The following is a 72,089-nucleotide window of genomic DNA, read 5'->3' as shown; positions in this document are numbered from 1 at the left end:
TTACAATGTCTAGTCAGTCCTTGATCTTTAAAGGTGCTCTGCATTTATGTTTTGTGGTCTCAGAAAGGGCTAGCAAGATACCATCCTGTTATATCATATTATGATTGTTTTGATAAAGTGTTGTCATCCGAGATTTATTATTATTGCTCGCTAGTTGATTATGCCATTGATATGAGTAAACATGAGACCTAAGTGTTATTGTGAATATGGTTAGTTTATAATCTTTGCTGAAAACTTGAATGCTGGCTTTACATATTTATAACAACAAGAGCAAACAGAGTTTGTAAAAGTTTTTTCTTTATCACTTTCAGTTTGTCAACTAAATTGCTTGAGGACAAGCAAAGGTTTAAGCTTGGGGGAGTTGATACGTCTCCATCGTATCTACTTTTCCAAACACTTTTGCCCTTGTTTTGGACTCTAACTTGCATGATTTGAATGGAACTAACCCAGACTGACGCTGTTTTCAGCAGAATTGCCATGGCGTTATTTATGTGCAGAAACAAAAGTTCTCGGAATGACCCGAAACTTCACGGAGACTATTTTTGGAAATAATAAAAAATACTGGCAAAAGATCAAGACCAGGGGCCCACACCCTAGCCATGAGGGTGGGGGCGCGCCTGCCCCCCTGGAGCTCCTCCGACCTTAACTCCAACTCTATATATTCGTGTTCGGAGAGAAAAAATCAAGAAAAAAGATTCATTGCGTTTTACGATACGGAGTCGCCGCCAAGCCCTAAACTCTCTCGGGAGGGCTGATCTGGAGTCCGTTCGGGGCTCTGGAGAGGGGAATCCGTCGCCATCGTCATCATCAACCATCCTCCATCACCAATTTCATGATGCTCACCACCGTGCGTGAGTAATTCCATCGTAGGCTTGCTGGACGGTGATGGGTTGGATGAGATTTATCATGTAATCGAGTTAGTTTTATTAGGGTTTGATCCCTAGTATCCACTATGTTCTGAGATTGATGTTGCTATGACTTTGCTATGCTTAATGCTTATCACTAGGGCCCGAGTGCCATGATTTCAGATCTGAACCTATTATGTTTTCATGAATATATGTGAGTTCTTGATCCTATCTTGCAAGTCTATAGTCACCTACTATGTGTTATGATCCGGCAACCCCGAAGTGACAATAATGGGACCACTTCCGGTGATGACCGTAGTTTGAGGAGTTCATGTATTCACTATGTATGCTTTGGTCCGGTACTCTATTAAAAGGAGGCCTTAATATCCCTTAGTTTCTGCTAGGACCCCGCTGCCACGGGAGGGTAGGACAAAAGATGTCATGCAAGTTCTTTTCCATAAGCACGTATGACTATATTCGGAATACATGCCTACATTACATTGATGAATTGGAGCTAGTTCTGTGTCACCCTAGGTTATGACTGTTACATGATGAACCGCATCCGGCATAATTCACTATCACCGATCCATTGCCTACGAGCTTTCCACATATTGTTCTTCATTAATTTACTTTTCCGTTGCTATTGTTACAATCACTACAAAATACCAAAACATTACTTTTGCTACTGTTACCTTTTGCTACCGTTACCACTACTATCATATTACTTTGCTACAAAATACCTTGCTGCAGATATTAAGTTTCCAGGTGTGGTTGAATTGAAAACTCAGCTGCTAGTACTTGGGAATATTCTTTGGCTCCCCTTGTGTCGAATCAATAAATTTGGGTTGAATACTCTACCCTCGAAAACGGTTGCAATCCCCTATACTTGTGGGTTATAACCTGCACTTGGGGATTATCATGTTCCAGGTGGCGTGAGTTGCGAAACTATTCCGCATTGTTTCAAATGAAGACCAAACTCATAACTAAAATATTCACCTCCATGATCAGATTGTAGAAACTTTATTTTCTTGTTACGATGATTTTCCACTTCACTCTAAAATTCTTTGAACTTTTCAAATGTTTCAGACTTATGTTTCATCAAGTAGAATACCCATATCTTCTCAAATCATCTGTGAAGGTCAGAAAATAACGATACCCGCCGCGAGCATCAACACTCATCGGACCGCATACATCAGTATGTATTATTTCCAATAAGTCTGTTGCTCGCTCCATTGTTCCGGAGAATGGAGCTTTAGTCATCTTGTCCATGAGGCATGGTTCGCAAGCATCAAGTGGTTCATAATCAAGTGATTCCAAAAGCCCATCAGCATGGAGTTTCTTAATGCGCTTTACACCAATATGACCTAAACGGCAGGTACACAAATAAGTTTCCCTATCATTATTAAACTTCTATCTTTTGGCTTCAACACTATGAATATGTGTATCACTACTATCGAGATTCAACAAAAATAGACCACTCATCAAGGGTGCATGACCATAAAAGATATTACTCATATAAATAGAACAATCATTATTCTCTAATTTAAATGAATAACCGTCTTGCATCAAACAAGATCCAGATATAATGTTCATGCTTAACGCTGGCACCAAATAACAATTATTCAGGTCTAATACAAATCCTGAAGGTAGATGTAGAGGTAGCGTGCCGACCGCGATCACATCGACTTTGGAACCATTTCCCACGTGCATCATCACCTCGTCCTTAGCCAATCTTCGCTTAATCTGTAGCCCCTGTTTCAGTTGCAAATATGAGCAACAGAACCAGTATCAAATACCCAGGAACTACTATGAGCATTAGTAAGATACACATCAATAACATGTATATCAAATATACCTTTCACTTTGCCATCCTTCTTATCCACCAAATACTTGGGGCAGTTCCGCTTCCAGTGACCAGTCCCTTTGCAGTAGAAGCACTCAGTCTCGGGCTTAGGTCCAGACTTGGGCTTCTTCACTTGAGCAGCAACTTGCTTTTCGTTCTTCTTGAAGTTACCTTTTGCCCTTCTTCTTGAAACTAGTGGTCTTGTTAACCATCAACACTTGATGCTCCTTCTTGATTTCTACCTCCGCAGCTTTTAGCATTGCGAAGAGCTCGGGAATTGTCTTATCCATCTCTTGCATATTATAGTTCATCACGAAGCTTTTGTAGCTTGGTGGGAGTGATTGAAGAACTCTTTCAATGACACTATAATCAGGAAGATTAACTCCCAGTTGAGTCAAGTGGTTGTGGTATCCAGACATTCTGAGTATATGTTCACTGACAGAACTATTCTCCTCCATCTTGCAGCTATAGAACTTATTGGAGACTTCATATCTCTCAATTCGGGCATTTGCTTGAAATATTAACTTCAACTCCTGGAACATCTCATATGCTCCATGACATTCAAAACATCATTGAAGTCCTGATTCTAAGCCGTAAAGCATGGCACTAAACTATCGAGTAGTCATCAGCTTTGCTCTGCCAGACGTTCATAACATCTGGAGTTGCTCCTGCTGCGGGTTTTGCACGTAGTGGTGCTTCCAGGACGTAATTCTTCTATGCAGCAATGAGGATAATCCTCAAGTTACGGACCCAATCCGTGTAGTTGCTACCATCATCTTTCAACTTAGCTTTCTCTAGGAACACATTAAAGTTCAAAGGAACAGTAGCACGGGCCATTTATCTACAACAATATAGACATGCAAAATACTATCAGGTACTAAGTTCATGATAAATTAAAGTTCAATTAATCATATTACTTTAAGAACTCCCACTTAGATAGACATCCCTCTAGTCATCTAAATGATCTCGTGATCCATATCAACTAAACCATGTCCGATCATCACGTGAGATGGAGTAGCTTTCAATGGTGGACAGCACTATGTTGATCATATCCACTATATGATTCACACTCAACCTTTCGGTCTCAGTGTTCTGAGGCCATATCTGCATATGCTAGGCTCGTCAAGTTTAACCCGAGTATTCAAGGTGTGCAAAACTAGCTTGCACCCGTTGTATGTGAACGTAGAGCTTATCACACCCGATCATCACGTGGTGTCTCGGCACAACGAACTGTAGCAACGGTGCATACTCAGGGAGAACATTTGTACCTTGAAATTTAGTGAGGGATCATCTTATAATGCTACCGCCGTACTAAGCAAAATAAGATGCATAAAAGATAAACATCACATGCAATCAAATAAGTGAGATGATATGGCCATCACCATCTTGTGCCTTTGATCTCCATCTCCAAAGCACCGTCATGATCACCATCGTCACCGGCTTGACACCTTGATCTCCATTGAAGCATCGTTGTCATCTCGCCAACTATTGCTTCTACGACTATCGCTACCGCTTAGTGATAAAGTAAATCAATTACATGGCGATTGCATTTCATACAATAAAGCGACAACCATATGGCTCCTGCCAGTTGCCGATAACTGTTACAAAACATGATCATCCCATACAATAATTTATATATCATCACGTATTGACCATATCACATCACAACAAGCCCTGCAAAAACAAGTTAGACGTCCTCTACTTTGTTGTTGCAAGTTTTACGTGTCTACTACGGGATTCTAGCAAGAACCGTTCTTACCTACGCATCAAAACCACAACGATTTCTCGTCAAGTGTGCTATTTTAACCTTCAACAAGGACCGGGCGTAGTCAAACCCGATTCAACTAAAGTTGGAGAAACAGACACCCTCTAGCCACATGTGTGTGAAGCACATCGGTAGAACCAGTCTCATGAACGCGGACATGTAATGTCGGTCCGGGCCGTTTCATCCAACAATACCGCCGAATCAAAGTAAGACGTTGATGGTAAGCAGTATGACTATTATCGCCCACAACTCATTGTGTTCTACTCGTGCATATAACATCTACGCATAGACCTGGCTCGGATGCCACTGTTGGGGAACGCAGTATTTCAAAAATTTGCCTATGATCACGCAAGATCTATGTAGGAGATGCATAGCAACGAGCGGGGAGAGTGTGTCCATGTACCCTCGTAGACCGAAAGCGGAAGCGTTTAGTAACGTGGTTGATGTAGTCAAACGTCTTCGTGATCCAACCGATCCAAGCACCAAACGTACAGCACCTCCACGTTCAGCACACGTTCATCTCGATGACGTCCCTCAAGATCTTGATCCAGTTGAGGCCGAGGGAGAGTTCCGTCAGCACGACGGCGTGGCGACGGTGATGATGAAGTTACCGGTGCAGGGCTTCGCCTAAGCACTACGACGATATGACCGAGGTGTGTAACTGTGGAGGGGGGCACCGCACACGGCTAAAAGATCAACTTGTGTGTCTTTGGGGTGAAACATGACTCTAAGGTCGAGCGTGAATCATATAGTATATATGATCAACATAGAGATGTTCACCATTGAAAACTACTCCATCTCACGTGATGATCGGACATGGTTTAGTTGATATGGATCACGTGATCACTTAGATGATTAGAGGGATGTCTATCTAAGTGGGAGTTCTTAAGTAATATGATTAATTGAACTTAAATTTATCATGAACTTAGTCCTAATAGTATTTGCATATCTATGTTGTAGATAAATTGCTCACGTATAGCTTCCCTGTTTTATTTATGATATGTTCCTAGAGAAAACTATGTTGAAAGATGTTAGTAAAAAATATGCGGACTAGCTCTTTGATCTGGGGATTATCCTCATTGTTGTACAGAAAAATTATGTCCTTGATGCACCGCTAGGCGACGGACCTATTACAGGAGCAGATGCAAACGTTATGAATGTTTGGCAACCTCGGTATGATGACTACTTGATAGTTTAGTGCACCATGATTTACGTCTTAGAACCGGGACTTCAAAAATGTTTTGAACGCCATGGAGTATGTAAGATGTTCCAAGAGCTGAAATTGGTATTTCAGACTCATGCCCGAGTCGAGAGGTATGAGACCTCTGACAAGTACTTTGCCTACAAGATGGAGGAGAATAGCTCAACCAGTGAGCATGTGCTCAGAATGTGTGAGTACTACAATTGCTTGAATCAAGTGGGAGTTAATCTTCCCAATAAGATAGTGATTGACAGAGTTCTCTAGTCACTATCACCAAGTTACTGGACCTTCGTGATGAACTATAATATGCAAGGGATGACGAAAATGATTCCCGAGCTCTACATGATGTTGAAATCAACGAAGGTAGAAATCAAGAAAAGCATCAAATGTTGATGGTTGACAAGACCACTAGTTTCAAGTAAAAGGGCAAGGGAAAGAAAGGGAACTTCAATAAGAATGGCAAGCAAGTCGTCACTCCCATGAAGAAGCCCAAAGCTAGACCCAAGCCTGAAACTGAGTGCTTCTACTGCAAAGGAAATGGTCGCTAGAAGCGGAACTGCCCCAAATACTTGGCGGATAAGAAGGATGGCAAAGTGAACAGAAGTATATATGATATACATATTATTGATGTGTACTTTACTAGTATTCATATTAGCCACTGGGTATTTGATACTGGTTCAGTTGCTATGATTAGTAACTCGAAACAGGAGTTACAAAATGAACAAAGACTAGCTAAGGGCGAGGTGACAATGTGTGTTGGAAATGATTCCAAAGGTTGATAAGATCACCATCGCACACTCCCTTTACCTTCGGGATTAGTGTTGAACCTAAAATAAATGTTATTTGGTGTTTGCGTTGAGCATAATATGATTGGATCATGTTTATTGCAATACGGTTATTCATTTAAGTCAAAGAATAATTGCTATTTTGTTTACATGAATAAAACCTTATGTGGTCATACACCCAAGGTGAATGGTTTATTGAATCTCGATCGTAGTGATACACATAATCATGATATTGATGCCAAAAGATGCAAAGTTGATAATGATACTGCAAAATACAAGTGGCATTGTCGTTTAGGTCATATTGGTGTAAAGCGCATGAAGAAACTCCATGCTGATGGGATTTTGAAATCACTTGATTATGAATCACTTGATGCCTGCAAACCATGCCTCGTGGGCAAGATGACTAAGACTCCGTTCTCCGGAACAATGGAGCGAGTAATAGACTTATTGGAGATAATACATACTGATGTATGCGGTCCAATGAGTGTTGAGGCTCGTGGCGGGTATCGTTATTTTCTGACCTTCACAGATGATTTGAGCAGATATTAGTATATCTACTTAGTGAAACACAAGTCTGAAACGTTTGAAAAGTTCAAAGAATTTCAGAGTGAAGTGGATAATCATCGTAACAAGAAAATAAAGTTTCTATGATCTGATCACAGAGACGAAATATTTGAGTTACGAGTTTTGCCTTCAGTTGAAACAATGTCGAATAGTTTCGCAACTCACGCCACCTGGAACACCACAGCGTAATGGTGTGTCCGAACATCGTAACCGTACTTTATTAGATATGGTGCGATCTATGATGTCTCTTACCGACTTACCACTATCATTTTGGGGTTATGCATTAGAGATAGCTGCATTCACGTTAAATAGGGCACCGTCTAAAAATCCGTTGAGATGACACCGTATGAACTGTGGTTTAGCAAGAAACCTAAGCTGTCGTTTCTTAAAGTTTGGGGTTGCGATGCTTATGTGAAAAGGTTTCAGCCTGATAAGCTCAAACCCAAATCAGAGAAGTGCGTCTTCATAGGATACCCAAAAGAAATTGTTGGGTACACCTTCTATCACAGATCCGGGGGCAAGATCTTTGTTGCTAAGAGTGGATCCTTTCTAGAGAAGGAGTTTCTCTCGAAAGAAGTGAGTGGGAGGAAAGTAGAACTTCATGAGGTAGTTGTACCTTCTCCCGAATTGGAAAGTAGTTCATCACAGAAATCAGTTCCAGTGATTCCTACACCAATTAGTGAGGAAGCTAATGATGATGATGATCATGAAACTTCAGATCAAGTTACTACCGAACCTCGTAGGTCAACCAGAGTATGGTCCGCACCAGAGTGGTACGGTAATCCTTTCTGGAAGTCATGTTACTAGACCATGACGAACCTACGAACTATGAGGAAGCGATGATGAGCCCAGATTCCGCGAAATGGCTTGAGGCCATGAAATCTGAGATGGGATCCATGTATGAGAACAAAGTATGGACTTTGATTGACTTGCCCAATGATCGGCGAGCCATTGAGATTAAATGTATCTTCAAGAGAAGACGGACGTTGATAGTAGTGTTACTATCTACAAAGCTCGAATTGTCGCAAAAGGTTTTCGACAAGTTCAAGGTGTTGACTACAATGAGAGTTTCTCACTCGTATCTATGCTTAAAGTCTGTCCGAATCATGTTAGCAATTGCCGCATTTTATGAAATTTAGCAAATGGATGTCAAAACTGCATTCCTTAATGGATTTCTTAAAGAAGAGTTGTGTATGATGCAACCAGAAGGTTTTGTCAATCTTAAAGGTGCTAACAAAGTGTGCAAGCTCCAGCGATCCATCTATGGACTGGTGCAAGCATCTCGGAGTTGGAATATACGCTTTGATGAGTTGATCAAAGCATATAGTTTTATACAGACTTTTGGAGAAGCCTGTATTTACAAGAAAGTGAGTGGGAGCTCTGTAGCATTTCTGATATTATATGTGGATGACATATTGTTGATCGGAAATGATACTGAATTTCTGGATAGCATAAAAGCATACGTGAATAAGATTTTTTTTTCAATGAAAGACCTCGGTGAAGCTGCTTACATATTGGGCATCAAGATCTATAGACATAGATCAAGACACTTGATAAATTTTTCAATGAGTACATACCTTGACAAGTTTTTGAAGTAGTTCAAAATGGAACAGTCAAAGAAGGAGTTCTTGCCTGCGTTGCAAGGTGTGAAGTTGAGTTAAGACTCAAAACCCGACCACGGTAGAAAATGGAAAGAGAAAAAGTCATTCCCTATGCCTCAGTCATAGGTTCTATAAAGTATGTTATGCTATGTACCAGACCTATTGTATACCTTAGCATGATTTTGGCAAGGGAGTACAATAGTGATATAGGAGTAGATCACTGGACATCGTTCAAAATTATCCTTAGAGGACTAAGGAAATATTTTTCGGTTATGGAGGTGATAAAAGAGTTCGTCGTAAAGAGTTACGTCGATGCAAGCTTTTGACACCGATCTAGATGACTCTAAGTCTCGATCTAGATACATATTGAAAGTGGGAGCAATTAGCTAGAGTAGCTCCGTGCAGAGTATTGTACGTCGATGCAAGCTTTTGACACCGATCTAGATGACTCTAAGTATCATAGATGTCACTCTTGATTCATTGCACATCCCGGTACACCACCGGAGGCATTCACATAGAATCATATTTTGTTCTAAGTATCGAGTTGTAATTCCTGAGTTGTAAGTAAATAAAAGTGTGATGATCATCATTATTATAGCATTGTCCCAGTGAGGAAAGGATGATAGAGACTATGATTCCCCCACAAGTCGGGATGAGACTCCGGACGAAAAAAAATAAAAAATAAAAAAAGAGGCCAAAAAAAGAGAGGGCCAAAAAAACAAAAAATGAGAGAAAAAGAGAGAAGGGGCAATGCTACTATCCTTTTACCACACTTGTGCTTCAAAGTAGCACCATGATCTTCATAATAGAGAGTCTCCTGTGTTGTCACTTTCATATACTAGTGGGAATTTTCCATCATAGAACTTGGCTTGTATATTCCAACGATGGGCTTCCTCAAATGCCCTAGGTCTTCATGAGCAAGCAAGTTGGATGCACACCCACTTAGTTTCTTTTTGAGCTTTCATACACTTATCTCTCTAGTGCATCCGTTGCATGGCAATCCCTACTCACTCACATTGATATCTATTGATGGGCATCTCCATAACCCGTTGATACGCCTAGTTGATGTGAGACTATCTTCTCCTTTTGTCTTCTCCACAACCACCAATCTATTCCACCTATAGTGCTATGTCCATGGCTCACGCTCATGTATTGTGTGAAAGTTGAAAAAGTTTGAGAATACTAAAGTATGAAACAATTGCTTGGCTGAAACCGGGGTTGTGCATGATTTAAATATTTTGTGTGATGAAGATAGAGCATAGCCAGACTATATGATTTTGTAGTGATAGCTTTCTTTGGCCATGTTATTTTGAGAAGACATGATTGCTTTGTTCGTGTGCTTGAAGTATTAATGTTTTTATGTCAATATTAAAATTTTGTTTTGAATCTTATGGATCTGAATATTCTTGCCACAATAGAGAAGATTATATTGATAAATATGTTAGGCAGCATTCCACATCAAAAATTCTGTTTTTATCATTTACCTACTCGAGGACGAGCGGGAATTAAGCTTGGGGATGCTTGATACGTCTCCAATGTATATATAACTTTTTATTGTTCATGCAATTATATTATCCATCTTGGTTGTTTTATATGCATTTATATGCTATTTTATATGATTTTTGGGACTAACCTATTAACCTAGGGCCCAGTGCAAATTTCTATTTTTTCCTTGTTTTTGAGTTTTATAGAAAAGGAATACCAAATGGAGTCCAATTGACGTGCCAATTTTTGATTATTTTTTATGGACCAAAATAAGCCCCCGAAGTAAAATAGTTGGGCCAGAAGAGTCCCGAGCCATCCACGAGGGTGGAGGGCACGCCCTACCCCCTCGGCGCGCCCCCTGCCTCATGGATGACTCGGAGACCCCTCTAACGTGAGACCGACGCCAGAAATTCCTATAAATACAGAAACCCCAAAAAGGAAACCTAGATCGGGAGTTCCGCCGCCGCAAGCCTCTATAGCCACCAAAAACCAATCTGGACCCTATTCCAGCACCCTGCCGGAGGGGGGAATCATCACCGGTGGCCATCTTCATCATCCCGGCGCTCTCCATGAAGAGGAGGGAGTAGTTCACCCTCGGGGCTGAGGGTATGTACCAGTAGCTATGTGTTTGATCTCTCTCACTCTCACTCTCTCTCATGTTCTTGATTTGGCACGATCTTGATGTACCGCGAGCTTTGCTACTATAGTTGGATCTTATGATGTTTATCCCCCTCTACCTTCTTGTAATGGATTGAGTTTTCCCTTTGAAGTTATCTTATCAGATTGAGTCTTTAAGGATTTGAGAACACTTGATATATGTCTTGCGTGGGATACCCGTGGTGACAATGGGGTATTCTATTGATTCACTTGATGTATGTTTTGGTGATCAACTTGCGGGTTCCGTGACCTTGGGAATCTATGCATAGGGGTTGGCACATGTTTTCATCTTGACTCTCCGGTAGAAACTTTGGGGCACTCTTTGAAGTTCTTTGTGTTGGTTGAATAGATCAATCTGAGATTGTGTGATGCATATCGTATAATCATACCTACGGATACTTGAGGTGACATTGGAGTATCTAGGTGACATTAGGGTTTTGGTTGATTTGTGTCTTAAGGTGTTATTTTACTATGAACTCCAGGGTTGTTTTGACACTTATAGGAATAGCCCAATGGATTGATCGGAAAGAATAACTTTGAGGTGGTTTCATACCCTACAATAATCTCTTTGTTTGTTCTCCGCTATTAGTGACTTTGGAGTGACTCTTTGTTGCATGTTTAGGGATAGTTATATGATCTAATTATGCTATCCTTGTTGAGAGAACTTGCACTAGTGAAAGTATGAACCCTAGGCCTTGTTTCAACGCATTGTAATACCGTTTTCGCTCACTTTTATCATTAGTTACCTTGCTGTTTTTATATTTTCAGATTACAAAAACCTATATCTACCATCCATATTGCACTTGTATCACCATCTCTTCGCCAAACTAGTGCACCTATACAATTACCATTGTATTGGGTGTGTTGGGGACACAAGAGACTCTTTGTTATTTGGTTGCAGGGTTGTTTGAGAGAGACCATCTTCATCCTACGCCTCCCACGGATTGATAAACCTTAGGTCATCCACTTGAGGGAAATTTGCTATTGTCCTACAAACCTCTGCACTTGGAGGCCCAACAACGTCTACAAGAAGAAGGTTGTGTAGTAGACATCAAATAAATTTGTGAATACATAGACCACAACATGTCCCTAGTGAGCCTCTAGTTGACTAGCTCGTTGAGATGGTTGTGGTTTCCTGACCATGGACATTGGATGTCGTTGATAACAGGATCACATCATTAGGAGAAATGATGTGATGGACAAGACCCAATCCTAAGCATAGCACAAGATCGTGTAGTTCGTTTGCTAGAGCTTTTCTAATGTCAAGTATCATTTTCTTAGACCATGAGATTGTGTAACTCCCGGATACCGTAGGAAGGCTTTGGGTGTATCAAACGTCACAATGTAACTGGGTGACTATAAAGGTGCACTACAGGTATCTCTGAAAGTGTCTATTGGGTTGGCACGAATCGAGACTGGGATTTTGAAGGAAATATGCCCTAGAGGCAATAATAAAGTTATAATTTATTTCCTTATATCACGATAAATGTTTATTATTCATGCTAGAATTGTATTAACCGGAAACATGATACATGTGTGAATACATAGACAAACAAAGTGTCACTAGTATGCCTCTACTCGACTAGCTCGTTGATCAAAGATGGTTATGTTTCCTAACCATAGACAAAGAGTTGTCATTTGATTAACGGGATCACATCATTAGGAGAATGATGTGATTGACTTGACCCATTCCGTTAGCTTAGCACTTGATCGTTTAGTTTGTTGCTATTGCTTTCTTCATGACTTATACATGTTCCTATGACTATGAGATTATGCAACTCCCATTTACCGGAGGAACACTTTGTGTGCTACAAAATGTCACAACGTAACTGGGTGATTATAAAGGTGCTCTACAGGTGTCTCCGAAGGTACTTGTTGGGTTGGCGCATTTCGAGATTAGGACTTGTCACTCCGATTGTCGGAGAGGTATCTCTGGGCCCACTCGGTAATACACATCACTTAAGCCTTGCAAACATTGCAACTAATGAGTTAGTTGCGGGATGATATGTTACGGAACGAGTAAAGAGACTTGCCGGTAACGAGATTGAACTAGGTATTCAGATACCGACGATCGAATCTCGGGCAAGTAACATACCGATGACAAAGGGAACAACGTATGTTGTTATGCGGTTTGACCGATAAAGATCTTCGTAGAATATGTAGGAGCCAATATGAGCATCCAGGTTCCGCTATTGGTTATTGACTGGAGACGTGTCTCGGTCATGTCTACATAGTTCTCGAACCCGTAGGGTCCGCACGCTTAAAGTTCGATGACAGTTATATTGTGAGTTTATGGTTTTTGATGTACCGAAGATAGTTCGGAGTCCCGGATATGATCATGGACATAACGAGGAGTCTTGAAATGGTCGAGACATAAAGATCGATATATTGGACGACTATGTTCGGACACCGGAATGGTTTCGGGGAGTTTCGGGCATATACCGGAGTACCGGGGGGTTACCGGAACCCCGCGGGGAGACTAATGGGCCTATTGGACCCTAATGGAGAAGAGGAGGGTGGCCAAAGGGCAGCCGCGTGCCCCCTCCCCCCCAGTCCAAATTGGACAAGGAGGGGGCGGCGCCCCCCTTTCCTTTCCTCTCTCTCTCCTTCCCTCTCCTCTCCTACTCCCACATGGAAAGGGGGAGTCCTACTCCCGGTAGGAGTAGGACTCCTCATGGGGCGCGCCTAGGGTGGCCGGCCCCCTCCTCCTCCTCCACTCCTTTATATACGGGGAGGGAGGCACCCCTTGGAGGCACAACAATTGATCCCTTGGATCTTTTAGCTGTGTGCGGTGCCCCTCTCCACCATAGTCCACCTCGATAATATCGTAGCAGTGCTTAGGCGAATCCCTGCGATGGTAGAACATCAACATCGTCACCACGCCGTCGTTCTGACGGAACTCTCCCTCAAAGTTCGGCTGGATCAGAGTTCGAGGGACGTCATCGAGTTGAATGTGTGCAGAACTCGGAGGTGTCGTGCGTTCGGTACTTGATCGGTCGGATCGTGAAGACGTATGACTACATCAACCACGTTGTGCTAATGCTTCCGCTTTCGGTCTACAAGGGTACGTGGACACACTCTCCCCTCTCGTTGCTATGCATCACCATGATCTTGCGTGTGCTTGGGAATTTTTTTGAAATTACTACGTTCCCCAACAGTGGCATCCGAGCCAGATTTTATGCGTTGATGTTATATGCACGAGTAGAACACAAGTGAGTTGTGGGCGATACAAGTCATACTGCTTACCAGCATGTCATACTTTGGTTCGGCGGTATTGTTGGATGAAGCGGCCCGAACCGACATTACACGTACGCTTACGCGAGACTGGTTCTACCGACGTGCCTTGCACACAGGTGGCTGGCGGGTGTCAGTTTCTCCAACTTTAGTTGAACCAAGTATGACTACGCCCGGTCCTTGAGAAGGTTAAAACAGCACTAACTTGACGAACTATCGTTGTGGTTTTGATGCGTAGGTAAGAACGGTTCTTGCTCAGCCCGTAGCAGCCACGTAAAACTTGCAACAACAAAGTAGAGGGCATCTAACTTGTTTTTGTAGGGCATGTTGTGATGTGATATGGTCAAGACATGATGCTATATTTTATTGTATGAGATGATCATGTTTTGTAACCAAGTTATCGGCAACTGGCAAGAGCCATATGGTTGTCGCTTTATTGTATGTAATGCAATCGCCCTATAATTGCTTTACTTTATCACTAAGCGGTAGTGATAGTCGTAGAAGCAATAGTTGGCGAGATGACAACGATGCTACGATGGAGATCAAGGTGTCGCGCCGGTGACGATGGTGATCATGACGGTGCTTCAGAGATGGAGATCACAAGCACAAGATGATGATGGCCATATCATATCACTTATATTGATTGCATGTGATGTTTATCTTTTATGCATCTTATTTTTCTTTGATTGACGGTAGCATTATAAGATGATCTCTCACTAAATTTCAAGATAAAAGTGTTCTCCCTGAGTATGCACCGTTGCCAAAGTTCGTCGTGCCTAGACACCACGTGATGATCAGGTGTGATAAGCTCTACGTCCATCTACAACGGGTGCAAGCCAGTTTTGCACACGCAGAATACTCAGGTTAAACTTGACGAGCCTAGCATATGCAGATATGGCCTCGGAACACTGAGACCGAAAGGTCGAGCGTGAATCATATAGTAGATATGATCAACATAATGATGTTCACCATTGAAAACTACTCCATTTCACGTGATGATCGGTTATGGTTTAGTTGATTTGGATCACGTGATCACTTAGATGATTAGAGAGATGTCTATCTAAGTGGGAGTTCTTAAGTAATATGATTAATTGAACTTAAAATTATCATGAACTTAGTACCTGATAGTATTTTGCATGTCTATGTTTGTTGTAGATAGATGGCTCGTGTTGTTGTTCCATTGAATTTTAATGTGTTCCTTGAGAAAGCAAAGTTGAAAGATGATGGTAGCAATTACACGGACTGAGTCCGTAACTTGAGGATTATCCTCATTGCTGCATAGAAGAATTACGTCCTGGAAGCACCGCTGAGTGCCAAACCTGCTGCAGGAGCAACACCAGATGTTATGAACACCTGGCAGAGCAAAGCTGATGACTACTCGATAGTTCAGTGTGCCATGCTTTACGGCTTAGAACCGGGACTTCAACGACGCTTTGAACGTCATGGAGCATATGAGATGTTCCAGGAGTTGAAGTTAATATTTCAAGCAAATGCCCGGATTGAGAGATATGAAGTCTCCAATAAGTTCTATGGCTACAAGATGGAGGAGAATAGTTCTGTCAATGAGCATATACTCAAAATGTCTGGGTATCATAATCACTTGACTCAACTGGGAGTTAATCTTCCTATTGATAGTGTCATTGACAGAGTTCTTCAATCACTGCCACCAAGCTACGAAAGCTTCGTGATGAACTATAACATGCAAGGGATGAATAAGACAATTCCCGAGCTCTTCGCAATGCTAAAAGCTGCGGAGGTAGAAATCAAAAAGGAGCATCAAGTGTTGATGGTCAATAAGACCGCTAGTTTCAAGAAAAAGGGCAAAGGGAAGAAGAAGGGGAACTTCAAGAAGAACAGCAAACAAGTTGCTGCTCAGGAGAAGAAACCCAAGTCTGGACCTAAGCCTGAGACTGAGTGCTTCTACTGCAAACAGACTGGTCACTGGAAGCGGAACTGCCCCAAGTATTTGGCGGATAAGAAGGATGGCAAGGTGAACAAAGGTATATGTGATATACATGTTATTGATGTGTACCTTACCAGAGCTCGCAGTAGCACCTGGGTATTTGATACTGGTTCTGTTGCTAATATTTGCAACTCGAAACAGGGACTATGGATTAAGTGAACACTGGCTAAGGACGAGGTGACGATGCACGTGGGAAATGGTTCCAAAGTCGATGTGATCGTCGTCAGCACGCTACCTCTACATCTACCTTCGGGATTAGTTTTAGACCAAAATAATTGTTATTTGGTGCCAGCGCTGAGCATGAACATTATATATGGATCTTGTTTAATGTGAGACGATTATTCATTTAAATCTGAGAATAATGGTTGTTCTATTTATATGAGTAATATCTTTTATGGTCATGCACCCTTAAAGAGTGGTCTATTTTTGATGAATCTCGATAGTAGTGATACACATATTCATAATGTTGAAGCCAAAAGATGCAGAGTTGATAATGATAGTTGCTACCTCTTGAGCACTGCGTTGGATTTCCCCGAAGAGGAGAGGATGATGCAGCAAAGTAGCGTAAGTATTTCCCTCAGTTTTTGAGAACCAAGGTATCAATCCAGTAGGAGGCTACGCACAAGTCCCTCGTACCTACACAAAAACAATAGCTCAATGCAACCAACGCACTTAGGGGTTGTCAATCCCTTCACGGTCACTTACAAAAGTGAGATCTGATAGAGATGATAAATAATATTTTTGGTATTTTTGGCATAGAGATGCAAAGTAAAAAGTAAAAGCAAAGTAAAAGCAAAGCAATAATAAAGTGATGGAGATTGATATAATGAGAAAGAGATCCGGGGGCCATAGGTTTCACTAGTGGCTTCTCTCAAGAGCATAAGTATTCTACGGTGGGTGAACAAATTACTGTTGAGCAATTGACAGAATTGAGCGTAGTTATGAGAATATCTAGGTATGATCATGTATATAGGCATCACGTCCGAGACAAGTAGACCGACTCCTGCCTGCATCTACTACTATTACTCCACTCATCGACCGCTATCCAGCATGCATCTAGAGTATTAAGTTAAAAACAGAGTAACACCTTAAGCAAGATGACATGATGTAGAGGGATAGTTTCATTCAATATGATAAAAAAACCATCTTGTTATCCTCGATGGCAACGATAGAATACGTGCCTTGCTGCCCCTTCTGTCACTGGGAAAGGACACCGCAAGATCGAACCCAAAGCTAAGCACTTCTCCCATGGCAAGAACAACCAATCTAGTAGGCCAAACCAAACTGATAATTCGAAGAGACTTGCAAAGATAACCAATCATACATAAAAGAATTCAGAGAAGATTCAAATATTATTCATAGATAGACTTGATCATAAACCCACAATTCATCGGTCTCAACAAACACACCGCAAAAAGAAGATTACATCAGATAGATCTCCACGAGAGAGGGGGAGAACATTGTATTGAGATCCAAAAAGAGAGAAGAAGCCATCTAGCTACTAACTATGGACCCGTAGGTCTGAAGTAAACTACTCACACTTCATCGGAGAGGCTTGGATGATGATGTAGAAGCCCTCCGTGATCGATGCCCCCTCCGGCGGAGCTCCGGAACAGGCCCCAAGATGGGATCTCATGGATACAGAAAGTTGCAGCGGTGGAATTAGGTTTTTGGCTCCGTCCCCGATCGTTTGGGGGTACGTGGATATATATATAGGAGGAAGAAGTACGTCGGTGGAGCTTCGAGGGGCCCACGAGGCAGGGGGCGCGCCATCCACCCTCGTGGCCGCCTCGTGGCTTTCTTGACGGAGGGTCCAAGTCTCCTGGATCTTATCTGATGAGAAAATCACGTTTCCGAAGGTTTCATTCCGTTTGGACTCCGTTTTATATTTTGTTTCTCCGAAACACTGAAATAGGCAAAAAAACAGCAATTCTGGGCTGGGCCTCCGGTTAATAGGCTAGTCCCAAAAATAATATAAAAGTGGAAAATAAAGCCCAATATAGTCCAAAACAGTAGATAATATAGCATGGAGCAAAAAAATTAGAGATACATTGGAGACGTATCAAGCATCCCCAAGCTTAATTCCTGCTCGTCCTCGAGTAGGTAAATGATAAAAAGAGAATTTTTGATGCGGAGTGCTACTTGGCATAATTTTAATGTAATTATTCTTAATTGTGGTATGAATATTCAGATCCGAAAGATTCAAGACAAAAGTTCATATTGACATAAAAATGATAATACTTCAAGCATACTAACTAAGTAATTATGTCTTCTCAAAATAACATGGCCAAAGAAAGTTCATCCCTACAAAATCATATAGTTTAGTCATGTTTCATTTTCGTCACACAAGAATGCTCTCATCATGCACAACCCCGATGACAAGCGAAGCAATTGTTCCATACTTTAGTAATCTCAAACCTATAAACTTTCACGCAATATATGAGAGCGGGCCATGGACATAGCACTATGGGTGGAATAGAATATAATGAGGGGGGTTATGTGGAGAAGACAAAAAAGGAGAAAGTCTCACATCAACGAGGCTAATCAATGGGCTATGGAGATGCCCACCGATTGATGTTAATGCAAGGAGTAGGGATTGCCATGCAACGGATGCACTAGAGCTATAAATGTATGAAAGCTCGACAAAAGAAACTAGTGGGTGTGCATCCAACTTGCTTGCTCACGAAGACCTAGGGCCCTTGAGGAGGCCCATTGTTGGAATATACAAGCCAAGTTCTATAATGAAAAATTCCCACTAGTATATGAAAGTGATAACATGAGAGACTCTCTACTATGAAAACCATGGTGCTACTTTGAAGCACAAGTGTGGTAAAAGGATAGTAACATTGTCCCTTCTCTCTTTTTCTCTCATCTTTTTTTGGGCCTTTTCTTTTTTTATGGCCTTTCTTTTTTTGGGGCCTTCTCTCTTTTTATGGCCTTTCTCTTTTTTTATATATTCCTCACTTGGGACAATGCTCTAATAATGATGATCATCACAGTTCTATTTATTTACAACTCAATGATTACAACTCGATACTAGAAAGATGACTCTATATGAATGCCTCCGGCGGTGTACCGGGATATGCAATGAACCAAGAGTGACATGTATGAAAGAATTATGAACGGTGGCTTTGCCACAAATACTATGTCAACTACATGATCATGCTAAGCAATATGACAATGATGAATGTGTCATGATGAACGGAATGATGGAAAGTTGCATGGCAATATATCTCGGAATGGCTATGGAAATGCCATAATAGGTAGGTATGGTGGCTGTTTTGAGGAAGATATAAGGAGGTTTATGTGTGAAAGAGCGTATCATATCACGGGGTTTGGATGCACCAGCGAAGTCCGCGCCAACTCTCAATGTGAGAAAGGGCAATGCACGGTACCAAAGAGGCTAGCAAGGACGGAAGGGTGAGAGTGTGTATAATCCATGGACTCAACATTAGTCATAAAGAACTCACATACATATTGCAAAAATCTACAAGTCATCAAAAACCTCGGCACTACGCGCATGCTCCTAGGGGGATAGATTGGTAGGAAAAGACCATCGCTCGTCCCCGACCGCCACTCATAAGGAAGACAATCAAATAACACCTCATGTTTCAAATTTGTTGCATAACGTTTACCATACATGCATGCTACAGGACTTGCAAACCTCAACACAAGTATTTCTCAATTTCACAACTACTCAACTAGCATGACTTTAATATTATTACCTCCATATCTCAAAACAATCATCAAGCATCAAACTTTTCTTAGTATTCAACACACTCATAAGAAAGTTTTATTATTAATCTTGCATACCAAGCATATTAGGATTTTAAGCAAATTACCATGCTATTAAGACTCTCAAAATAATCTAAGTGAAGCATGAGAGATCAATAGTTTCTATAAAACAAATCCACCACCGTGCTCTAAAAGATATAAGTGAAGCACTAGAGAAAAACTATAAAGCTCAAAAGATATAAGTGAAGCACATAGAGTATTCTATCAAATTCGAAATCATGTATGGCTCTCTCAAAAGGTGTGTACAGCAAGGATGATTGTGGTAAACTAACAAGCAAAGACTCAAATCATAAAAGACGCTCCAAGCAAAACACATATCATGTGGTGAATAAAAATATAGCTCCAAGTAAAGTTACCGATAGAAGTAGATGAAAGAGGGGATGCCTTCCGGGGCATCCCCAAGCTTTGGCTTTTAGGTGTCCTTAGATTATCTTGGGGGTGCTATGGGCATCCCCAAGCTTATGCTCTTGCCACTCCTTGTTCCATAGTCCATCAAATCTTTACCCAAAACTTGAAAACTTCACAAAACAAAACTTAAAGTAGAAAACTCGTGAGCTCCGTTAGCGAAAGAAAACAAAAGACCACTTCAAGGTACTGTAATGAACTCATTATTTATTTATATTGGTGTTAAACCTACTGTACTCCAACTTCTCTATGGATTATAAACTATTTTACTAGCCATAGATTCATCAAAATAAGCAAACAACACACGAAAAACAGAATCTGTCAAAAACAGAACAGTCTGTAGTAATCTGTAGCTAGCGCAAGATCTGGAACCCCAAAAATTCTAAAATAAATTGATGGAAGTGAGGAATTTATCTATTAATCATCTTCAAAAAGAAATTAACTAAATAGCACTCTCCAAATAAAAATGACAGCAGTTCTCGTGAGCGCTAAAGTTTCTGTTTTTTACAGCAAGTTCAACAAGACTTTCCCCAAGTCTTCCCAACGGTTCTACTTGGCACAAACACTAATTAAACACAAAAAACACAACCAAAACATAGGCTAAATAATTTATTTATTACTAAACAGGAGCAAAAAGCAAGGAATAAAAATAAAATTGGGTTGCCTCCCAACAAGCGCTATCGTTTAACGCCCCTAGCTAGGCATAACAAGCAAGAATAGATCTAGGTATTGCCATCTTTGGTAGGAAATCCATAAGTGGCTCTCATGATAGATTCATATGGTTATTTTATTTTATTTCTAGGGAAGTGTTCCGTGCCCTTTTTTAATGGAAATTGGAATCTAATATTCCCTTCCTTCATATCAATAATTGCACCAACCGTTATAAGGAAAGGTCTACCGAGAATAATAGGGCGAGAAGGATTGCAATCTATATCAAGAACAATAAAATCTACGGCACATAATTCCTATTTGCAACAATAAGAACATCATAAATTCTTCCCATAGGTTTCTTAATAGTGGAATCCGCAAGATGCAAGTTTAGAGAGCAATCATCAAAATTACGGAAATCTAGCAAATCACACAAAGTTTTGGGAATAGTAGAGACACTAGCACCCAAATCACACAAAGCATAAAACTCATGATTTTTAATTTTAATTTTAATAGTAGGTTCCCACTCATCATAAAGTTTCCTAGGGATAGAAACTTCCAATTCATGTTTTTCTTCATAAGGTTTCATCAAGGCATCAACGATATGTTTAGTAAACGCTTTATTTTGACTATAAGCGTGAGGAGATTTTAGCACGGATTGCAACAAGGAAATACAATCAATTAAAGAGCAATTTTCATAGTTAATTCCTTGAAATCCAATATAGTGGGTTTAGCAACATCTAGGGTTTTAATTTCTTCAATCCCACTTTTATCAAATTTAGCATCAAGATCAAAAGATTCAGAATTATTGGAACGCCTTCTAGGTAAAGGTGGATCATATTCAGTCCTATCATTATCAAGATTCATATTGCAAAACAAAGATTTAGTAGGGGACACATCAATAACTTTTAGATCTTCATCATTATTTTCATTGGAATCCGGTTTAGCGGCCATCTTATTGACTAAGGTAGCTTGCATATCCGAGATTTCAAGAGTTAATTTTTCAAGACGAGCAATTTGGGATCTTATACCATCAAATTATTTAGACATGTCATCGAGCTCTTTATTCATATAATTCATGAAACTTTTTTGTTCCTTAAGCTCATTTCTAAAGAAATTATTATGCTCAAATTGCAAAACCATAAACTTCCTGACGTTGTTTTCGATCTCCTCTAACCTTTTAAGGTGAAGATCACCAAATCTAGGTAGAGACATCGCGACAAACAAGCAAACTAACACACAAGCGAACAAAAGGCAAACGGGCAAAAAGAGGCAAATAGAGAGGAAGGATAGAGAGAGAGGGCGAATAAAACGGCAAGGGTGAATTCGGGGGAGAGGAAAACAAGAGGCAAATGGCAAATAATGTAATGCGGGAGATAGGGATTGTGATGGGTACTTGGTATGTTGACTTTTGCGCAAACTCCCGGCAATAGCGCCAAAAATTCTTCTTACTACCTCTTGAGCACTACGTTGGATTTCCCCGAAGAGGAGAGGAAGATGCAGCAAAGTAGCGTAAGTATTTCCCTTAGTTTTTGAGAACCAAGGTATCAATCCAGTAGGAGGCTACGCACAAGTCCCTCGTACCTACACAAAAACAATAGCTCAACGCAACCAACGCGCTTAGGGGTTGTCAATCCCTTCACGGTCACTTAAGAAAGTGAGATCTGATAGAGATGATAAATAATATTTTTGGTATTTTTGGTATAGAGATGCAAAGTAAAAAGTAAAAGCAAAGTAAAAGCAAAGCAATAATAAAGTGATGGAGATTGATATAATGAGAAAGAGACCCGGGGGCCATAGGTTTCACTAGTCGCTTCTCTCAAGAGCATAAGTATTCTACGGTGGGTGAACAAATTAATGTTGAGCAATTGACAGAATTGAGCATAGTTATGAGAATATCTAGGTATGATCATGTATATAGACATCACGTCCGAGACAAGTAGACCGACTCCTGCCTGCATCTACTACTATTACTCCACTCATCGACCGCTATCCAGCATGCATCTAGAGTATTAAGTTAAAAACAGAGTAACACCTTAAGCAAGATGACATGATGTAGAGGGATAGTTTCATGCAATATTATTAAAAAAACCATCTTGTTATCCTCGATGGCAACGATAGAATACGTGCCTTGCTGCCCCTTCTGTCACTGGGAAAGGACACCGCAAGATCGAGCCCAAAGCTAAGCACTTCTCCCATGGCAACAACAACCAATCTAGTAGGCCAAACCAAACTGATAATTCGAAGAGACTTGCAAAGATAACCAATCATACATAAAAGAATTCAGAGAAGATTCAAATATTATTCATAGATAGACTTGATCATAAACCCACAATTCATCGGTCCCAACAAACACACCGCAAAAAGAATATTACATCGAATAGATCTCCACGAGAGAGGGGGGACATTGTATTGAGATCCAAAAAGAGAGAAGAAGCCATCTAGCTACTAACTATGGACCTGTAGGTTTGAAGTAAACTACTCACACTTCATCGGAGAGGCTTGGATGATGATGTAGAAGCCCTCCGTGATCGATGCCCCCTCCGGCGGAGCTCCGGAACAGGCCCCAAGATGGGATCTCGTGGATACAGAAAGTTGCGGCGGTGGAATTAGGTTTTTGGCTCCGTCCCCGATCGTTTGGGGGTACGTGGATATATATAGGAGGAAGAAGTACGTCGATGGAGCTTCGAGGGGCCCACGAGGAAGGGGGCGCGCCCTCCACCCTCGTGGCCGCCTCGTGGCTTTCTTGACGGAGGGTCCAAGTCTCCTGGATCTTATCTGATGAGAAAATCACGTTTCCGAAGGTTTCATTCCGTTTGGACTCCGTTTGATATTCTGTTTCTCCGAAACACTGAAATAGGCAAAAAAACAGCAACTCTGGGTTGGGCCTCCGGTTAATAGGTTAGTCCCAAAAATAATATAAAAGTGGAAAATGAAGCCCAATATAGTCCAAAACAGTAGATAATATAGCATGGAGCAAAAAAATTATCGATACATTGGAGACGTATCAATAGTGCAACTTATTTGTGGCACTACCATTTGGGTCATATTGGTATAAAGCGCATGAAGAAACTCCATACTGGTGGACTTTTGGAATCACTTGATTATGAATCACTTGGTACTTGCGAACCATGCCTCATGTGAAAGATGACTAAAACGCCGTTCTCCGGAACTATGGAGGGAGCAACTGATCTGTTGGAGATCATACATACTGATTATGTGGTCCAATGAATGTTGAGGCTCGCGGCGGGTATCGTTATTTTCTTACCTTCACAGATGATTTAAGAAGATATGGGTATATCTACTTAATGAAACATAAGTCTGAAACATTTGAAAAGTTCAAAGAATTTCAGAGTGTAGTTCAAAATCATCGTAACAAGAAAATAAAGTTTCTACGATCTGATCGTGGAGGAGAATATTTGAGTTACGAGTTTGGTCTACATTTGAAACAATGCGGAATAGTTTCGCAACTCACGCCACCCGAAACACCACGGCGTAATGGTGTGTCCGAACATCATAATTGTACTTTACTAGATATGGTGCGATCTATGATGTCTCTTACTGATTTACCACTATCATTTTGGGGTTATGCTTTAGAGACGGCTGCATTCACGTTAAATAGGGCACCATCAAAATCCGTTGAGACGACACCTTATGAACTATGGTTTGGCAAGAAACCAAAGTTGTCATTTCTTAAAGTTTGGGGATGCGACGCTTATGTGAAAAAGCTTCAACCTGATAAGCTTGAACCCAAATCAAAGAAATGTGTCTTCATAGGATACCCAAAGGAACTGTTGGGTACACCTTCTATCACAGATCCGAAGGCAAGACATCCGTTGCTAAGAATGGATCTTTTCTAGAGAAGGAGTTTCTCTCGAAAGAAGTGAGTGGGAGGAAAGTAGAACTTGATGAGGTAACTGTACCTGCTCCCTTATTGGAAAGTAGTTCATCATAGAAACTGGTTCCTGTGACATCTACACCAATTAGTGAGGAAGCTAATGATGATGATCATGAAACTTCAGATCAAGTTACTACCGAACCTCGTAGGTCAACCAGAGTAAGATCCGCACCAGAGTGGTACGGTAATCCTGTTCTGGAGGTCATGTTACTAGACCATGATGAACCTACGAACTACGAGGAAGCGATGATGAGCCCAGATTCCACAAAATGTCTTGAGGCCATGAAATCTGAGATGGGATCCATGTATGAGAACAAAGTGTGGACTTTGGTTGACTTGCCCGATGATCGACAAGCCATCAAGAATAAATGGATCTTCAAGAAGACACACGCTGATGGTAATGTTACTGTCTACAAAGCTTGACTTGTTGCGAAAGGTTTTCGACAAGTTCAAGGAGAATAAATGGATGCAAAAACTGCATTCCTGAATGGATTTCTGGAAGAAGAGTTGTATATGATACAACCTGAAGGTTTTATCGATCCAAAGGGTTCTAACAAAGTGTGCAAGCTCCAACGATCCATTTATGGACTGGTGCAAGCCTCTCGGAGTTAGAATAAACGTTTTGATAGTGTGATCAAAGCATATGGTTTTATACAGACTTTTGGAGAAGCCTGTATTTACAAGAAAGTGAGTGGGAGCTCTGTAGCATTTCTAATATTATATGTGGATGACATATTGTTGATTGGAAATGATATAGAATTTCTGGATAGCATAAAAGGATAGTTGAAAAAAAGTTTTTCGATGAAAGACCTCGGTGAAGCTGCTTATATATTGGGCATCAAGATCTATAGAGATAGATCGAGACGCTTAATTGGACTTTCACAAAACACATACCTTGACAAAGTTTTGAAGAAGTTCAAAATGGATCAAGCAAAGAAAGGGTTCTTGCCTGTGTTACAAGGTGTGAAGTTGAGTAAGACTCAATGCCCGACCACTATAGAAGATAGAGAGAAAATGAAAGATGTTCCCTATGCTTCAGCCATAGGCTCTATCATGTATGCAATGTTGTGTACCAGACCTAATGTGTGCCTTGCTATTAGTTTAGCAGGGAGGTACCAAAGTAATCCAGGAGTGGATCACTGGACAGCGGTCAAGAACATCCTGAAATACCTGAAAAGGACGAAGGATATGTTTCTCGTTTATGGAGGTGACAAAGAGCTCATCGTAAATGGTTACGTCGATGCAAGCTTTGACACTGATCCGGACGATTCTAAATTGCAAACCAGATACTTTTTTTTATTAAACAGTGGAGCTGTCAGTTGGTGCAGTTCTAAACAAAGCGTCGTAGCGGGATCTACATGTGAAGCGGAGTACATAGCTGCTTCGGAAGCAGCAAATGAAGGAGTCTGGATGAAGGAGTTCATATCTGATCTAGGTGTCATACCTAGTGCATCGGGTCCAATGAAAATCTTTTGTGACAATACTGGTGCAATTGCTTTGGCAAAGGAATCCAGATTTCACAAGAGAACCAAGCACATCAAGAGACGCTTCAACTCCATCCGGGATCAAGTCCGGGTAGGAGACATAGAGATTTGCAAGATACATACGGATCTGAATGTTGCAGACCCGTTGACTAAGCCTCTTCCACGAGCAAAACATGATCAGCACCAAGGCTCCATGGGTGTTAGAATCATTACTGTGTAATCTAGATTATTGACTCTAGTGCAAGTGGGAGACTGAAGGAAATATGCCCTAGAGGCAATAATAAAGTTAATATTTATTTCCTTATATCATGATAAATGTTTATTATTCATGCTAGAATTGTATTAATCGGAAACATGATACATGTGTGAATACATAGACAAACAAAGTGTCACTAGTATGCCTCTACTTGACTAGCTCGTTGATCAAAGATGGTTATGTTTCCTAACCATAGACAAAGAGTTGTCATTTGATTAACGGGATCACATCATTAGGAGAATGATGTGATTGACTTGACCCATTCCGTTAGCTTAGCACTTGATCATTTAGTTTGTTGCTATTGCTTTCTCCATGACTTATAAATGTTCCTATGACTATGAGATTATGCAACTCCCATTTACTGGAGGAACACTTTGTGTGCTACCAAACGTCACAACGTAACTGGGTGATTATAAAAGGTGCTCTACAGGTGTCTCCAAAGGTACTTGTTGGGTTGGCGTATTTCGGGATTAGGATTTGTCACTCCGATTGTCGGAGAGGTATCTCTAGGCCCACTCGGTAATACACATCACTTAAGCCTTGCAAGCATTGCAACTAATGAGTTAGTTGCGGGATGATGTGTTACAGAACGAGTAAAGAGACTTGCCGGTAACGAGATTGAAATAGGTATTGAGATACCGACGATCGAATCTCAGGCAAGTAACATACCGATGACAAAGGGAACAACGTATGTTGTTATGCGGTTTGACCGATAAAGTTCTTCGTAGAATATGTAGGAGCCAATATGAGCATCCAGGTTCCGCTATTGGTTATTGACCAGAGACGTGTCTCGGTCATGTCTACATAGTTCTCGAACCCGTAGGGTCCGCACGCTTAAAGCTCGATGACAGTTATATTATGAGTTTATGGTTTTTGATGTACCGAAGGTAGTTCAGAGTCCCGGATGTGATCACGGACATAACGAGGAGTCTCGAAATGGTCGAGATATAAAGATCGATATATTGGACGACTATGTTCGGACACCGGAATGGTTTCGGGGAGTTTCGGGCATATACCGGAGTACCGGGGGGTTACCGAAACCCCCCGGGGAGACTAATGGGCCTATTGGGCCCTAATGGAGAAGAGGAGGGGTGACCAAAGGGCAGCCGCGCGCCCCCTTCCCCCAGTCCGAATTGGACAAGGAGGGGGGGCGGCGCCCCCCTTTCCTTTCCTCTCTCTCTCTCTCCTTCCCTCTCCTCTCCTACTCCCACATGGAAAGGGGGAGTCCTACTCCCGGTGGGAGTAGGACTCCTCATGGGGCGCGCCTAGGGTGGCCAACCCCCTCCTCCTCCTCCACTCCTTTATATGAGGGGAGGGAGGCACCCCTTGGAGACACAACAATTGATCCCTTGGATCTTTTAGCCGTGTGCGGTGCCCCTCTCCACCATAGTCCACCTCGATAATATCGTAGCGGTGCTTAGGCGAAGCCCTGCGACAGTAGAACATCAACATCGTCACCACGCCATCGTGCTAACGGAACTCTCCCTCAAAGCTCGGCTGGATCGGAGTTCGAGGGACGTCATCGAGTTGAACGTGTGCAGAACTCGGAGGTGTCGTGCGTTCAGTACTTAATCGGTCGGATCGTGAAGACGTACGACTACATCAACCGCGTTGTGCTAATGCTTCCGCTTTCGGTCTACGAGGGTACGTGGACACACTCTCCCCTCTCGTTGCTATGCATCACAATGATCTTGCGTGTGCGTAGGAATTTTTTTGAAATTACTACGTTCCCCAACAGATTTTTCACTTCGTATGGCTGAGAGGTATCTCTGGGCCCACTCGGTAATGCATTATCATAATGAACTCAATGTGACTAAGGAGTTAGTGATACGTCTCCAACGTATCTATAATTTTTGATTGTTCCATCCTATTATATTATCTGTTTTGGATGTTTAATGGGCTTTATTATGCACTTTTATATTATTTTGGGACTAACCTATTAACCGAAGGTCCGTGTGCAAATTGCTATTTTTTTTGCCTATTTCAGTGTTTCGCAGAAAAGGAATATCAAACGGAATCCAAACAGAATGAAACCTTCGCGAGGATCGTTTTTGGAACAAACGCAATCCAGGAGACTTGGAGTGTATGTCGAGGAAGCAGCAAGGAAGCCACGATGCAGGAGGGCGCGCCCCCACCCTCGTGGGCCCCTCGTGGCTCCACCGACCTACTTCTTTCGCCTATATATACTCATATACCCTGAAAACATCCAGGAGCACCACGAAACCCTATTTCCACCACCGCAACCTTCTGTGCCGGTTAGATCCCATCTTAGGGCCTTTTCCGGCGCACCGCTGGAGGGGGAATCAATCACGGAGGGCTTCTACATCAACACCATAGCCTCTCCGATGATGTGTGAGTAGTTTACCACAGACCTTCGGGTCCATAGTTATTAGCTAGATGACTTCTTCTCTCTCTTTGGATCTCAATACAAAGTTCTCCTCGATTCTCTTGGAGATCTATTCGATGTAATTCTTTTTGTGGTGTGTTTGTCGAGATCCGATGAATTGTGGGTTTATGATCAAGATTATCTATGAACAATATTTGACTGTTCTCTAAATTCTTATATGCATGATTTAAATATCTTTGCAAGTCTCTTCGAATTATCAGTTTGGTTTGGCCTACTAGATTGATCTTTCTTGCAATGGGAGAAGTGCTTAGCTTTGGGTTCAATCTTGCGGTGTCCTTTCCCAGTGACAGCAGGGGCAGCAAGGCACGCATTGTATTATTGCCATCGAGGATAAAAAGATGGGGTTTATATCATATTGCTTGAGTTTATACCTCTACATCATGTCATCTTGCCATGCGTTACTCTGTTCTTATGAACTTAATACTCTAGATGCATGCTGGATAGCGATCGATGTGTGGAGTAATAGTAGTAGATGCAGAATCATTTCGGTCTACTTGTCACGGACGTGATGCCTATATACATGATCATGCGTAGATATTCTCATAACTATGCGCTTTTCTATCAATTGCTAGACAGTAATTTGTTCACCCACCATAGATTATGCTATCTTGAGAGAAGCCACTAGTGAAACCTATGGCCCCCGAGTCTATTCTCCATCATATTATTTCCCGTCAACTTGCCAAATTCTATCGCCATTTATTTTGCAATCTGTACAAAAAAATACCAAAAATATTTATCTTATTATCTTTATCAAATCTCACTTTTGCAAGTGGCCGTGAAGGGACTGACAACCCCTTTATCGCGTTGGTTGCAAGGTTCTTGATTGTTTGTGCAGGTACGAGGGATTTGCGTGTAGTCTCCTACTGAATTGATACCTTGGTTCTCAAAAAACTAAGGAAAATACTTACGCTACTTTGCTGCATCACCCTTTCCTCTTCAAGGGAAAACCAATGCATGCTCAAGAGGTAGCAGTTAGCCACGAGATCATGTATTACAGAACGAGTAAAGAGACTTACCGTAACGAGATTAAACAAGGTATGGGGATACCGACGATCGAATCTCGGGCAAGTAACATACCGATGGACAAAGGGAATTGTATACGGGATTGATTGAATCCCTGACATCGTGGTTCATCCGATGAGATCATCGTGGAACATGTGGGAGCCAATATGGGTATCCATATCCCGCTATTGGTTATTGGCCTGAGAGGTGTCTCGGTCATGTCTGCACAGTTCCCGAACCCGTAGGGTCTACACACTTAAGGCTCGGTGACGCTAGAGTTGCAATGGGAAATTGTATGTGGTTACCGAAGGTTGTTCGGAGTCCCGGATGAGATCCCGGACGTTACGAGGAGTTCCTGAATGGTCCGGAGGTGAAGAAATATATATATGGGAAGTGCAGTTTGAGTCACCGGAAGGTTTCGTGGGTTATCGGTATTGTACCGGGACCACCGGATGGGGCCACCTACCCTGGGAGACCAAGTGGGCTGAATATGGGTGGGGACTAGCCTCTTAGTGGGTGCGCCCCCAAGGGCCCAAGGCGCCTAGGGTTGGAAACCCTAGGGGGTGGGGGCGCCTCCCACCTGCTTGGGGGGCAAGTCCCCCCCGGCCGTCGTCCCCCCATCTAGATGCATCTAGGGGGCCGGCCTCCTCCCCCTTCCCCCTATATATAGTGAGGGAGAGAGAGGGCAGTCGCACCCCTTCCTCTGGCGCAGCCCTCCCCTCCCCCAACTCCTCCTCCTCCGTAGTGCTTAGCGAAGCCCTGTCGATGAACCACGAGCTCCACCACCACCACGCCGTCGTGCTGCTGGAGCTCTCCTTCAACTTCTCCTCTCCCCTTGCTGGATCAAGGAGGAGACGTCCCCGGGCTGTACGTGTGTTGAACGCGGAGGCGCCATCCTTTCGACTTTTGGATCGGATCTTCCGCGATTTGAATCGCCGCGAGTACGACTCCATCAACCGCGTTCTTGTAACGCTTCCGCTTAGCGATCTTCAAGGGTATGAAGATGCACTCCCTCTCACTCGTTGCTAGCATCTCCTAGATTGATCTTGGTGACACGTAGGAAAATTTTAAATTATTACTACGTTCCCCAACAGTGGCATCATGAGCTAGGTCTATTCGTATATTCTATGCATGAGTAGAACACAAGTAGGTTTGGGCGATGATTTGGTCAATTTGCTTACCGTTACTAGTCTTATCTTGATTCGGCGGCATTTTGGGATGAAGCGGCCCGTACCGACCTTACACGTACGCTTACATGAGACAGGTTCCACCGACTGACATGCACTTGTTGCATAAGGTGGCTAGTGGGTGTCTGTCTCTCCCACTTTAGTTCCACATGACAGGTTCCACCCTATCATGCTCCTCCACATATGCTCAACCTTCATCGCCTGCCTGTCGTGGCTGTCGACATGTTCTTTCCCCACCTCTCGTCTAGCTACACCTCCACACCTCGCAGGCATACTCCCGGTTGGTGTACTGGTCTGCACGCCGGATGCCAAGTTGGGTGGCGTCTTTGTTGAAAAGGGATTACAGAGCATGATGTTGTACATGCGCGGGGACTTGACGCGGAGAGCTGCGACTATGTCGGACTGCCCGTGTATGGCTTCGCCCCGCGGAACATCATGTCTGTGTTTTGATTTTCGGCCGAAAAAACGGATTTCGGCCGAATCTCGGCCTGGGGCGGAAAGTATCTTTAGGCCGAAATTGGTCAAATTTGGTAAATTTTGGTCAACTTTAAGTCAAATTGTAGTCAAAATTTGGTCAAATTTCAGCCGAATTTTTTGAAAATGACTGAATTTCGGCCATCTCGGCCTAGGGCGAAAAAAATCTCAAACCGAAAATCAAAACACAACATCATGTCCGCCTATTCTTTCTGCCGCCGCCGGGCGACGGTGTCGAGCTCCACGGGTTCGGCGAGGCTACAACCTAACCATCGTATGCCTCCCATTTGAGCCGGGAAAATGCACGGAGGTCGCCCCGCACGGCGGCTTGCTCTGTATTCTAAACACCACATATGAGTTTGGCAACGCTGGAGGGGATGTAGATTGCGGCGACGGCGGCGACATGGACTCCGTGAGTGCTGGCCGCTCGCAGGAGGTTCCCGGGTGGGAGAAGTGCTCTTTGTGGCGCACTAGCTAGGAAAGCAGATGAGGTACACGTGAGGGCCGAGGGGAACCGGCTTTCCAGGAGGCGGAGGCGCGCAGGCGGCTGAGGTGCGAGCAGACCTCATAGTCATCTCGGAGCATGTCGAAGAAGGCGAGCTCGTCCGGGTGCAGCGAGCCGCCATACTGCTCGACGAAGAGCGGGGCGTCGCACGAGAGGAGCTCGAGTAGGGCGGTCTTTCGCCTTAACAGGGACGGCACGGCGTGAAGAAGGGCAGCGGGGAAGTAGGGGCTGTTGACAGAAGAGAGCCGAGTAGCCATGCGGTAAATCGTCACGGGCTCCATGGCTGGTGGGCATACGCGGCAGCCAATGCTCAGGTTCATTCATGGGATGCTAAGAAAGATGAGAAGGATGAGCTTGCCACGTAAGCAAGTCAATTGTTAGGACAGGTCAACATATACCACATCAGTGAAATACGTTGGATACGGTAGCAGTGATCGTAGAGTGACACATTCACACAACTTCAGTGACCGTATTCTGACACTTTCTAAATACAGTGACGGAAGTGAACCCTAGTGTCAAGTTTGAGTACTATAGATGTAATTCACTCCCCTGTGCCGGGATTTCAAATCAAAATTCAAACCCTCCCCCCTCCTCGCTCGCTCTCACCCTCTTCCCGCATCCCCAAACCCCTCCCCTCGCAGTTCCAAAAAAAAAAACCTCGCTCCCCGACCGATCCGCCATGGCGGCGCCGCCGCAGCAACCTCGCTTCCCCTCCGCCGCCGGTGGTAAGCGCCTCCCCGCGTACGATCCCGCGCCTCGACCGCGCACCCGAACCCTAACTAAATCCGCTCGCTCACTCTCCCTCCCCCTCCCCGCAGTCGCGAGAGCCATCTCTTCGATGCAGGACACGCTCCTCGACGCGGCCTTCAAAGGCGACCTCCCCCTCCTCAAGAGTGAGTTCCCCCCTCACCCGCCTCCCGATTTCGGCCCCCGGCTGTTTGGCGTTCCTCCGAGCTCTGATTTTTTGGGGGGGCGGTTGCAGGGGTGGTGTGGGTGCTGGATAACGGCAAGGGCCGCCCCAGGGAGGCGGTGGAGGCGGCGAGGGCCGACGGCGGCATGTCGGCGCTGCTGATCGCCGCGGCCAACGAGCAGCTCGAGGTCTGCAGCTACCTGGCCGGGGAGCTGCGCGTCGATGTGGATGCTGCAGATGATAAGGGTCTGTTCCTTTCCAAACGTTGCTTGGTTGCACTTATGAAAATGCCCCAAAGGATTTAATGGTGCCATTAGAACTTCAGTTTCATCTCGCAGGGACCGAAACTAAAACTCTACAGTTGATTCTGCATATTTATGGGTCTTTTAATAAAACTTTTAAAAGTGAAATAGTTAGTCCTGTTTGCCAAACAGTGCCTCAGCGACCTCCACATTCTAACTCCTGTGATACCTGAATTTCATGTATCTGTCGTCCCCTAGTTTGTAATCTTGCTATCATATTTCTAGATGTCATGTTCGGTGAGGAGTTTTCAGATGTGCATTTCTTTGCTGATCCTGAATTGACTTGCGCCAAATAAGCCTCGTGGTATGTGTGCTTGACAGGTAGAACACCTCTTTTTTATGCGGTGATGAGTGAAAGGATTGCTGTTGTCAAGTGTCTACTTGATCATGGTGCTGATCCAGACAAAGCTGATGAGGCCGGGCTAACTCCTCTACATGCTGCTGCTGGAATAGGTCCTCTCTATTCATATGTTATCTCTGTTTTGCACGTGTGCACCACAGTTTTTGAATTTTTGTTTCTAATATATTTTGTGGCTGTATTATGTTCTTACTACAGTTTGTTTGACCAAACTTCCAGGGCAACTTATGTTTTCTTTCCCTTAGGTTAGTATGGAAGTAGGTTATCTTCAAATTCGGTAGTTAAATTCTATTCAGCTCTCAGTTACACCACCCTTAAAAGTGAAATAGTTAGTCTCCTTCGTTTATTTCAAAAGAAATTGGTTTAGTCAACTTATTTGGCTAGACGAGTAGGCGTAGTTCTTGTTTCTATGGAACATTGACCCCTTTAGCATGATCTTCGTAGCCTATATGCAGGGAAAACTGAGGTCTGCCAGGAGCCAGATAAAATAAATTAAAAAGATTGTCAGAAAAAAACTTACCATCTTATTATGTAATAAGTACCTTCATATTGCTTCTTTTATGCAGGAGATTGTGAAATGATAGAACTGTTGCTTGCAAAGGGAGCTTATGTAGACCCGATAGCTGAGGAGATTGGGACACCACTGCATCTTGCTACTAAGGAACAACAAGTCGGTGCTATGAAGACTTTATTGGAGCATAATGCAGATGTAAGCTTAACTTCATGCTACTTCTGCCTTAAGTTGCATGTTCAACTGTAAACACAAAATAGAGCTTTAATTGTTTGCCTTTTCTCCATTTGTTCGTTAACTGTATTGTTCTCATGCTCCATTCTAGTTATTGTTTGGTACTCTTGAAGCTGTTTTGTTCTTTTGCTAGTATGCAAGTTATGGTGTGATCATTGTTCTTTGCAGCACAATTAAATCTTCAAATGTCTGTTACTTCTTTCTTCCCTGCTGCTTCTAGTTGTCTAATTTTCTAGTTATATGTTATTGTTCAAGATCTCCTAGGGAGCAACTGTTACAAGAATCATTAATACTTCATTTCACTTTTGTTCAAGTCCGTAACATTGTGTTCTCCAACCTATAGTCTGGGCCGTAGCTTATAATCTTCATCCTTATGCAAGAGTAATGTTTAATGTTTGTTTGGAATCTCCACTATTGTTTTCTGTGGAAGCTACTATACGTGCTTTCATGCACCTATAATTTTCAAAGTGCGAATTGCATGTGTTGATCAATTTCTTCTGGGTGCATTGTCATTTTGTGCACTTGCCATAATGATTGATTTCCTATCATGGCTGCTACTTTTATGTAGTAATATATGGTACTCCCTCTGTAAAGAAATATAAGACATTTTAAGTCACTACTTTAGTGACCTAAAACGTCTTATATTTGTTTACAGAGGGAGTACCAATCATCAATAAAATAATAAAAGTCTTCTAGTCAAGATTTAACAATAAGGCGACTATTGCAACATTGTACTTATTTGTGTTTGCAAATTTCAACGTCGCAGGAGCCAGGAGCTGTTTCCTACTTTTTTTAGTTAAAGCTTGGCATAGATATATGGTTATGCATACTTACCTTTCTTTTTAATCATTTTTCTATGTCCAGTTATTATCATCAATTAATAGCAGCTAACGTGCTTCACATCTCACTAGTGCAACAAGACGTACATGAGCTATGGACTTTATCCTATGACACCCCTCTTTCAGGCTGTAAATGTATCATCACTACAATGCGTGAAGCTCCTGGTTGAGGTTTGTTTACTTTATTTCAATATTCAATATTTTCCAACACTTAAGCTTGGAAATCAAGTTCTTTACTTATTCACCATACATAAAATGTGACATTCCTTTTATGTGATAGGCTGGCGCTGTTATCAACCCAGATTGTATTGAAACTGTTTCACTTGATTCTGCAATGGGAAATGACAGCTCAACAGAGTGCTTAAATTTCTTACTGAAGGCTGGTGCCAAGCGTAATGCCTCTAATGATGTAAGATTTACTTCTTTGCCACTAGTAAACACAAGCGTATGACACTGTTCAAGACTTAAGCATGGAGCATAAGTGCCACTTATTTCCTATCCATAGTTTGTCGGTGCTTTACTACGAAACCATGCATTCACCATCTTTCCCTGTTGGACCCTTGACCCACCTAACTTAGCATAGGCATCTTGTACATGAGGTATGTTGCTGTGCTATGTGGCTCCATGGGATTCCATGCTATCTGTTCTCTTCTGTTTGTGGAATATATAAATATGCGATACATGTCGTATGAGATGTTTAGACTATTGATGTTTGTTGAAATATTGGTTCTTGCTTGGGTAAACTTCCCTGTAATTATTGTTTAATTTACATACTAACAGGCTGTAACTTTTTCCCAGTAATGCTGCATAGATATTTTGTATTGTTTCGGTTGGATGCCCAGTAAAATAAGTTTTCCTACTTTGAGAAGCAGATAGAAAGAAATGAGCCATCAAATATTAGTATTACCATTATATATCTGTCGAGGTTCAGTTTGATGTTTTGTTGTCATGTACTCCCTCCGTCCCATAATGTAAGACATTTTTTAACACTAGTGTAGTGTCAAAAAACGTCTTACATTATGGGACGGAGTAGTAATATTCAAAATGTGGTAATTGCTCTTGTCATGACCTGAGTTTTTTTTTTGAAATGTTGTACATCTACCTCCAGTGAGAACACTGACTGGAGTGAGAATATAAGCGATTCACTTCATGGTAAGAGTTTTGCAGCCTCAGTGCCACACTGCCACTTATCATTGTTGAACCAAAATTTGTCATGTCAGACAACTTAGGTGCTTGTTTTTTTCCTGGCATTGTAAGTTCGGTCAGGTGGTGCTAATGTCAGAGAAGAGGGTGAGTTGTGTGTTTGGTGGATTTTATGAAAACGACTTGTTGTTTTTCAGGCTGCTGTCCACGCCAGCGCCAGAGGACGAGTCGCTGGCACCGCTCGGCGATCTGGCAGAGGACGAGGACGTGACCAGGGGCCGCGACAACAACAGGAGCAGCACGTTGCCTGTGGGGAAGAGGTCGAGGTCAAAGTCAATCCTAAGGTGCTTATTGGATAGTTATTCAGTCAGTTTTATCATCTTTAGGGCCTATTTAGTTTGTGGCTGCAGTTTGCCACATCTTAGGTAGCCAAGTTTGGCCTAGCACGCCAAACTTCTCTTCAGCAGGACTCAAATCTCAGTTACTATCTTTATAGCCAAGTTTGGCTACAGCTGTGGCAGACATTTTCTTCTCCATAAAATTTTGTGGCGGTCACAAGCCCACAACTGTGGAGGAAATAGTGGTAGACCATGGCAGTGAGCCAATTAGTAAACTGTTATGTTTGTAACTCTGCATTCTATTGGTAGCAACATCCTAGTGGAGGACATTATCCACGAAACATGGCACCAGGTCCTTATGTGCCTCCAGTTTCTTCTAGAATTAATCTATGTCTAGTACCGAACAGTCTGATTGGATTCTTGCTATGTGACTTGAATGTGCACATAGCAAGTTGGGTCCTTAAGGATTCTTGCTATGTACATTTTGGGCTGAAAACTTTAATGTGCATTTTGGCTTGTGACACCACATGATGCTTAAGTTGACTAATGACTTGGCTCAAAACAATTTGACTGTCCTACACTTTATTTGTGTTTCCACATGAAAAATATATTGATCAAATGCTATATTTGGCTTCCTTTCTAGATTGAGTTGTTACAATATTTTTAACGGAAGTTGTTACAATATTGATAAATAGGTTAGTAAAGAAATACTAAGAATATTTTAAATATCAAATTTGTATCTTACGTTCGCTTTTAGGTAATGTGCGATGGAACATGTCAAACTGAAACAGTTCAAATTTAGCTATATTTTTCTTATGCTGACCAATTTGACTTCACATATTTAGGTCCTGTTTGAAATGGATAAATTTAGTTTTTTTTTGCAGGAATTACACCTATTTATGTGAAAATCAATTCATGAGATTCCAGCATTCCATACTAGGCATACTAAGGGAAATGATGGCAATTTGTTTTTTGATCTTGCTTGAAACTATCATCTACTATCAGTGTGCACAAGAGGGAGTTACTAATTGTGACATTATCTTAAATCTTAAGATCGTATAGAAAATAAGAGATGAAAGGGGTTGCACACGTACACTAGAAAAATATGTGTGAGGTGAAAATTTCAAATTTATGAGGAGACTACATTTCTGGTTGTTAAAGTTTCAATTGGTATTGGGGCCTATTACCCAATAATATTTATTACAGTATATTGCTATATTTACAGAACAGTCCTATGTATTTTCTTTACTATTAAAGCATTTTTCTATTCATTACTCATGTCTCCATCTTATTTGGTATTTATGGTTCAGGATGAACATGCGACTAAAAGGGAAATAGCACAGTTGAAGTCATCTGCGATTAAAGCAATCGAGAGTAAAGATTATTTTTCTGCAACAATGTGGTACACTAAGGTATGTTACAACGCCATATGTTGTATTCTTTCCTGCTTCTAAGTTATAATTCTTTGGCAGAAAAGAAAGCACGTGAACCTGGAGATTTTCAAACAGGCTTCTAGCTATGTTTGAGTCACCAAATGGCAAAGGCCTAGTTATTGAAAAGGAAACTTGGTCAGTGGCATTGTCAAGGGATAACTACCTTGAAAATAAGGCTAGACTGACTGGAAAGGGATTAGCTGGGCACTGATTTGTATGTTGGTATTATGTTGCTTGCAGATTTTAATAGTCTCCTCTTGTATAGGTGTATCAGATCTTGAAACCTAAAACTAGAACTCTTTCTTTATCTCTGCCCCGTTCCAAACAAAACACAATCATTTATTTCTTTTGCCCTGGATGCTTGTGCGCCAGCCCCATTAAGTTTCTTAACTCATGCTAGGTGACTAATCCTACTAGCCAGCTTATGCTCCTTGTGTGCCAGCCCCATCATGCATTCATGCCCTGGCTGCTTGTCCGATTTGACTCCTGTTGTTCTAGCAGGCTTTCCCAGCCACAACAGTTCAGCTGGGAAAAGTAGAATGAATTCTTTCCTGATTTTCCTTTGGAGAGGACATAATTGGATTTGCTGACCTGTTGCCTTCTCCTTACGTGCTGCATTGCATGTGGGAGGTGCAAATGAACCTATGTTTAGACAATCTTCTGTTTTTCAGAGCCAATAAGCTGTTTTTGAACCTTGACATTACTGCAGATACATTTACCATGAAGTAATTTTTTTCTAAAAGCTCACCTATTGTTAGAACTACCAGTTGGATGGATGGAGAAATCAGTGAACCTACTGCTCGATTGGTTGGCTCACTGCTCTGCTCTCGGTAACTGTGCGTCAAGCCCACTATCAACAACTTAGGGGCGTCGGACTGTCTTGCAGCTGCAAAGGATGTTGCCCGGGATAAACTCCTACTAACTGCTATGCCTTTCTTTTTACTGCCTTGGTCATTTCTTTTTTCCTGCTTCCATAGAATGATGCTGAAAAATAGAATCTTGTACTCCAAAAGTAACTTATCTCCCATTCCCCCATCCCTGCCAACTCGAAAACTAGTAAGCAAGTCCTCAGTACAAGACAACTGGTCTGGTGTCGACCAAAAACAAATGTCATAAGGGGGCTCGTTTTGCTTGTCGCCATTCCATATTTTTACGGGGGGTTAGGAAATAATCAAGTAGAACTTATTTGGTCCGCAATTGACTTTACTTCAGTATTGTCCTATATTTAATGAATTATATATGAAAAAGCTTCTGAGATTGGCTTCTTTTCAAGAAAATCAAGGTTTTTGCATGATTCATTAATCTCTTGCACTAATACTAGTCAATGAGCAGCCATTTGCAGATTTCCAATTCACAAATTCGTATCTGTTTCGATACTCAGCAAATCTTCTTTAACTTGTTGGATGCAGGCAATAGAGCATGACCCTAATGATGCAACCTTGTTCTCAAACAGAAGCCTCTGCTTGCTTCGCATGGGTGACGGACAGAGGGCTTTGCTGGACGCTCTTGATTGCAGAGGAATGCGGCCTGACTGGCCAAAGGCCTACTACCGGCAGGGTGCAGCTCTGATGTCACTGAAGGTGGGATCGAAGATCCTGCTGGCTACTTCATTTGACCAATGCATTTTTTTTTGAATAATTCGTTCACAAGGCCATCATTCATCACCAGGACTACACGAACGCGTGTGTGGCGCTTCTTGATGGATTCAAGTTGGACCCGGAGAATGCCGAGATGGAATCTGCATTACGGTATCCATCTACCCCTTTTGTTGTCGCATGCTTACTGAAAACTTTAAACTTTATGAATGCTGGTATCGAGCACTGATTGTGGGTGTGATGTGCAGGGAAGCTATGGAATCTTTGAAGATATCGAAAGGCGGCGCCAAGGCAACATGATATGAGCTTGAGCTTTGCACTAGTGCTGAAGATAGATGCATGCAGTCACCTCTCGTGAAAAAAAGACATCCTCTTTTCAAGTCCTTTTTTTTCCTGCAAAGTTTATTTCGTGCACTAGTGTGGAGCTGTGCCCTCGAGATGATCAAGTAATAACTCCCTTAGTCATGGAAGTGCAGTTTGTTATCTTTACTGAGACCGGTCATGTTGGTAGCAATTGACTCAAATTTTTTGCTTGCTCTTATACGCTATCATTTGCACACGTATATATGCAGGTATGGATACTGGTGATGGTCCTAGAAGCTGACATTTCATATTGAAATTATCACAACGATCCTGGTGAAAGAAATAAAATTACAGTTTTGTCTTCCCTTTTCTCCAGTTTTCTCTTTCCTATGACATTCCACTCAGAGAGATTTTATCTCCAGTCGGCAACAGAATGTTAGTTGTTACAATATGGGTCTGAGCTCATTCGACCGAGACTACTTAACCAAGTCTCAGCCGAGTGATGTCACCATAGTTGTGGTGCTACGAACGGCATGATTGGATGCTGCAATCGGTGGTACGACAAGCTGCAACGGGGAAGGTAGACGCTGCGAGACATGCTGTGAGCAACGACGACGGACGCCGGAACAGATGAGGCTTAGTGCTGCATACAACGATGGTGGAATCTGTGAATGACAAAACAATGTGCTTTGAGCGATGAGGGCGAACACAACAATGTGACATGACATGCTGCAGCCAGTACCGACGGATGCTGCGACTGATGAGATGAAGTGCTGCAAGCGGTGGGAGGAAGTGCTACGAGGTCCGTTTGACGTTGTTCAACTAGCACGAATCTCCGCACAAAGATCCAATGGTTAGTCTAAGCCGACTGAGCTTGAGCAAACCCGTTAGTACAAAATTGTCTTCCCTAAAATGAGATAATAATAAGGAAACTAACAAAATCAGCCGGCTCTAGTATATAGCAAGATTTGTCCAATCCCAACCAATTATATAGCGCGTGGTAACTCAAGAGTCAAGACGAATCACGATCGCATCATTTTTTTCTTTCTTTCTCGCGGACTATCACGATCTGAATTTCCTCCCACGATGTTGCGATCGATCGTCGCCCGATCTCAGCCCCTTCTCTCCCACCTCCGGTGGCGAGCAGCCGCCGCTCCGGGCGCTGCCAAGCCAAGGATCCTCCCATCACGTGCGTACGCCACCGACGACGACACGGCACGGCCCAACGGAGCTGATGGCAGGACGGCGGCGGCGGAGTCCAATCTGCGGCGGCATCTGTACGTGGTGCTCAAGGAGATGCGCTCGGTGACCCACAGCATCTACAAGCTCGACGTCGACGACCTCCACGACGGCGAGCACGCGACCGTCGCGGACGAGCCCTCCGCCTGGGCGCCACGTTGGTGGGCACATACAATGACACGCACTTCGATGCCGTCGGCAGCAACATCGTCATGACGACTCACTCCAGCACCCTCTCCGTATTGTTCGCCGGCACTCCGTACTTCCTCACCTTGGTGTACGACACCAAGACGGGGAAGCTGGACGGCGGGAGGCCTCCACACGAGTTCCCGCCCGGCCCCTTCGACTCCGAGCCCGACGGCGACGTGCTGGAGGCGAGGGAATGGTTCCCGTCTCACCCCTACCAATCCGCGCCCGTCGGCGACAAGCTGTGGGCGCTAAACGGCGAGGAAGAAAACACGCCAGGCTACTTAGCATACGAGGAGCCTGACGAGGAGTGGGCCTGGAAGATGTGCCGGCGGCCGCTCCCGCTCGACGCCGGCGGCGGCCGCAGCCGTGTCATGTCGCACGCGGTGCACCCGGACGGCCGCACCGTCTTCGCCTCGTCCTCCTTCACCTTCTCGCTCGACACCAGGCGCTGCCGGTCGGCGCGCCGCGGCGACTGGCGCCTGCCGTTCCACGGCCGCGGGCACTACGACGGCGAGCTGGGCGCGTGGGTCGGGATCCGGGAGGCCGACGGCACCGACGGCGGGGTCAAGGGAAGTCCCTACCTTTGCTCCTGCGACGTCCCGGACCTCGCTGGCGTCGACGTCGAGGGGCCGGTGCCGGCGCCGGCGCCGGCGTGGAGGATGTGCGATCAGGAGCTCACGTTCCTCAAGACGCCGGTGAACCTCGGGTGCCGCGCACTCGTCCACGTCGGGCATGGGCGGTTCTGCCTCGTCGAGGTCGTGCCGGCGGCGTCGGTCGCCGAGGGAGCGGAAGCTAGGGGTGGAGAGTGCCTGCTCCATGTGACCGTGTTCCGCGCTGAGCATTGCAAGAACGGCGAACTCGTGGTCACGCCGTGCCGACCTGGCCGCTCCTACCTCGTGCCCAATTGTTCTCTGTGCTTGCCCGGCGCGTTCTGGATTTGATGATGTCTAGGCCACCATTTTGCACAACAGGATCTTAATGTTCAACTAGTTCCTTCAAACCTTATTTCTTATTTTAAGTCAGTGTGCTTTGTGAAAATTTCTTTCGACTTTGTGAAAATAATGCAACACAAAGGAGTGTAGTCATTTGTGTGCTCAGCATCACCCTACTGCTTCGTCCTCCACGTCTCGTCGGTCCAACATTGTCCTCTCGTAGCACTACATCGCCTTGTTAGGCCTCAGTTTAATCTACATTTTCACAGACCTTCCAACCAAGTAATACTTGCCCCCTCCTTTGGTCCAATCACAGATTGCCACTTCAAATTTACCCCGTAAAAGGCCCGTAACACTCCGTTGATGTAGCATTGCTCCTCCTCACCAGAGCCAACGGAGGATCTTGGCTAAGCATTGCCCTCGTAGTCCGCGCTAAGCATTGCAAGAACAGCGATCCTGGCGAGGGCTGCCGGTTATGCAGGAGGATCGTGCCTTGACAGTCATGTATGCGAACTGCTACTGCTAGCCGACTACACATCCTGTCATGATCACAATCTCAACAGTTGCTGTCGAAGCAGATTTTGAAGCAAGAGTAGGCAGATTTTGATGCAGCAAGATCAAGTTGTTGCAGCTTGGATTTGAGTTTGGAGTCTCAAGGAAACCACTCTCAAGGAATAAAAACAACTGCACATCAGAGTTCAGAACGGTTTTTTTGGAGACCTGAAAGAAGTTCAGAAAGATCTTGGAGACCGTGATCTTATGTTTCACCATGGCAGAAAAATGCAGCAGAGCTAGCGATGGGAGAAGCTTCACCGTGTGCATTACCCATGCAACAGTAGCAGGGAATTGTCTTTTGGTTTGCAAGGATAGACGGCAAATGACAATGAGATCAACAACGTAATAAACCGCCTTGTTCTCTGAAATGTACTAATGGATAACCTTTACAGAGGATCTTGCTGATGATAGGATATGTTGGGGGTAGTGAATTGACAGTCTAAATTGGTTTGTCAGGTGACATACCAACCATCGGTTGCTGATTCAACATGTATGTTCCATGCTAACTGACGCACGCGATGATTACCCAGTGAGTTTTTGCAGCAGGTCTCCCTCATCATATTTTCACAAGCACAGAGAGAATTTTGATCAACCTTAAAATTGACCAATCAGATCCAGCGATTCCAAGCAATGCCTTGAAATTGGACCTTAAAATGGACACACTTTTCCATTAGGTTAGTTGGACAAATTTTGTATGCGTTGCTTCGATTTGGTGTCCATTTAGACCTTGTAAGTTCCATCTCATGGATTATATGACCTTGCAAAGATTGTACTTTATGCTGTGCAGACCCAGTTAGATGTTTATTTTCTACTTGAAATTGCACAAGTTGGTGGTTTCTCTTCCAACGATATCACAACCTCTGTGATGAACAGGTAACGCTAGTTTAGAGTTTTCTTCACTTAAGCACTCTGACGCCAAATTATAAATTATTTATTTATGTTTAATAATTCGAATGAAAAGCTAACATGATATGAGAAAAGCCAGATCAATTTGTCAAATAGCTGCACTATGCTGCAACATTTTTCACATACTTGACAATCAGATTACAGTATATCAAACCAGAAAAATCTTCTAACCAATAACTGTCGCAAACATGGTTATGTGGTTCACCGTCCAAAAGTTACTCAAATGGTTTGCACAAATTCAGGTCAACAATTTTTCATTGATACATATCTGAAACTGATTACAGTATGACTTGGTAGTCGGTACATCAAGGACTTGATAGTCGGTACATGGAGATCGCGATGGTATGTTTCACCATCCAGCACTCGGCAGAAAAATGCAGCAGAAGCAGGGGATTGTCTTTTGGTGAACACGGATAAAAGACTAATGACAATGAGACCAACAACAGGATAAACCACCTTGTTCTCTGAAATGTATAGATAAAAAATGGACTACTGGATAACCGTTACAGAGGATCTTGCTTATGATAGGATATGTTGGGGGAGTGAATTGACAATCCAAATTGGTTTGCCATGTTCCATGCTAACTATACCCAATGAGTTTTTGCAGCAGGTATACCTCTCATCATATTTTCACAAGTACAGAGATGATTTTGAGCAACCCTAAAATTTACCAACCAGATCCAGTGATCCCAAGCAATGGCCGGGTTAATTAGCTGGACCTTAATATGGACACACTTGTCTAATTTCTTTTCAGTCTAATGAATTGGCAGCATTCCTGCCAATTTCTTTGAAAAAAAGTAGCAATAACATTACTCTGTTTTCAAAGTTTCCGAAGACACTGCAATCACCAAAATAACTGAGAAAATGTATGCACAGTTCTTTGCATCATCCTTGCTTGCACAGAGAAACCTATCTAAACAAGATATGATTGCCATTTGAGCACAACAAAATCATCAAACTGTAACCAACTAGAAAAGAAATAAGAGACGAGTTATTTGCAGTCTCCCATGGGCGTACTGACCATTAGAGATCCACTAGAGATTCAGGGTTACATATGACAAACTTGATGAAAACAATATCCACAAAAGTTGATGAAAACAGCATACTTAGAGTTTCACAGATGAAAACAGAAGTTGTAGTCACTTGAGATCTTAGTTCTTAGATCCACACAAAAAATCCACTCCTGGTACCTTGGGGGGTCAAAAGCTAACATTATCTGAGAAAAGCCAAATCTATTTGTCAAAACTGTCCCAAACATGGAGACATGGTTATGTGCTTCACCACTCAAACGAAGTATTGTGAAACCAGACATGAATCGATTGGATCCGTGAGTCAGCGCACACTTTTCTGACGAGAGCAGAGCAGCGGAATGTTTTAATAAGCCATAGAAGCATACGAAAAAAACATATATACAGAAAGTTACTCAAATGCTTTGCATAGATTCAGGCCAACAATTTTTCATTCATATCTGATATTGAAAACAATATGACTCAGTGAGCAGCAGAATGCTTTAAGAAGCCACAGAAGCATACAAGAATAAATAGATACGAAAAGATTACTCAAATGCTCTGCAAAATTCAGGCCAACAATTTTCTCATTCATATCCAAAATTGGTTACAGTATGACTTGATAGTCGGTACATCAAGGACTTGCTGAGCTCAAAGCTTCACCCACACATACACACAAGAGTTCACTAACCAATGGTACTCTTCGGAAACTGCAACTTTAACTCACCAAGACGCCAATGCCTAAGAATCCAAGTCAGCCAAGATTAATTTTACAGGAGAGTCAGCATAGTCTCCAGACGCTAGGCAGCTCACATGATTACTGTGTGTATCGACAAGTTCAATTCTACTCCTTTTTCCTGCTACAAGCCGGGTAGCAAACGGGCGTTTTGCATTTTGCGGCGAGTGCGTTTTACGCTCTGTCTCGTGCCGGAATTGCAGTACATGAGTTTCCAATTTTTTTGGCTTATCTGCTTCACTTTGATTTATTGAAAATGCCCTTTATTTACTTAAACCCTTAACTTAGGACCAGGTGTGGATGTAGTGTAACTATGCCGCACACATCTTAACAAGGTTTTTGCTGCCTAGCTAGATGGAGACTCTGCCGACACCCTTGTAAAATTACTAATGACTGAAAGGGATTCAAAGAACACTAGTAATCTTGGTAAGCAAGTGCAGAACCTAGAGATGCAAAGATTAAATGAAACTCATGTGTGAATGGTTTAGGAAGGTAAAAGACTAGCAAGGGCGTAATACCAGTGGATGCAGCCAAGCAATTGGTTGCTTCATTGGTGCTGCAGCGGTGACACGGTTTTGCTTCGGAACCTTGCAGCTGAGCTCCCCCATCCCCCTTCTTGCGCGTAGAGTTGAAGCTGGAGTCGCCTTCTTCACACTGGGCACAGCAGCAGTGACTGGCAATGGTGTTGAGCCGACGAAAGAGCGAGCCTTGGAAGCGACGGGACGAGAGACAGCAGTGGCAGGCAGGCAGAGTGGAGCCTTGGAAGATGGGCGCTTGCGGTGGTGGCAAGCGGACTCCTCGTCTTCAGCCATCTGGCGTCCACGGGCACGGATCGCGCACCGGACATCCACGGGGTCAGCACCAGCAGCAGCCGGCAAGGTGGTGGCAGACCCTGGGCGCGCGGCGGAGGCATCGAAGGAGCCGGGCATCGCCGGCGCATGGCTGCGTTCTCCGTGGTTGACACACCAGACACGGATGGGATCAGCACGGGTCGCCTTGGCAGGAGCAGCGACATCAGATGCGGCCGTGGCGGCGTAGCGATGGGGACGCCCTCCATGGTCGACGCCGTAGCGGCGGAGTTCTTGGGCGGCTGCGGCAGCCTCCTTGGCGAGGCCGTCTTCCTCGAGACGGCGCTGGAAGTCGCCGTCCCAGCGGGCGAGGGACTCCCGGGACTCACCGGTTGCCTTGGCAAGGCTGTGCTTGGTCCAGTACTGGAGCACCCTCTCGAGGACGCGCGAGGGCACCCGCATCTCCAGCGGGCGGGCTTGGGCGGCGGTGGGGCGATAGTCCCACGCCGGAGCGACGAGCACCTTGCCGTCGGAGCTACGGAGCTGGAGCACCTTCGCCGCCATGGATGGCGTCTTGGATTGGATCTGGGGATCGGGGAGGGAGGCGAACGAATCAAGTTGGGGCAGCTGCTCCCACCGCGGCTGCCCTTTTATTTACCGGAGAGCTCCCAATCCTTGCCGGGCGCGGATTAGCAGCTGTCGCCGGCTGAACTGGAACTGAAATCGAACTCGGCTGCGGCAATCTTACGCGATGGCTCGTGACTTCCGGAGGGTTCACGGGGGGCAAGCCCTTGGCCGTGTACCCGCGCTGTCCCCGCGCTGGTCCGGGCAACGTACTGGTCGGCGCGCGGCCACGGCCATTCCATCAGCGGGCAGGCGCAGGAACCCGAGCTCGGCGGCGTCCTGGAGATCTTCTCCTGCTTCACTGGGGCATGGAGGAGCGGCTCAGCAAGTCAGCCTCGGCTTCTTGGCGCTCTGCTGGTCGCCCCTCTCCATCGCCGCCTGCGAACCAGCTGCAACCTGCATCTTCACCCCTGTCTCTCTCCGGTGTCCGGTGTCTCTGAAATTGCAACTGGTTGAGTGAGCGGCACACGGTAAAAGAAGCAACTGGTCTCCTACTTCACAATCTGAAACAATACATTTAGAGTAAAATGCACTGGCGGTACTTGAACTTGAGAAGAAAGCATGCTTTGATCACTGTACTTCAAAATACGACCAATACGGTCACTCAATACGCCTACACGTGATTATACGGTCACTATTCACCGTACGCCACTCGTCGCCGCTCCATTTAACCACTTGTTGACCAATCCGAGGCGACAGCTGGCGTTTGCGGGGGTTCTCTGGGCTTTTTACAAGGAAACCCTTGGCTGGCTCTGTAATTCCTACAGCTCCTTGTCCATTCGGCTTCGATCATAACGAAAGGGGAGGAGGTGAAAGGGGAGGAGGGAAGGGCGATCGTCGGCGGCACTGCACCATCACCACCGAAGTCACCGCACAAGGGCGACTCATCGCTGGAGCTGTTTCGTCACAATGTCGCCTGTTCGTCGCCCCGATGGCACTCCACCGCCCAACTACAGTAAGCCCTCACATCGCCCCGCCATGGTTCTTGTGTTGTAAGCTACAGGGTCAAAATTTAGAGGTGGGCATTGTGAATGGTGTGTGAGGGAGTCCTGGATTAGGGGGTGTCCGGATAGCCGGACTATACCTTCAGCCGGACTCCAGGACTATGAAGATACAAGATTGAAGACTTCGTCCCGTGTCCGGATGGGACTTTCCTTGGCGTGGAAGGCAAGCTTGGCGATGCGGATATTCAAGATCTCCTACCATTGTAACCGACTTTGTGTAACCTAACCCTCTCCAATGTCTATATAAGCCGGAGGGTTTTAGTCCGTAGGACAACTTCATATACAACAATCATACCATAGGCTAGCTTCTAGGGTTTAGCCTCCTTGATCTCGTGGTAGATCTACTCTTGTACTACCCATATCATCAATATTAATCAAGCAGGACGTAGGGTTTTACCTCCATCAAGAGGGCCCGAACCTAGGTAAAACATCGTGTTCCTTGCCTCCTGTTACCATTCGGCCTAGAAGCACAGTTCGGAACCCCCTACCCGAGATCCGCCGATTTTGACACCGACATTGGTGCTTTCATTGAGAGTTCCTCTGTGCCATCGCAATCAGGAAGGATGCCTCTTTCCGTCTTTAAAGACGGCGCCATTACTAAGGGAGCCTTGGTTGTCGGCCAAACTCTCCGGCTAAGCGGTTTTCTCATGACCGCATGTTCGGCCGTTGCGCCGACGGTGACCTCTCGGGTCATCAAAAGCAATCTTCACGTCAGCTCGGAACTCGTCGAGCAGTTAGATCCAATGGAGCTCTCTTCCGTAAACGAGCTCTTGGATCGCATCGCCGCCTTGGGGGTCACTACGGATTATGACCAGGTTGGGCTTAAACCCGATCTAAGAGAAATTAATTCTCCCCAAGTCACCCATCACGTTGCCGTGGTAGAGGCACAGTGCGGCGACTCTTCATCTATCTTAAGGACTAGCTACGTTCGGATTCCCGATCCCTCCAAGCCGGATACCCGCGGAGGGGAGGATGTAACTCAAGACCTGAACTTAGAATCAGGCAACGGGCTAGATTCACTAGACAACATCCAAGAATCCAAACTTCAGAGTTTGGAAACTCCTTGGCCTCTGAGTCTTAGATTGGGTGAAGTTCCGGATTTAATTCCACCCACCCACCCGAACATAAGCGATCTATCCCAAATCAGGCAAAAACCCGAAGAAACAGTACATCATTACTGGGCAAGGTTCCTCCTGGTTATGAACAGGATAAAGGACTGCCGCGAGGAAGACGCAATCTCAATCTTCTGCAATAATTGCACGGACAAGGGAATCCTCAACGCCACAGGCCGTTGTGATCTTACACGCTTCGCTGACTTGGCGACCATAGTACAAAAGTACTGTGCGATGGAAAGCGCCCGGAAAACCGAAACTAAATTTTGGGACAATCCGGCCCTGAATAGAAACCTCGTCCGAAATAAAAGGGTGCATCATCATCAGACACCCGGGTTAAAAACCAAAAAACCAAAACCCTCTACAGGGCATGGAACCGTACTGGAGGGATGGCTTAATGGACCCTGTAGAATTCATAGTACAGAGGATGCCACACCAACTTATAGCCTTAGAGCATGTTGGGTACTCTGGCAGGTGGCCAAAAGGGGTGAAGTTCTCCTAATTCCGGAGGCCGCAGAAAGCCACCTCAGGGACTCCAGTACAGTCTTAACAGTCTTCGAGACTTTCGCATCAAATAATATGCGAAAAAGAACACTCCGCAGCCTCGCCGAAGTCTATCAAGTAGCAACAATAAATCCATGGAGTGACACGGCTATCACTTTTAATGCCAGTGATGAACCTAAATTCCGAACAGCTCGAGCACCAGCCGCATTGGTACTCAGTCCTATAGTGGACGGCTTTCGCCTCACCAAGGTACTCATGGAGGGAGGCAGCGGATTGAACCTCATTTATGAGGAAACCCTTCAAAAAATGGAAATAGACTGGAACCGCATTGAGCGAAGCAGCACAACCTTTAGAGGAATAATCCCCAGTCCGGAAGCGCGCTGTACAGGAAAAATCACACTAGATGTGGTGTTCGGCACGCCATATAATTATAGGTTCGAAGAGGTCACATTCCAAGTGGCCCCGTTCAGTAGCGGACACCACGCTCTGCTGGGGTGGGAAGCGTTTACAATCTTCCAAGCAATACCCCATTACGGGTACATGAAGCTCAAGATGCCCGGGCCGAACGGAATCATCACTCTCGCTAGTGATCCGGACATAGCACTCCGCGCCGAAAACAAGACAGCCGCATTGGCCCTTAAGGCACTGCCCGAAGCCCTAGCGACTGAGGAACTGACTACGCTGCGCTCTATGGTAAACAGGGACGATGTGATACTCGACAAAAGATCCAAGTCCACCTCCTTTAAACCAGCGGATGAAATAGTCAAATTCCAGGTCCATCCAACGGACCCCAATAAAACAGCTTCCATCAGGGCGCGATTAAACCCCGATGTAGACGCCGCACTGCGAGAATACCTACGGGAGAACTGGGACATTTTTGCCTGGCACCCTTCAGACATGCCAGGAATCCCACGCAGGCTGGCCGAACACAGCTTAAATATCCTAAAAGGATTCAAACCTGCGAAACAAGCCCTTCGGCATTTCTCTGAGCCCAAGAGACAGGCAATGTGAGAGGAGCTAGCCAAACTATTGGAGGCCGGATTCATCAGAGATATAAAACATCCGGACTGGCTAGCAAACTTGGTGATGGTACCAAAGAAGGACAAATCCTGGCGCCTGTGCGTTGACTTCAGAGACCTTAACAAGGCTTGCCCAAAGGATCCCTTCCCCCTCCCCCGCATCGATCAAATTATCGACGCCACTACAGGACACGATTCGTTGTGCTTCCTCGACGCATACTCCGGTTACCATCAAATCAAGATGGCCGAGTCAGACCAAGCCGCAACGGCATTCATCACCCCATACGGCCTATTCTGCTTCAACACAATGCCTTTCGGGCTCAAAAACGCCGGCGCAACATATCAGCGCATGATTCAGACATGTCTGGCAAACCAGATCGGCAAAATAGTAGAGGCATACGTGGATGATGTGGTCGTAAAAACAAGACATGTCAAATCTCTAGTAGACGACTTGAGGCTTACATTTGACAACCCCCGAGCATATGACATCAAGCTAAATCCGGAAAAATGCGTTTTCGGCGTTCCAGCCGGAAAGCTCTTGGGCTTCATTGTATCCGGTAGAGGAATCGAAGCAAATCCAGCCAAGATCCGAGCTTTGTCACAATTGGATATCCCAAAGGACCTCAAATAAGTACAAAAATTAACTAGATGCGTGGCGGCTCTAAGCCGCTTTATCTCCCGTTTGGGAGAAAAGGCGCTACCCCTCTACCGCCTCCTTCGGCGCACCGAACACTTCGAGTGGACGGATGCCGCCACGGCCGGACTCGAGGAAATAAAAGCCATACTGGCCACAAACCTTGTCCTGGCCGCGCCAAACATCGGCGAACCAATGCTGTTGTACATTGCAGCAACCCATCAAGTTGTCAACGCAGTACTCGTCGTCGAGCGGGAAACGGACGGACACACCTTCAAAAGCCGGTTTACTATGTGTCCATGGTCCTCACCCCATGCAAATCACGGTACCCACATTATCAAAAAATTGCATATGCGGTATTCATGGCATCCCGGAAGCTACGACACTACTTTCAAGAGTGTTCAATCACAGTAGCATCGGAAGTACCACTCAACGATATTATAAACAATCGTGACGCAACGGGCCAGATTGCAAAATGGGCCATCGAGCTCCTCCCATTCAACATAACTTATAGGCCACGACGAGCTATCAAGTCGCAAGTTTTGGCCGACTTCGTCGCAGAATGGACGGAGGCCGAACTCCCTAAAGAGTACGACACATATTCAAACTGAATCATGCACTTCGACGGTTCCAAAATGTTGGCCGAACTAGGGGCCGGCGTCGTTTTGACGTCCCCCACAGGAGACACAGTTCAATATGTACTCTAGATTATGTACACGGACTCCAACAATGCAGCCGAATATGAGGCCCTTTTACATGGTCTCCGGATGGCAGTATCCATGGGCATTTAACGCCTAGAGGTGCGCGGGGATTCGAACCTCGCGATATCCCAAATAAATGGAGACTTTGATGCCAAGGATCCAAAAATGGCAGCTTACCACAATGCCGTCCTCAAAATGCCAGCTCGGTTTGAGGGGCTCGAATTTCACCATATAGCCCGAGAAAACAATCAGGCGGCAGACGTCCTGGCACGCATCGGCGCAAAACGCGATGCGGTCCCCCCAACATCTTCTTGGAAAGGATGTTCAAGCCATCCGTAGTATGGGAAGGGGAACATGGCAATATTAGCCCGGACCCAACCGCACTGTTCGACGCCGAACAATCTGACATAATCGGAGGCTCTGCCAATGAAATCACAACCTCAGCCCACGTACTAATGGCCGTTATCGCCCCGTGGACAGAACCATTCCTAGCCTACCTTACTAGGCAGGAACTCCCAGAGGACCAAAATGAGGCACGCTGTATAGTGCGGCGATCTAAAGCCTATAAAGTCCATGAGGGAGAACTTTATAAGAAAAGCACTACCGGAGTCCTTAAAAGGTGTATCTCCGAAGAGGAAGGGCGGAACTTGCTGGCTGAAATTCATGCCGGACTTGGTGGCCATCACGCTGCAGCCCGGTCCCTTGTAAGCAAGGCTTTCCGTACATGCTTTTATTGGCTAACGGCCCGGGCGGACGCTCATGAATTGGTCTAAAAATGCGTCGGTTGCCAGCTTTTTGCAAACCAAAGCCATATGCCACCCACCGCCCTCCAAACTATCCCCATCACTTGGCCTTTCGCAGTCTGGGGGCTTGACATGGTGGGACCCCATAAAGGCGGAACCCACAAGAAAAAATACTTACTGGTCATGGTGGATAAGTTCACCAAATGGATAGAAGCCAAGCCTATTAAGACGGCCGAATCCGGACCTATGATAGACTTTATATCCGGGGCCGTACACCGTTATGGCATCCCCCACAGCATCATCACCGATAACGACACGAACTTTACGGCCGATGAGGTAAAACTCTGGTGTAAAAACATGGGCATCAAGCTCGATTATGCTTCCGTCTATCACCCACAAACTAACAGTCAGGTCGAACGTGCAAATGGTCTCATCATGAGTGGCATCAAACCCAGATTAGTGCGGTCCCTCAAGGAATCGAACACGCACTGAGTAGAGGAGCTCGAATCCGTATTCTGGGGGCTGCGGACCATGCCGAATCGCACCACCGGATACACACCATTTTTTATGGTGTACGGCGCAGAGGCAGTCTTACCCTGCGACATAATTCATGACTCACCTCGAGTGCGCATGTACGAAGAAAGGGAAGCCGAGCTCGATCGGTAGGACAGTTTGGACGCCTTAAAGGAGGAGCGCGATGTGGCAAAATCCCGTTCCGCATTCTATCAACAGCAGGCTCGAAGATATCAAAGCAGAGAAGTGCGGGCCAAAAACTACAATGTTGGCGAATTAGTTCTACGCCTGCCGGACAAGAAAAAGGACAAGCTGAAGCCCAAGTGGGAAGGTCCCTTCATAATCGACCAAGTCCTGACTGGTGGAGCATACCGCCTGCGAGATGCGTCGGATAACCGACTCGAGCCGAACCATGGAACGCAGCCCGTCTCCGAAAATTCTATGCCTAGCGCCGGACTCTGTGTTTGTCTCCTTCCTCTATCCATTTTTTACATTTTCTGTCTTACATTTCTCTCCTTCCCCTCTTTTCTTTTATAGCCCTTAAAGGCTCCTCAAGTGACGTGCTACTTGCGCTCATTAAACCTGGGGGCTTCTTTAACAGAAGCTTATTTACTCGGGCTTCACGCCCACCACATGTGTCAAACTTCCGCATGTACCTTTTCTTCACCATTATATGCATCGATATGACTTAAGTTTTGGCCAAGCTGGGTTGCCTGGCTCCTGTGCTTACCCCTACGTTCCCGATTGTTCGGCTAGGTGGTAAAGGGAGCACCTCTGCGATTGTTACTGCCGGATCAGCCGGATGTGTACCTCAGACTGGGTGAAGCCGAAAGCTAGCGTTCTTAAGGGAATATTCGGTCGGTGAACTAAAAGATGACCTTTTTTACTTATTTATATATATGCCCCCAGATGATTTTCCTGCGTTTGCAGTCCGAACATGCACTTTAGGGCATGCCTCCCAGAGAAAGGAACCCCTAATGGAACTATTCTCTTTGGAAGATGTTTCTTACTAACCATGTAATATAACACAACTAGTTGGGCACTTGTCTGATAAAGCACTAATGACCCCTACGCCTGGTCTCCATGCATACCCCAGTTCTTACATAACCAATAGAGTATTCGGACACACTCTGGACCGCCAGGTCCTGAGGTTGAAGCGAAAAGGTCGGCAACGACAAACGATCTACAATCCGGCTAGAAGGCATTACTGAAGGAAATATGCCCTAGAGGCAATAATAAAGTTATTATTTATTTCCTTATATCATGATAAATGTTTATTATTCATGCTAGAATTGTATTAACCGGAAACATAATACATGTGTGAATACATAGACAAACAGAGTGTCACTAGTATGCCTCTACCTGACTAGCTCATTAATCAAAGATGGTTATGTTTCCTAACCATGGACAAAGAGTTGTTATTTGATTAACGGGATCACATCATTAGTTGAATGATCTGATTGACATGACCCATTCCATTAGCTTAGCACCCGATCGTTTAGTATGTTGCTATTGCTTTCTTCATGACTTATACATGTTCCTATGACTATGAGATTATGCAACTCCCGTTTACCAGAGGAATACTTTGTGTGCTACCAAACGTCACAACGTAACTGGGTGATTATAAAGGAGCTCTACAGGTGTCTCCAAAGGTACATGTTGGGTTGGCGTATTTCGAGATTAGGATTTGTCACTCCGATTGTCGGAGAGGTATCTCTGGGCCCTCTCGGTAATGCACATCACTTAAGCCTTGCAAGCATTGCAACTAATGAGTTAGTTGCGGGATGATGTATTACAGAACGAGTAAAGAGACTTGCCGGTAACGAGATTGAACTAGGTATTGAGATACCGACGATCGAATCTCGGGTAAGTAACATACCGATGACAAAGGGAACAACGTATGTTGTTATGCTGTCTGACCGATAAAGATCTTCGTAGAATATGTAGGAGCCAATACGAGCATCCAGGTTCCGCTATTGGTTATTGACCGGAGACGTGTCTCGGTCATGTCTACATTGTTCTCGAACCCGTAGGGTCCGCACGCTTAAGGTTACGATGATAGTTATATTATGAGTTTATGCATTTTGATGTACCGAAGGTTGTTCGGAGTCCCGGATGTGATCACGGACATGACGAGGAGTCTCGAAATGGTTGAGACATAAATATTGATATATTGGAAGCCTATGTTTGGATATCGGAAGTGTTCCGGGTGAAATCGGGATTTTACCGGAGTACCGGGAGGTTACCGGAACCCCCCGGGAGCTAGATGGGCCTTAATGGGCCTTAGTGGAAAAGAGAAGGGGAAGCCCAAAGTGGGCCGCGCGCCCCTCCCCTCCCGTGGTTCGAATAGGACAAGGAGAGGGGGCCGACCCCCCTCTCTCTTTTCCCCCCTCCGCGAATCCTATTCCAACTAGGATTGGGGGGGGGATCCTACTCCCAGAGGGAGTAGGACTCCTCCTGGCGCACCTCTCCTAGGCCGGCCGCACCCCCCCTTGGTCCTTTATATACGGAGGCAGGGGAACCCCAGAGGAACACAAGTTGATCCACGTGATCATATTCTTAGCCGTGTGCGGTGCCCCCTTCCACCATAGTCCTCGATAATATTGTAGCGGTGCTTAGGTGAAGCCCTGCGACAGTAGTACATCAAGATCGTCACCACGCCGTCGTGCTGACGGAACTCTTCCCCGACACTTTGCTGGATCGGAGTCCGGGGATCGTCATCGAGCTGAACGTGTGCTAGAACTCGGAGGTGCCGTAGTTTCGGTGCTTGATCGGTCGGGCCGTGGAGACGTACGACTACATCAACCAAACGCTTCCGTTGTCGATCTACAAGGTACGTAGATCACACTCTCCCCTCGTTGCTATGCATCACCATGATCTTGCGTGTGCGTAGGAAATTTTTTGAAATTACTACGTTCCCCAACAGTGGCATCCGAGCCTAGGTTTTATATGTTGATGTTATATGCACGAGTAGAACACAAGTGAGTTGTGGGCGATATAAGTCATACTGCTTACCAGCATGTCATACTTTGGTTCGGCGGTATTGTTGGACGAAGCGGCCCAGACCGACATTACGCGTACGCTTACGCGAGACCGGTTCTCCCGACGTGCTCTGCACATAGGTGGCTTGCGGGTGACAGTTTCTCCAACTTTAGTTGAACCAAGTGTGGCTACGCCCGGTCCTTGCGAAGGTTAAAACAACACCAACTTGACAAACTATCGTTGTGGTTTTGATGCGTAGGTAAGATTGGTTCTTGCTTAAGCCCCTAGCAGCCACGTAAAACTTGCAACAACAAAGTAGAGGACGTCTAACTTGTTTTTGCAGGGCATGTTGTGATGTGATATGGTCAAGACATGATGCTAAATTTTATTGTATGATATGATCATGTTTTGTAACCGAGTTATCGGCAACTGGCAGGAACCATATGGTTGTCGCTTTATTGTATGCAATGCAATCGCGCTGTAATGCTTTACTTTATCACTAAGCGGTATCGATAGTCGTGGAAGCACAAGCTTGGCGAGACGACAACGATGCTACGATGGAGATCAATGTGTCGCGCCGGTGACGATGGTGATCACGACGGTGCTTCGGAGATGGAGATCACAAGCACAAGATGATGATGGCCATATCATATCACTTATATTGATTGCATGTGATGTTTATCTTTTATGCATCTTATCTTGCTTTGATTGACGGTAGCATTATAAGATGATCTCTCACTAATTATCAAGAAGTGTTCTCCCTGAGTATGCACCGTTGCGAAAGTTCTTCGTGCTGAGACACCACGTGATGATCGGGTGTGATAGGCTCTACATTCAAATACAACGGGTGCAAAACAGTTGCACACGCGGAACACTCAGGTTATACTTGACGAGCCAAGCATATACAGATATGGCCTCGGAACATGGAGACCGAAAGGTCGAGCGTGAATCATATAGTAGATATGATCAACATAGTGATGTTCACCAATGAAACTACTTCATCTCACGTGATGATCGGACATGGTTTAGTTGATTTGGATCACGCAATCACTTAGAGGATTAGAGGGATGTCCATCTAAGTGGGAGTTCTTTAAGTAAATTAACTAAATTTAAATTTATCATGAAACTTAGTACCTGATAAGTATCTTGCTTGTTTATGATTGATTGTAGATAGATGGCTCGTGCTGTTGTTCCATTGAATTTTAATGCGTTCCTTGAGAAAGCAAAGTTGAAAGATGATGGTAGCAATTACACGAACTGGGTCCATAACTTGAGGATTATGCTCATTGCTGCACAGAAGAATTACGTCCTGGAAGCACCGCTGGGTGCCAGTCCTGCTGCTGGAGCAACGCCGGATGTTTTGAACGTCTGGCAGAGCAAAGCTGATGACTACTCAATAGTTCAGTGTGCCATGCTTTACGGCTTAGAATCGGGACTTCAACGAAGTTTTGAACGTCATGGAGCATATGAGATGTTCCAGGAGTTGAAGTTAATATTTCAAGCAAATGCCCGGATTGAGAGATATGAAGTCTCCAATAAGTTCTATAGCTGTAAGATGGAGGAGAACAGTTCTGTCAGTGAGCATATACTCAAAATGTCTGGGTATAATAATCACTTGATTCAATTGGGAGTTAATCTTCCAGATGATTGTGTCATTGACAGAATTCTCCAATCACTGCCACCAAGCTACAAGAGCTTCATGATGAACTATAATATGCAAGGGATGAATAAGACTATTCCCGAGCTCTTCGCGATGCTGAAAGCTACGGAGGTAGAAATCAAGAAGGAGCATCAAGTGTTGATGGTCAACAAGACCACTAGTTTCAATAAAAAGGGCAAAGGGAAGAAGAAGGGGAACTTCAAAAAGAACGGCAAGCAAGTTGCTACTCAAGAGAAGAAACCCAAACCTGGATCTAAGCCTGAAACTGAGTGCTTCTACTGCAAGCAGACTGGTCACTGGAAGCGGAACTGCCCCAAGTATTTGGCGGATAAGAAGGATGGCAAGGTGAACAAAGGTATATGTGATATACATGTTATTGATGTGTACCTTACTAATGCTCGCAGTAGCACCTGGGTATTTGATACTGGTTCTGTTGCTAATATTTGCAACTCGAAACAGGGACTACGAATTAAGCGAAGATTGGCTAAGGACGAGGTGACGATGCGCGTGGGAAACGGTTCCAAAGTCGATGTGATCGCAGTCGGCACGCTACCTCTACATCTACCTTCGGGATTAATATTAGACCTAAATAATTGTTATTTGGTGCCAGCGTTAAGCATGAACATTATATCTGGATCTTGTTTGATGTGAGACGGTTATTCATTTAAATCAGAGAATAATGGTTGTTCTATTTATATGAGTAATATCTTTTATGGTCATGCACCCTTGAAGAGTGGTCTATTCTTATTGAATCTCGATAGTAGTAACACACATATTCATAATGTTGAAGCCAAAAGATGCAGAGTTGATAATGATAGTGCAACCTATTTGTGGCACTGCCGTTTAGGTCATATCGGTGTAAAGCGCATGAAGAAACTCCATACTGATGGACTTTTGGAACCACTTGATTATGAATCACTTGGTACTTGCGAACCGTGCCTCATGGGCAAGATGACTAAAACACCGTTCTCCGGTACTATGGAGAGAGCAACAGATTTGCTGGAAATCATACATACAGATGTATGTGGTCCGATGAATATTGAGGCTCGTGGCGGATATCGTTATTTTCTCACCTTCACAGATGACTTAAGCAGATATGGGTATATCTACTTAATGAAACACAAGTCTGAAACATTTGAAAAGTTCAAAGAATTTCAGAGTGAAGTAGAAAATCATCGTAACAAGAAAATAAAATTCCTACGATCTGATCGTGGAGGAGAATATTTGAGTTACGAGTTTGGTGTACATTTGAAAAATTGTGGAATAGTTTCGCAACTCACGCCACCCGAAACACCACAGCGTAATGGTGTGTCCGAACGTCGTAATCGTACTTTACTAGATATGGTGCGATCTATGATGTCTCTTACTGATTTACCGCTATCGTTTTGGGGATACGCTCTAGAGACGACCGCATTCACGTTAAATAGGGCACCATCAAAATCCGTTGAGACGACGCCTTATGAACTGTGGTTTGGCAAGAAACCAAAGTTGTCGTTTCTGAAAGTTTGGGGCTGCGATGCTTATGTGAAAAAGCTTCAACCTGATAAGCTCGAACCCAAATCGGAGAAATGTGTCTTCATAGGATATCCAAAGGAGACTATTGGATACACCTTCTATCACAGATCCGAAGGCAAGACTTTTGTTGCTAAGTTCAGAAACTTTCTAGAGAAGGAGTTTCTCTCGAAAGAAGTGAGTGGGAGGAAAGTAGAACTTGATGAGGTAACTGTACCTGCTCCCTTATTGGAAAGTAGTGCATCACAGAAAACTGTTTCTATGACACCTACACCAGTTAGTGAGGAAGCTAATGATGATGATCATGAAACTTCAGAACAAGATACTACTGAACCTCGTAGGTCAACCAGAGTAAGATCCGCGCTAGAGTGGTACGGTAATCCTGTTCTGCAAGTCATGCTACTAGATCATGATGAACCTACGAACTATGAAGAAGCGATGGTGAGCCCAGATTCCGCAAAATGGCTTGAAGCCATGAAATCTGAGATGGGATCCATGTATGAGAACAAAGTGTGGACTTTGGTTGACTTGCCCGATGATCGGCAAGCAATTGAGAATAAATGGATCTTCAAGAAGAAGACTGACGCTGACAGTAATATTACTGTCTACAAAGCTCGACTTGTCGCAAAAGGTTTTCGGCAAGTTCAAGGTATTGACTACGATGAGACCTTCTCACCCGTAGCGATGCTTAAGTCTGTCCGAATCATGTTAGCAATTGCCGCATTTTATGATTATGAAATTTGGCAGATGGATGTCAAAACTGCATTCCTGAATGGATTTCTGGAAGAAGAGTTGTATATGATGCAACCAGAAGGTTTTGTCGATCCAAAGGGAGCTAACAAAGTGTGCAAGCTCCAGCGATCCATTTATGGACTGGTGCAAGCCTCTCGGAGTTGGAATAAATGCTTTGATAGTGTGATCAAAGCATTTGGTTTTATACAGACTTTTGGAGAAGCCTGTATTTACAAGAAAGTGAGTGGGAGCTCTATAGCATTTCTGATATTATATGTAGATGACATATTACTAATTGGAAATAATATAGAATTTCTGGATAGCATAAAGGGATACTTGAATAAGAGTTTTTCAATGAAAGACCTCGGTGAAGCTGCTTACATATTAGGCATTAAGATCTATAGAGATAGATCAAGACGCTTAATTGGACTTTCACAAAGCACATACCTTGACAAAGTTTTGAAGAAGTTCAAAATGGATCAAGCAAAGAAAGGGTTCTTGCCTGTGTTACAAGGTGTGAAGTTGAGTAAGACTCAATGCCCGACCACTGCAGAAGATAGAGAGAAAATGAAAGATGTTCCCTATGCTTCAGCCATAGGCTCTATCATGTATGCAATGCTGTGTACCAGACCTGATGTGTGCCTTGCTATAAGTTTAGCAGGGAGGTACCAAAGTAATCCAGGAGTGGATCACTGGACAGCGGTCAAAAACATCCTGAAGTACCTGAAAAGGACTAAGGATATGTTTCTCGTATATGGAGGTGACAAAGAGCTCATCATAAACAGTTACGTTGATGCAAGCTTTGACACTGATCCGGACGATTCTAAATCGCAAACCGGATACGTGTTTACATTAAACGGTGGAGCTGTCAGTTGGTGCAGTTCTAAACAAAGCGTCGTGGCGGGATCTACATGTGAAGCGGAATACATAGCTGCTTCGGAAGCAGCAAACAAAGGAGTCTGGATGAAGGAGTTCATATCCGATCTAGGTGTCATACCTAGTGCGTCGGGTCCAATGAAAATCTTTTGTGACAATACTGGTGCAATTGCCTTGGCAAAGGAATCCAGATTTCACAAGAGAACCAAGCACATCAAGAGACGCTTCAATTCCATCCGGGATCTAGTCTAGGTGGGAGACATAGAGATTTGCAAGATACATACGGATCTGAATGTTGCAGACCCATTGACTAAGCCTCTTCCACGAGCAAAACATGATCAGCAATAGCAACAAACTAAACGATCAAGTGCTATGCTAACGGAATGGGTCAAGTCAATCACATCATTCTCTAATGATGTGACCCCGTTAATCAAATGACGACTCATGTCTATGGCTAGGAAACTTAACCATCTTTGATTCAACGAGCTAGTCAAGTAGAGGCATACTAGTGACATACTGTTTGTCTATGTATTCACACATGTATTATGTTTCCGGTTAATACAATTCTAGCATGAATAATAAACATTTATCATGATATAAGGAAATAAATAATAACTTTATTATTGCCTCTAGGGCATATTTCCTTCAGTCTCCCACTTGCACTAGAGTCAATAATCTAGTTCACATCGCCATGTGATTTAACATCAATAGTTCACATTACCATGTGATTAACACCCATAGTTCACATCGTCATGTGACCAGCACCCAAAGGGTTTACTAGAGTCAATAATCTAGTTCACATCGCTATGTGACTAATACCCAAAGAGTACTAAGGTGTGATCATGTTTTGCTTGTGAGGGAAGTTTAGTCAAGGGTCTGCCACATTCAGATCCGTATGTATTTTGCAAATTTCTATGTCAACAATGCTCTGCACGGAGCTACTCTAGCTAATTGCTCCCACTTTAAATATGTATCCAGATTGAGACTTTGAGTCATCTGGATCAGTGTCAAAACTTGCATTGACGTAACCCTTTACGACGAACCTTTTGTCACCTCCATAATCGAGAAACATATCCTTATTCCACTAAGGATAATTTTGACCAATGTCCAGTGATCTACTCCTAGATCACTATTGTAGTCCCTTGCCAAACTCAGGGCAGGGTATACAATAGGTCTGGTACACAGCATGGCATACTTTATAGAACCTATGGCTAAGGCATAGGGAATGACTTTCATTCTCTCTCTATCTTCTGCCGTTCTCGGGTTTTGAGTCTTACTCAACTTCACACCTTGTAACACAGGCAAGAACTCCTTCTTTGACTGTTCCATTTTGAACTACTTCAAAATCTTGTCAAGGTATGTACTCATTGAAAAACTTATCAAGCATCTTGATCTATCTCTATAGATCTTGATGCTCAATATGTAAGCAGCTTCACCGAGGTCTTTCTTTGAAAAACTCCTTTCAAACATTCCTTTATGCTTTGCAGAATAATTCTACATTATCTCCGATCAACAATATGTCATTCACATATACTTATCAGAAATGTTGTAGTGCTCCCACTCACTTTCTTGTAAATACAGGCTTCACCGCAAGTCTGTATAAAACTATATGCTTTGATCAAGTTATCAAAGTGTATATTCCAACTCTGAGATGTTTGCACCAGTCCATAGATGGATCGCTAGAGCTTGCATATTTTGTCAGTACCTTTAGGATTGACAAAACCTTCTGGTTGCATCATATACAACTCTTCTTTAATAAATCCATTAAGGAATGCAGTTTTGTTTATCCATTTGCCAGATTTCATAAAATGCGGCAATTGCTAACATGATTCGGACAGACTTAAGCATAGATACGAGTGAGAAACTCTCATCGTAGTCAACACCTTGAACTTGTCGAAAACCTTTTTGCGACAATTCTAGCTTTGTAGATAGTAACACTACTATCAGCGTCCGTCTTCCTCTTGAAGATCCATTTAATCTCAATGTCTTGTCGATCAATGGGCAAGTCAGTCAAAGTCCATACTTTGTTCTCATACATGGATCTCATCTCAGATTTCATGGCCTCAAGCCATTTCGTGGAATCTGGGCTCATCATCGCTTCCTCATAGTTCGTAGACTCGTCATGGTCAAGTAACATGACCTCCAGAACAGGATTACCGTACCACTCTGGTGCGGATCTCACTCTGGTTTACCTACGGGGTTCGGTAGTAACTTGATCTGAAGTTACATGATCATCATCATTAGCTTCCTCACTAATTGGTGTAGCAGTCACAAGAACAGATTTCTGTGATGAACTACTTTCCAATAAGGGAGCAGGTACAGTTACCTCATCAAGTTCTACTTTCCTTCCACTCACTTCTTTCAAGAGAAACTCCTTCTCTAGAAAGGATCCATTCTCATCAATGAATAACTTGCCTTCGGATCTGTGATAGAAGGTGTACCCAACATTTTCTTTTGGGTATCCTATGAAGATGTACTTCTCCGACTTGGGTTTGAGCTTACCAAGATGAAACTTTTTCACATAAGCATTGCAATCCCAAACTTTAAGAAACGACAGCTTAGGTTTCTTGCCAAACCATAGTTCATACGGTGTCATCTCAACGGATTTAGATGGTGCCCTATTTAATGTGAATGTAGCTGTCTCTAATGCATAACCCCAAAACGATAGTGGTAAATTGGTAAGAGACATAATAGATCGCACCATATCTAATAAAGTACTGTTACGACGTTCAGACACACCATTACACTGTGGTGTTCCAGGTGGCGTGAGTAGTGAAACTATTTCACATTGTTTTAACTGAAGGCCAAACTCGTAACTCAAATATTTTACTTCTGCGATCATATCGTAGAAACTTTTATTTTTGTTACGATGATTCTCCACTTCACTCTGAAATTCTTTGAACTTTTCAAATGTTTCAGACTTGTGTTTCATCAAGTAGATATACTCATATCTGCTCAAATCATCTGTGAAGATCAGAAAATAATGATACCTGCCGTGAGCCTCAATATTCATCGGACCACATACATCAGTATGTATGATTTCCAACAAATCTGTTGCTCGCTCCAATGTTCCGGAGAACGGAGTCTTAGTCATCTTGCCCATGAGGCATGGTTCGCAAGCATCAATTGATTCATAATCAAGTGATTCCAAAAGTCCATCAGCATGGATTTTCTTCATGCGCTTTACACCAATATGACCTAAACGGCAGTGCCACAAATAAGTTGCACTATCATTATTAACTTTGCATCTTTTGGCTTCAATATTATGAAAATGTGTATTACCACGATCGAGATCCAACAAACCATTTTTATTGGGTGTATGACCATAGAAGGTTTTATTCATGTAAACAGAACAACAATTATTCTCTAACTTACATGAATAACTGTATTGCAATAAACATGATCTAATCATATTCATGCTCAACGCAAACACTAAATAACATTTATTTTAGGTTTAACACTAATCCCGAAAGTATAGGGAGTGTGTGATGATGATCATATCAATTTTGGAACCATTTTCAATACACATCGTCACTTCACCCTTAACTAGTCTATGTTCATTCTGCAACTCCCGTTTCGAGTTACTATTCTTAGCAACTGAACTAGTATGAAATACTGAGGGGTTGCTATAAACACTAGTAAAGTACACATCAATAACATGTATATCAAATATACCTATGTTCACTTTGCCATCCTTCTTATCCGCCAATTACTTGGGGTAGTTCCACTTCCAATGACCAGTCCCTTTGCAGTAGAAGCACCCAGTTTCAGGCTTAGGTCCAGACTTGAGTTTTTTCACTTGAGCAGCAACTTGTTTGTCGTTCTTCTTGAAGTTCCCCTTTCTTCCCTTTGCCCCTTTACTTGAAACTAGTGGTTTTGTTTACCATCAACACTTGATGCTTTTCTTGATTTCTACCTTCGTCGATTTCAGCATCACGAAGATCTTGGGAATCATTTCCGCTATCCCTTGCATATTATAGTTCATCACGAAGTTCTACTAACTTGGTGATGGTGACTAGAGAATTCTGTCAATCACTATTTTATCTGGAAGATTAACTCCCACTTGATTCAAGCGATTGTAGTACCCAGACAATCTGAGCACATGCTCACTTGTTGAGCTATTCTCCTCCATCTTTTAGCTATAGAACTTGTTGGAGACTTCATATCTCTCAACTTGGGTATTTGCTTGAAATATTAACTTCAACTCCTCGAACATCTCATATGGTCCATGACGTTCAAAACATCTTTGAAGTCCCGATTCTAAGTCGTTTAAGCATGGTGCACTAAACCTTTGAGTAGTCATCATATTGAGCTAGCCAAACGTTCATAACATCTGCATCTCCTCCTGCAATAGGTTTGTCACCTAGCGGTGCATCAAGGACATAATTCTTCCGTGCAGCAGTGAGGATAAACCTCAGATCACGGATCCAATCCGCATCATTGCTACTAATATTTTTCAACTTAGTTTTCTCTAGGAACATATCAAAAATAAAACAGGGGAGCTAAACGCGAGCTATTGATCTACAACATATATATGCTAATGCTACCAGGACTAAGTTCATGATAAATTAAAGTTTAATTAATCATATTACTTAAGAACTCCCACTTAGATAGATATCCCTCTAATCATCTAAGTAATCACGTGATCCATATCAACTAAACCATAACCGATCATCATGTGAAATGGAGTAGTTTTCAATGGTGAACATCATTATGTTGATCATATCTACTATATGATTCACGCTCGACCTTTCGGTCTCAGTGTTCCGAGGCCATATCTGCATATGCTAGGCTCGTCAAGTTTAACATGAGTATTCTGCGTGTGCAAAACTGGCTTGCACCCGTTGTAGATGGACGTAGAGCTTATCACACCCAATCATCACGTGGTGTCTGGGCATGACGAACTTTGGCAACGGTGCATACTCAGGGAGAACACTTTTGTGTTGAAATTTAGTGAGAGATCATCTTATAATGCTACCGTCAATTAAAGCAAGATAAGATGCATAAAAGATAAACATCACATGCAATCAAAATATGTGACATGATATGGCCATCATCATCTTGTGCCTTTGATCTCCATCTCCAAAACATCGTCATGATTTCCATCATCACCGGCATGACACCATGATCTCCATCATCTTGATCTATATCAATGTGTTGTCACATGGTCGTCTTGCCAACTATTGCTATCGCATAGCGATAATTGTAAAGCAATTATTTGGCGCTTGCATCTTATGCAATAAAGAGACAACCATAAGGCTTCTGCCAGTTGCCGATAACTTCAACAAAACATGATCATCTTATACAACAACTTATATCTCATCACGTCTTGACCATATCACATCACAACATGCCCTGCAAAAACAAGTTAGACGTCCTCTACTTTGTTGTTGCAAGTTTTACGTGGCTGCTACGGGCTGAGCAAGAACTGTTCTTACCTACGCATCGAAAACCACAACGATAGTTTGTCAAGTTAGTGCTGTTTTAACCTTGTCAAGGACCGGGCGTAGCCACACTCGGTTCAACTAAAGTTGGAGAAACTGACACCCGCTAGTCACCTATGTGCATAGCACGGCGGTAAAACCAGTCTCGCATAAGCGTACGCGTAATGTCGGTCCGGGCCGCTTCATCCAACAATACCGCCGAACCAAAGTGTGACATGCTGGTAAGCAGTATGACTTATAACGCCCACAACTCACTTGTGTTCTACTCATGCATATTACATCAATGCATAAAACCTGGTTCTGATGCCACTATTGGGGAACGTAGTAATTTCAAAATTTTCCTACGTACACGCAAGATTGTAGCGACCACACCTCAAATGGCCTGATCTCTGTGCTCAGCTGTCATCCCTGGATCAGTAATGCTGACACCACACAGTACTTGGAGGATTTATAACAGAGTAGCAATCACACACTTATTACATCGAGTGTCTCAATAGAGAACTTATTACAATAAATATGGCTTAAGGCCATCTAATAACGATAACAGCGGAAGGCTTGGAAGATAAGTGAGTCCATCAACTCCAACGGCATCACTGAGTATAGAACCACGACCTAAAAACTCCTTAATCATCGTCTGAAAAGTCTGCAACATTAACGTTGCAGCCCGAAAACGGGTCAGCACATGGAATATGCTGGCAAAGTAACACATAGAGAGTAATGGAATGAAACAGCTATACTATATGCATATTTGGCTGGTGGAAAGATCTATGGTTACAGTTTTGCATAAAACCAATTTTTCCCTACTGCAAAGAATAAATTTTATTTAACTATCATGGTAGTTGTTAAACATTGAGAATGGTTGACAGCATTCTCAATCCCAATTAAGCATCATCAATAAACAAAACCCAACAAAATTAATTTAGAGTAACATGTTGAGATTCACATGATAATCCAAGTACTAGATACTCAAGCTGTCCATAACCAGGGACACGGCTAACCATGATTAGTTTATACACTATGCAGAGGTTTGCTCACTTTTCCCCACAAGACTCGATCGCTTCCGTTTGGTTTCTCGCACTACATGGTGTTTGAGAAGACGGATGACCGAGACACAGTCTTTCAGAAGCGCTAGCACCTTACGATGGATAGACCGTTACACCCACTTTCCCCTACATCTGCTAGTCTACCCTGTAAGAGTTTGCATGACTTAATCAACTATGCTAGAGCCCATAATAGCTTGTGGCCGCACACGGAAGTTTCTAGTATGAAAAATCTCATGATCCCTTTGGGCCTGGGTGGCGGTCCATAAAGAAAAACAGGCAATCCTGGAATACCCAGGTACCTCAATCCACCCAGATGTGTGATTAAGTTGCGACCTTAGATAAACCATTAATTAACAAACTCACATCTGTCATGGATATCACTCATCCAATCCACGTCTACTAGCATAGGATGGCATAATAGGCAAACGTAGAAGTAACTCCCAAAGGTTTGATAATATAACAGGTAATAGGTACTACCTCAACTACTTCCCATCCCACAATTTAATTAGATCCTAATCATGCAATGTTTGAGGATTGATCTAATGCAATAAAACTGGGTAGTAGGAGGTATGATCAAAGTGTTACTTGCCTTACTGATGATCTGCGAAACCTAGAGATTCGAAGTAACAGGCGGCGCACTCCGGGTATTCTATCACAGACAAACAAACAAGCATACAATAAGTATTCTTCTAATGCACGGGTAAAACTCAAATAAGAGATCTAACCAGAAGGTTCACTTAAGAACTCCGGTTTGCAAAAAGAATCAAATCAAATGAAGCAACGAAAGTCAAACGGCAAAAGAAACAAGCTTCGTTTACTATTCTGGATCTAGGGATATTTTTACAGTGGCAAAAACTTGTTTAAGTTGGTTAAACGGATAGAGGGTTTCGAGATGAAACTCCACGCGCTTGAATCGCCTGATTCCAATAAACGAGCGAAAAATTATACTAAAACGAAAATCGGATCAGGAATCGCGATCAGAAAAATCACGGATTTAATCCAAGAAAAAGAAAAACGACGAACGTTTGCTAGAATGAACGAACGGACGAACGCTCGCTAAATAAATAAACCGGAAAAACCGATCTATTTAAAAAAACTGAAACTGAAAAAAACCATGACTTTTTAAAAAAAACGGGCGGCGAAAACGAGTTTGACCTCGGGCGGCGGGTCCGCCGGTGGCGGCGGCGGCGGCTGATTAGGGTTTCGGGCGCGGTGGGCTGGCAGCTCGGGTCGGGCGGCTTATAAAGGCTGCCCCCGGGCGTAGTCCTGCTCGGGTACGGCCCAAAGTCGGTTCGCGTTTTTTTATTATTCCGCGCAGAAAAACAAATAAAAGAAATACTAAACGGACTCCAAAAATCCCGAATTAAATTTTCCCGGGCTTCTAAAATCAAGCCGCACAAGGTGAACATTTATTTGGGGCCTAAATGCAATTTTGAAAAACGCACATTTTTCCTAAATTCAAATAAAATACCGAAAAACTCCGAAATAAAATCTCATTTGATTTTATTATTAAATCCTCAATATTTCTTTATTTTGGGAAAGTCATTTTATTCCCTCTCTCATATTTTTGTAATAGAAATAATTGATGATAAAATAATTAAAATCAAATGATCCTATTCTCAAAATTCGAGAAAACTCAAATATGAAAATAACGAAATCCCCAACTCTCTCCGTGGGTCCTTGAGTTGCGTAGAATTTCTAGGATCAAAGACAAAGGCAAATAAATTATGATATGCAATGATGAGCTAATGTATAACATTCCAAATTGAAAATTTGGGATGTTACAAACCTACCCCCCTTAAGATGAATCTCGCCCTCGAGATTCAGGTTGGCTAGAAAATAGGTGAGGGTGGTCCTTGAGCAAATCTTCCTCTCGCTCCCAGGTGGCTTCATCCTCCGTGTGGTGGCTCCATTGAACCTTGCAAAACTTGATAACCTTGCTGCGGGTGACTCGACTGGCATACTCTAGAATCTTAACTGGTTTCTCCTCATAGGTCAAATCGTTATCCAACTGAATTGCTTCCAATGGCACGGTGTCTCTCAAAGGTATGTCAGCCATCTCCGCGTGGCACTTCTTCAACTGAGAAACGTGGAACACATCATGAACTCCTGACAATCCTTCAGGCAATTCCAACTTGTAGGCCACTTCTCCCATACGTTCCAATACTCGGTATGGTCCTACAAATCGTGGCGCTAACTTTCCTTTAACACCAAAGCGCTTTGTTCCCCGAAGTGGAGATACTCAAAAATAAGCTCTATCTCCAACTTCGTAAACTGTCTCCTTGCATTTAGAATCTGCATAACTTTTCTGCCTAGACTGGGCTACCTTGAGCCAATCGCGAATCAATTTCACCTTCTGTTCAGACTCCTTAATCAAATCAGGTCCAAACAACTGGCGGTCTCCAACTTCATCCCACAACAACGGTGTCCTGCACCTTCTTCCGTACAAGGTTTCGAAAGGGGCCATCTTTAAACTGGATTGATAGCTGTTGTTGTAAGAGAACTCTGCATATGGCAAATTCTCGTCCCAACTAGATCCATAATCTAGCACACAAGCTCTCAGCATGTCCTCCAAAATCTGATTGACTCTCTCGGTCTGTTCATCTGTCTGTGGATGAAAAGCTGTGCTGAACTCTAGCCTGGTACCCAAAGTTTCGTGCAACTGATTCCAGAACTTTGAGGTAAACTGGGTTCCTCTGTCTGATACTATACTCCTCGGAACTCCATGTAAGCATACAATCCTGGTCATGTATATCTTTGCCAACTTAGCACTGGTGTAAGTGGTCTTTACCGGGATGAAATGAGCTACTTTCGTCAACCGATCAACTACAACCCAAATCGAGTCATAGCCTGAACGAGTCCTGGGTAATCCCGTGATAAAATCCATGCCTAACTTATCCCACTTCCATTCGGGTATAGGAAATGGTTGTAGCAATCCTGCTGGCTTCTGATGCTCTGCCTTTACTCTCTGACATACATCACAAACTGCTACATACTCCGCAATATCTTTCTTCATTCCGGTCCACCAGAAAATATCCTTCAAATCCAAATACATCTTGGTATTTCCTGGGTGAATCGAATATGGTGAATCGTGTGCCTCTTGCAGAATCAACTTCCTGATCTTCGGGTCATTGGGCACATAAACACGGTCTTCAAACCATAGGGTGTCGTGCTCATCCTCACGAAATCCTTTAGCCTTTCCTTCTCTCATTTTCTCCTTTATAGAGGCAATCTCCTTGTCAGTCTTCTGAGCTTCTCTGATTATATCCATCAAAGTTGACTGAATCTCCAATGTTGCTACATAGCCTCTCGGAACTATTTCCAAACATAGTTCACGAAGATTTTCGGCTAACTCCCTTGGTATTTCTCCTGTCATTAGTGTATTGACATGGCTTTTGCGGCTTAATGCGTCAGCTACTACATTAGTCTTTCCGGGATGGTAATGCAATCTCATATCAAAATCCTTGATGAGCTTTAACCATCTCCTTTGTCTGAGGTTCAACTCCTTCTGCGTGAAAATATATTTCAAACTCTTATGATCCGTGTACACCTCACAATGATTTCCAATGAGGAAATGTCTCCAAGTCTTCAGTGCATGCACTACGGCTGCTAACTCCAAATCATGCGTAGCATAATTCAACAAGTTAGGTTTCAGTTGTCTTGAGGCATATGAAACAACTCTCCCTTCCTGCATAAGCACTGCTCCAAGTCCTCGACGTGAAGCGTCGCAGTACACCTCATAATCCTTGGTCTGGTCTGGCAAAATCAACACTGGTGAAGTAACCAAGCGTTTCTTCAACTCCTGGAAACTAGCCTCACATTCCTCAGTCCATATGAACTTGGTATCCTTCTTTAATAACTCCGTCATAGGTTTTGCAATCTTGGAGAAATTCTCAATAAATCTCCGGTAGTATCCTGCGAGTCCAAGGAAACTCCGGATCTCTCCAACTGTTGTTGGCGCTTCCCAATTTGTCACAATGTCAACCTTAGTGGGATCTACTGCTATACCTTCTCCGGATATAACATGTCCGAGGAATCCTACTTCCTTCAACCAGAACTCACATTTGCTGAACTTGGCATACAACTAATGTTCTCTGAGCTTCTCAAGTACCAATCACAAATGTTCCTTATGCTCCTCTTCACTTTTCGAGTAAACCAGAATATCATCAATGAACACTATGACGAACTTATCCAAGAACTCCATAAACACTTTGTTCATCATGTTCATAAAATATGCAGGTGCGTTAGTCAGACCAAATGACATAACGGTATACTCGTACAGCCCATACCTGGTGGTAAAAGCTGTCTTAGGTATATCCTATTCTCGAATCTTCAACTGGTGGTATCCTGATCGCAGATCGATCTTGGAAAATACCTAAGCTCCTTGCAATCGATCAAACAGATCATTGATCATTGGTAGTGGGTACTTGTTCTTGATGGTTACTTCATTCAATCCTCGATAATCAACAACCATCCTTAACGATCCATCCTTTTTCTCCACTAGAAGTACCGGCGATCCCCAAGGCGAAGAACTTGGGCGAATGTAACCTTTATCCAGTAACTCCTTAATCTGCTTCTTAATTTCCACCAAATCCTTTGCAGGCATCCTGTATGGTCTCTTTGATATTGGCCCTGTGCCTGGCAATAGCTCAATCAAAAACTCA

General features: G+C 43.7%; 2 protein-coding genes across 2 annotated transcripts; one reads left to right on the top strand and one right to left on the bottom strand.

The window, feature by feature from the left end:
- Nucleotides 1–32,579: 32,579 nt before the first annotated feature.
- LOC125535973 (uncharacterized) lies at nt 32,580–40,334 on the top strand. The gene is made up of 12 exons (XM_048699056.2): nt 32,580–32,729; nt 32,823–32,897; nt 32,987–33,160; nt 33,538–33,669; nt 34,141–34,283; nt 35,231–35,329; nt 35,439–35,567; nt 36,499–36,645; nt 37,950–38,051; nt 39,482–39,652; nt 39,741–39,820; nt 39,916–40,334. The coding sequence occupies exons 1-12, from the start codon at nt 32,684–32,686 to the stop codon at nt 39,965–39,967; spliced, it is 1,350 nt and encodes a 449-aa protein (XP_048555013.2). The 5' UTR covers nt 32,580–32,683; the 3' UTR covers nt 39,968–40,334.
- A 5,016-nt stretch (nt 40,335–45,350) lies between these two features.
- LOC125535971 (uncharacterized) lies at nt 45,351–47,440 on the bottom strand. Its single transcript, XM_048699052.2, has one exon. It carries the CDS (start codon nt 46,884–46,886, stop codon nt 46,035–46,037), a length of 852 nt encoding a protein of 283 aa, XP_048555009.2. The 5' UTR covers nt 46,887–47,440; the 3' UTR covers nt 45,351–46,034.
- Nucleotides 47,441–72,089: the final 24,649 nt, after the last annotated feature.

Source organism: Triticum urartu, chromosome 2A, assembly GCF_056163025.1.
Source record: "Triticum urartu cultivar PI428250 chromosome 2A, HENAU_Tu73, whole genome shotgun sequence".
NCBI classification, from domain to species: Eukaryota; Viridiplantae; Streptophyta; class Magnoliopsida; order Poales; family Poaceae; genus Triticum; species Triticum urartu.
This window is presented reverse-complemented; position numbering and strand designations above follow the sequence as displayed.

Bases quoted from the DNA above. Each gene is read 5' to 3' on its own strand.
- LOC125535973 (XM_048699056.2), top strand. From the start codon at position 32,684: ATGGCGGCGCCGCCGCAGCAACCTCGCTTCCCCTCCGCCGCCGGTG. The intron at 32,730-32,822 runs GTAAGCGCCTCC...CCCTCCCCGCAG, and splicing joins CTTCCCCTCCGCCGCCGGTG to TCGCGAGAGCCATCTCTTCG. The intron at 39,653-39,740 runs GTGGGATCGAAG...ATTCATCACCAG, and splicing joins CAGCTCTGATGTCACTGAAG to GACTACACGAACGCGTGTGT.
- LOC125535971 (XM_048699052.2), bottom strand. From the start codon at position 46,886: ATGGCGGCGAAGGTGCTCCAGCTCCGTAGCTCCGACGGCAAGGTGCTC.